The 71,512-nt window shown below is 36.1% G+C and overlaps 5 protein-coding genes across 9 annotated transcripts; 2 read left to right on the top strand and 3 right to left on the bottom strand.

Annotated features, from left to right (window-relative positions):
• Positions 1-6,900: 6,900 nt before the first annotated feature.
• On the bottom strand, positions 6,901-8,478 carry LOC6638498. Its single transcript, XM_002061454.3, has 2 exons — positions 8,020-8,478; positions 6,901-7,951 (listed from the first exon to the last, which is right to left on the bottom strand). The coding sequence occupies exons 1-2, from the start codon at positions 8,130-8,132 to the stop codon at positions 7,066-7,068; spliced, it is 999 nt and encodes a 332-aa protein (XP_002061490.1). The 5' UTR covers positions 8,133-8,478; the 3' UTR covers positions 6,901-7,065.
• A 1,147-nt stretch (positions 8,479-9,625) lies between these two features.
• LOC124459803 (E3 ubiquitin-protein ligase Topors) lies at positions 9,626-14,743 on the bottom strand. Of its 3 annotated transcripts, none has more exons than XM_047009472.1 (5): positions 13,798-14,743; positions 13,268-13,731; positions 11,691-13,201; positions 10,764-11,561; positions 9,626-10,410 (listed from the first exon to the last, which is right to left on the bottom strand). In XM_047009472.1, exons 1-5 carry the CDS (start codon positions 14,215-14,217, stop codon positions 10,397-10,399), a joined length of 3,207 nt encoding a protein of 1,068 aa, XP_046865428.1. In that variant the 5' UTR covers positions 14,218-14,743; the 3' UTR covers positions 9,626-10,396. The 3 variants fall into 3 exon arrangements, with proteins under 3 accessions (XP_046865428.1, XP_046865429.1, XP_046865427.1); XM_047009473.1 differs by having other exon boundaries at positions 9,626-10,605; XM_047009471.1 differs by having other exon boundaries at positions 9,626-11,561.
• A 236-nt stretch (positions 14,744-14,979) lies between these two features.
• LOC124459804 lies at positions 14,980-16,477 on the top strand. 2 transcript variants are annotated; one of them, XM_047009474.1, is made up of 5 exons: positions 14,980-15,028; positions 15,161-15,224; positions 15,302-15,500; positions 15,565-15,988; positions 16,057-16,477. In XM_047009474.1, exons 2-5 carry the CDS (start codon positions 15,181-15,183, stop codon positions 16,230-16,232), a joined length of 843 nt encoding a protein of 280 aa, XP_046865430.1. In that variant the 5' UTR covers positions 14,980-15,028; positions 15,161-15,180; the 3' UTR covers positions 16,233-16,477. The 2 variants fall into 2 exon arrangements, with proteins under 2 accessions (XP_046865430.1, XP_046865431.1); XM_047009475.1 differs by lacking the exon at positions 15,161-15,224 and having other exon boundaries at positions 14,982-15,028.
• Positions 16,478-16,820: 343 nt separating this feature from the next.
• Positions 16,821-18,760, top strand: LOC124459805. The gene is made up of 3 exons (XM_047009476.1): positions 16,821-17,152; positions 17,236-17,863; positions 17,936-18,760. The coding sequence occupies exons 1-3, from the start codon at positions 16,940-16,942 to the stop codon at positions 18,187-18,189; spliced, it is 1,095 nt and encodes a 364-aa protein (XP_046865432.1). The 5' UTR covers positions 16,821-16,939; the 3' UTR covers positions 18,190-18,760.
• A 16,506-nt stretch (positions 18,761-35,266) lies between these two features.
• LOC6638506 lies at positions 35,267-50,905 on the bottom strand. 2 transcript variants are annotated; one of them, XR_002724127.2, is made up of 5 exons: positions 50,739-50,905; positions 38,801-39,960; positions 37,402-38,700; positions 36,538-37,318; positions 35,267-36,288 (listed from the first exon to the last, which is right to left on the bottom strand). XR_002724127.2 is itself a non-coding variant. In XM_002061453.4 (4 exons), exons 2-4 carry the CDS (start codon positions 39,415-39,417, stop codon positions 36,811-36,813), a joined length of 2,424 nt encoding a protein of 807 aa, XP_002061489.1. In that variant the 5' UTR covers positions 39,418-39,960; positions 50,739-50,905; the 3' UTR covers positions 36,424-36,810. The 2 variants fall into 2 exon arrangements, 1 of the variants encoding a protein (XP_002061489.1); XM_002061453.4 differs by lacking the exon at positions 35,267-36,288 and having other exon boundaries at positions 36,424-37,318.
• Between the last annotated feature and the right edge of the window lie 20,607 nt (positions 50,906-71,512).

Genomic DNA, 71,512 nt, shown 5'->3' on the forward strand with positions numbered 1-71,512 from the left:
ATCTGGGTGTGTGTGTGTGTGTGTGTGGCATGTAGGCAACCGTAGGAGCTGCCATAATTGATTGCCCCTTGCACGTCACAGGCTGAAGCCAAAATGTTTATTTCGGTACAAGTATTTTTAAATGAATATTTCTTTAATTAGTTTGCTCTGCCGCTACCTACCCAGCAGCACCCTTTTCACTCCCTTTCAGTCCGCTTATTTTCACCAAATCAGTCTCAGAATCGTCGTCAAGGGGATTGGCTTGTGAAAACTAAAAGTCTAAAGCCTTGACCGCAAATAATATTTACCCCAAATGTTGCCCGACCGCAAGTGTTTCCGCCTCCCCTTCCTATACCACGCATGTTAGTATGTATGGTTTTTGGGCCTAGAAATATTTTCTTAAATTAACATTAGCAGCATTTGCAGTTGCCATTAAGGCCAAAGCCAGAGAGCCAAACCCGAAGCCGATGCCACAAAATCACCTTGGTTTGTGTTTTCTGCCATTTATGCGCCTTCGCTCAGCCATAATGGCCAACAACTGCCACAAATAATGTCCTGTGTCCTTTTGCTGGTTTTTTGTTTTTTTTTTTTTTGTTTCTGTTTATATTAGTCGGTTCTTCTTTTTAAATTATGAGCCAGAGCAACCTAAGCAAACTAACTATAACAGTTAGTTCTTGTTTCAGCCAGCCAGACCAGCCAGTCAAATTAGCAAGACCGTAAAAATTACGTATACGCACCATTTGGCCGACACCGGGCAACCACCTTGTTCTTGCACGTGTTCATAACCCGTTTACTGCGTTCTTTTTCGTCTTCTTTTTTGTTGGCCATGGCAAATGTTTTGAAATGTCGGACATTAACATTTAACCTTGAAGGTACAAATTACCAGATTTTGGTTGCTATTGCTGCCCCCAAAGTGACAAGCATGCACGCAACGCCAAGAGAGAGAGAGAGAGAGAGAGAAAAGCAAGGGTATGGAGTGAAAGTGACAGAATGGCAGCGTAAAGTTTGTTTGCCACAAACTTTACCTCCATAAAAAATCCTGTGGCGAAACATATGAGCCCATACCGCCAAAGGCGTTGCCAACTTGGAATGATGATAAGACCCACGCAGAAAACTGAGACGGGAGATGGAGCGTGGAGCATGGAGCACCGCATGACGTCTCCGTCGTCGTCGCCGACGCGTTTTTTTGATAAATAGCTTGATTCTTAACGGCAACAGCGGAAGCTAAGGCGCGAGAGCAGATTTATGACACATGCCAAACGAAAGCACAAAGTCACATGAAAAACGAGCCTAACAGGAAAATGCCAAAAACCATTCAGTTCAGACTTTAAAATACCCTTTTAGCAAGTAGTAATTATTTTCAATTAAACTTACAATACTTCATCTTCAAAAATTTTGTTTATTCGACTTTTAAGAAATTTATTTGATATATTAAACTTTAAGTACCAAATAAATTTTCAAGAAGATACAACTTTAACAGTTTTTTGGCCATAAACATAACTCATCATTAAATCCTTCCTCCCAACAAACAGTTTTAAGAGCTTTAAATACCATTCTACCCTCTGACTATAAAGAGTATTAAAAGCAAAAAATTAAAAGCAAGCCAGAAGCAAAAAAACCTAAAAAAAAATATAGCAACGACTTATGTAGATGTTCTAAAAAATCTTGATAGACTTATTGAAAATTTGTTAATTGCTTAGAGTTTAAAAACATTCTATTACCCATTATGTATAGAAAATATTTTGTTGCACTTTGGAAAAATTATCAAAGAATCACCACACTAACAATACTTAATTGAAAGTTATAAAAAACCAACGAAAAATTCTTGTCCTTGAAATTAATACCTTAATGACGTTAAAATTGCTTTAATTTTCAAAGATTTGTAAACATTTTTGAACATTTAGCACAATGAAACTTTAAGCAATATGGAGAGAATGAAAATCTTTAAATTCTTTATAACTAAAAGTGCTTCTCCCAAGCAAATAATGATACAAAATAACGACAGAATAAAGAAAATAATTAAAAGAGACAGTTTAACTAATTATGAGTAGATTTTTCGGAAATTCTTTTAATTGTAAGAAACGTTTATGCCATACTAAAAATGTCTAGCTTATTAATTTATAATTAATGCCAAAATATTGGCATTTTATTGCTCTACTGCTATGTTTACGAATCAGCAAAGTTTTGTTTATCAAACACAAATTGAAATATAAACATTTAGCGAGTAACAAATATATTTGTTTACTAAAGAAATATTTGGAGTAAGTATTCAAAACAGAGATGGAACCAAGGGGGTGATCTAGACTGTCCAAATCCTGCCATAAATTTCAAACTTCAGACTCTGAGCCGGACACGGTCTTTTAGACTAAATCGTAACTTGCCAAATTTTGATAGTTTCTTCTTCTCATGTATCGATGTATCGATATTTTACCATCCCTAAATGGCTTTTTTCAATATTGTTTCATTACAGATTTGATTTTTTAAAATTTTGATTGGACCCCCTCTTGAAATTTGAATTCTAATTCTGTCCCTGATTCAAAATATTAGAAAATCATGTCAATTCTGTAGAAGATATAGATATTATGCATCTTGGGTTTTTTTTCAATTTGTATATGTAAGCATATTCATTAAAGTTAAAGCACCTTTAATAAGACTGAGACTATTAGAAATTTGAATACTTTTTGACTTATGAGACATGTTCTAAGAATAATAAATATCGCGTTAAAAGTTTAATCAATGGGATATTTTCTATATTATTTGTATATATATTTATAACTCTATTTTTTTCTATATTTGAGTTGAAAAATATGCTATATTCTGTTATAATGTGAGATTTTAGATCTAGATAGATTTAAATAAGAAATGTCACAAAATGTTTGTTAAATTTTCAAATGTTTCCATAGTGAAAAGAAAAACTGGGCTAAATGCCCCGAAAGATGTGATTCAAATAAACTGCGCACCACTGTGTCTAAGCAGCTTGAGCTATCTTTAAGCCTCTTCACGTCAAATTGTGCTTACATTTTAGCCAATACTTTGTAGGGGTCTCAAAAAGAAGTTAAATGGCTTCCCGATCACAATTCGTTTAGAGTTACGACCCTAAAAAGATGCCAACGTCAGGGTTTATGTGAGTTTTTGCAGCGGTAATGTTTATTGATTTTATTCCACAACTTAATTTATTTTCCTGATTATCAATTGGCCAACACTTGAGTCATTCGAGTTTGTCTTTATCGTTTATCCCCACCAAAAAAAAAAAAAAAAACCAAGAGCAACTATTTTGAGTGCTTCAAGCCAATTCGAAGGCAAGTGCAATCGAATCCAAGCATTAAATCGCCAGGCACACGCAATTTACGACCCCCTGCAAATACTTTTTCCTACACACACACACGCACACCCACTCACTCACATATATATTCTGTATATACGAGTATAGAAAGTGAGTATATATAGAGTATTATTCTTTAAACTTTTTGCGTTTCTCCTCCGTCTTGAGTTTGTGCGTAAATTGAGTCATTGCTGGCTGATTTCTCTCTCCCGTCCTCTGCCCTCCCCCTTCCTAAATTAAGTTTGAACATTTATTGCGATGCTACGCAAAGGTTTCAGTTTTCTTACCACTGAATGCTGACTGGATACTTTATAGAATTTTTGGCAATTTTTTGAGAGGAATACATAAAGGTTTTTGAAGTTGGAGCATACATTCGATCTGTTTAGGATGGGTGACAGGTGGCCAAACATTTTCTGGCAACATAAATCAGTGGCTGCCTTCATTAGGGTTAAATGCTCACTCTCATTCATTCATAATTCCATCGGACCGCAATATCATTTGGGGCTGGCTTTGATTAATTGCTTGGCAGCGGCAAATGTGGCAATTATTTTAATTTCTTATTTGGTTTTTTTTTTTTTTTGCTCACCCCACACTCACTCTCTTAGTGTGTGTGTGTGTGTGTGTGTGTGTGTGTGTGTGAAGCATTGCGCATAATTCTGAGATAAGCCAGAAAGCTGAGAAATAAACATTTATGCGCAAACTGAGAGATCAAAATCAGCCTCATGGGTAGGTCTCATTTTCATAAAATTCTCATAAAATTCTCAGATTTTTGTGGTGAGAGGAGTGAGGGGATGGGGGTGCGTATACTTGATATCTGACTGCTTTAATTTGTTGGCTGGATAATTTACAACTCAAACTGAAAATCTGCAGCGGTCATGAGTCGCCAATTGTCAGATTGTCAAAAATGTTCTCCTACCACTTGATCCATCCACGCCTATCGTCCCTCTGCCTGCATTTTGGTTAAAATGCAAGGGAAAACTGCGAAAAGCAAGAAAATAAAGTTTAGAGCTCCTTCGTGCTTTTATTTCTTTGCCTTGCAACTTACGAATACCCTGGGCGTGTTTGAGTGGGCGTTGAGGAAGGAGCAAACTCAGCTCAACTCAAGTCAAGCCAAGTTAAATAAAAAGTTTTTCGTCAACATTACGCAAATTAGTTTGTCAGCCCAAGCGAATGCAACCCAACATAGCCCTAATGACATCTAGACTGTTGGCCAAGTTTCCAAAGAGTTTTAAGCCCTAAGCTTCACCCCCGTCTCCTTTCCCACCTTTCTCCCACTGGCATAGCCATCCCATTTGTAGGGCATTAGCTTGGAATATAGAATAATAATGCTCTAATCCGAATCAAAACCACTAATAAGATTTATGTACTTGTTTTTCAATTCTGTAAGCATTTAAGATAATAAACTTCAATTGTTTTCTTTAAAATATTGATAGCCTTTGTTCACAGAAGAACTAGTATTCATTTTTCTTAGAAAATCCGCAATAAATCTCTGTTAATTATCGACTCTTTAAATGAAAGTTCGTTTGAGAGACTTAATAAATTATAATGAAATTTGAATAAAATGTTAAATTAGCAATCATAAATAAATATTTGACTAAAAGTATTTGGAACTTGCAACTAAATGGAGCGAAAAGAGCTGCACTTTGGTATTGTAGTCTTCGCCAATCTTTTTTCGCTTCATTTAGTTGCAATTCCCAACTAGTTTTATCGTTGAAGACAATGCCTTCTTATGGCTTTTGCAATTCTGAAGTTCTTTCTGCTGATGATAGAAGTTGGTGGTTCTTGAATTAGCTATACAAACAACCTGCTCACTTTTTTGTGTTGCCTTTGAAATACTCTTCTTTTTTAAGATTGACCTCGATCTGGATTAAATACAAAATTTGACTTAAATTTCAAATTAGCTTAAGAAGTTTCACTTCGTCACTTCCAACCTCTCAGTTTCCAAAATATTTTAAAAACCATTTGTTTTCATTTTTTGTTAAATTGTATTCACGAGGTTTGAATATAATTTAGCTTAAAAGCCAAAAAAAATCACTAGTAATTAGTTAACAGAAAACTTTGCTTAATAATCTCCCTTCGCTTCTTGGAATTTTAAACACCAAAAAGTTATTTTTGGCTTAACATATTATATAATTTTAAACTATAAACAAAAATGAAAAACTAAGCTTATAAATGTACAAAGTTAGTAGAGTTCGAACCAGATAGTTTATTGAATTAAAATATTATGCTTGCCAACAAATCGATTTAAAATTTTTTAACCGCTTGCATCACAAAAACTGCAATAAATCCACTTAAAATTTTAACTCTTGCACTTTATGCCCGACGGCCGTAAAGTATTTTCATCATTTTGCTACAACTCAACTTGAAACTTTTGTGGATTATAACTCGATACAGTACTTAAAAACTAATGGCTGTTAAATTCGATGTAACTTCTATATGCAGAAACCAAAGTGTATCAAGTAGTTATATAATGAAATTGTTTTTGATATACTTAATGGAAGACCTAAGAACTGAAAGCCATTGGGAATTAAGCCCAAAATGGCAACTAACTATAAATAATTAAATTTTGGACTTTATAAATTTCCAATTTATTTATGTAGTCGAAGGTAACCCGAAATGGGACTGGAAGCCAAATGGAAAATGATCAATCGTTTGACCAAAATCTGAAATATGGCAAATCCAAGGAAAGCTAAATAAATCCTTTTTGAAGAACATTCACAGCAGATGCCATTTCATCTAACAAAGTCTTTTAGTATCATTCTATTTGCCTGCCAAATTCAATACATAAGAAGTTAGTTAGTGCAATAGAAAAAACCCAACTTAAGTCTGATTCAATTGATAACCACAATTTCAATTTACTTGATATTCAAACCCAAAACTGTTCTTTTACTTCATTTTGGCCATTCATTTGATATGCATTAATGCCTTCTTTTGTTTCGTTCGCAAAATCATAAAATCAAATATGCATTGAATTACCGTGTACAGCAGGACAATTATATTACATACCTTTTGGCAAAGAGAAAAAAAAAAAGAAAGAGAACTTAACTCAATTTGCTGGCCATAAATTTGCTACCACAAGCAGCTGCCCCCAGAAGCCCACCCGTCTACCCATTCATGAGGCACCTGCACTCCTCTGTTCTATACCCGAATCATCAAACCCTAAATCGGCCGCATTTTTCACTCGACATTTTTGCTGTTGTTGTTGTCGGTGTTTGTTGCTGTTCAATTTTATTTCGCTCTCGTTTATGCGCAAAAGTGCGTGTAATTCAATTTTTCATGCGCTGCCAGGCCGAGAGGCAGGCGTTAGGACAGGAAAGGCCACCGTCAGTGGCCCCATGTGACATGCGGAGGGTAAGATGCCTCCTCGTTGGCGCTCGGTTACCTTTTCTCGGCAAAATTAAGACACAAACCCAAAAACAAAAAAACCAAAAAAGGACTGCACACAGGACAACAAGCGAAATATGCGTCAAAGGCATATTTGGCACGCAATTTTAACGTCATGTCCTTATTGATGAGCGATCCCTTTTCAGTTATTTGCCAACCATTCCACCCACCCAATTTTGCGTTTACGTCAAAAGTACCAACTACCTTTATCAATATTTGATGCCTGCTCTTGGAACCTTTTATTATCTGCTGTCTTCTCTGGTTTCCTCCCTCAACTCGCATACATATTTTTTTTTTTTGTTTATTCTTTTGTTGAGCGCATTAAAAAGTTAGTTTAAATTCGTTGTAGAAATGTTTTATACATGTACATGAAATAATAATCACAAAGGCGGATGGCTAAATGAATGCTGGCCCATTGGCCAATTTAAATTACCAACTTCACGATCACGACGATTGATTCGTCTGCCCAATTGAGGGCGACGTACAGTAATGGGCCTTGGCGGTGGAATAGGCGGAGCTGACATGGCATCTGCTACAGGAGCAGGTCCAGCTCCAACTCCAGGTCCAGCAGCAACACCAGCTCCAGGTCCAGCAGCAACACCAGCTCCTCCAAGACTTAAATTTGGCACAAAAATACCATTCATGTCATCTTCAGTACGCGATATATGTTGCAGTCTCGCTTGTTCGATAAACATTTCATATTCAAGATTGTCCGTATATGGTGGTGATTGGTTTACATTCACTTGAGGTGTTATTGGAGGCACATGATGACTTGCCACTGCGGCTGCGGCTGCAGCTGCTGCCGCCGCTGCTATAATTCGCGTTTGTTGATGAAGCCATTCATCGTTTTCTTCATCCAGTTCCTCCAGATCGGCCTCAAAGCCGCTGCAATCATCATCATTGATTCGACGTGAAAATTCTACAAAACTATGCAGATCGCCCTCGGCCTGAGTGATTCCTGCGATATCCGCCATCGTTGGGCCAACCTTAATTGGAGTGCAATACTGAACATTACATTCGTAGGAGATGAGGTCATCATAGGGTGATCGAGCAAAGTTAATAAGCTCATGGACAAAATGATAAGTCTTATCCTCTAAATAAACGGCCAGACATTTGCTAAACTCTTCATTCTTCATGCTGCACAAAGGCAAAAGATCAAAAATGGTGTCATAGGCATGTTTCATTTTCCTTTTGGAGTTACGCAAAAGCACGGAGAGATCACGATATACCCAAACCATGATGCGATGCAATTCAAAAGAACCGCGCCTAAAATGAGTGAACACGTGGTAAAGGGGTCAAAACAAAACAAAAAAAAGGGAAAACTTTAAACTTACCGGTACACCAAAGGATTCCATTCGCGATAGCCGCCCTTGCTCCCAGATGGCAGGGAATACAAGGAATTGGCATAGATATAGATACGCCAGTAGATCTTATAACGTGAACTCATGATCGTTCCACAATTGCTTAAACCGGTCTCAATGAAACTGCAAACAAAACTGACGCCTTGCGTTTTGAGACAAATGACAAATTGTTTTGACAGCCGCAAAAAGTGTGGCAACCCTGCGATTAGTTTCACATTTATTTAAACATAAACAAATAACGCGACACCCACTCCAATTGATATAAACAATTATTGCTAATACTTTAAACACAATTCTTATCAAATTTCCAGACAAAATTTATACACAAAGTCGATCCAAAGCCAAAAGGGAGAGTATAAAGATTAAAGTTCACTTGGCACGTGGCAATAAAAAAAAGGGCCTCTCTACACGATGACTCATTGTCAGTCGAACTTATAGCATTTACCTGCGTTTTTTGTGTGTTACCAGACTTTCAGTTTGGTTGTAGTGATTTTTGTATACCCTTAATTAAAAGCTATTATATAACTCGCGATCTGCACTTATAGATAAAGTAGCAATGCAGTAAGATTTTATTTGTAAGAATATGATGTAAACGAAAGATTGACCTAAATTTAAATAAGTATGTTTCGTCAGCCCTGGACTTACACAAGTGTCAGGGAAGGGCAACAACTTTCCAATAATGGAAATTTCAAATTTTTAATTACACATTTAACTTTTTTACAGAGCAGTAAAACTTGGAATAATTTATACTACTTTGTTGGTAATAATCTAAATTTAATCACAATAGACACCAAATGTATTCAATAGATTAACATGGACTGATATCGTAAATATTTTTGGGGTGTTTTAATCCAAAATCAAACCTTGTCTACTTTGAATATTTGGAAATATTTTATGTTGGTTATTTTTTTGTTTGTCCACTACAAAAACTCACTTGTTGACCATAAAAAGAAACTAAAAATTTAAAAATATTTAATGGTCAGATATTTCAGGGCCCTGAATAACCCCCTGGATCCTTATTTGTCGGATAAATATATAGTTTGGATTATGATGGTAACCTTCCCTCTTTCTCTACGCCACTGTATATAATTATCCGACATTGATCATATTAAACAAAGTCCAACCATAGAAAAAATATGTTAAACTCACGACAATTTGCCTTAATCTTGATATCTTATTAATCTTAATGATATCTCATTAATGGAACTATTAAATTAACCAATTATTAAGTAAATTTTATGATAATCAATTACATAACACCTATAAGATATGTATGATATGTAGTCGGGTCGAGACAGACTTTTAAAGATATATAGAAATAGTAAATTCGAAAATATAGAAGCTAGGAAATATATCTCTGACAAGGTTATAAAGAATAAAGACAAGTGGATATGTATATTAAATTTACCATAAATCTTTACATTTATTTAGTTTTTGTATTTTTTTTTTTTATCATGTGTCGCTTTTCTTTAGCTGCTGAGTGTTAAGAACCAATCAGCTCAGCTCTATTGATCGGGCTCAACAATGTTTGCATGTGAAAAAAATGTTTTGCCTGAGCAACTTTTAAATCTATTTTTTGTTTTTTTTTCTTTGTTTAAACTATAAACTTTAATATATTCCATGTATATATTGTGATATATAATTTTATGTAGTTATATTAACTTAATTTTAAATACATTTACAATGATTATGATAATGGGAGGAATTGGGGGTCGTCTTGATCTTTGAAGGAATCACATGTATTTAGAATTTGGCTAATTCCATGCAAATATATGTATAATAAAGGGAGGGAAGGGGTCGGATGAGTTCATGCGGGGACATTTATTATTATCTATAGGTATGTATGTATTATTATCTATAGGTATGTATGTATTAAATATTTAGTTGGTATTGGTTTTGTTTTTCAGTGTTAGATATATATATATACAACTTAAAATGGCAATCCTAGATCTTAATTCAATCTAAATTGATTTCTTAATTTTTTTTCATTTTCATTTTTTGGCCAATCATTTTGTGATTTGTATCAAATAAAGTTTACATTGATCGATCGGGTGTAAAATTAAACTTATCAACAAAATATAATTATAAGAATTTAAAAAAATTTTTCATTTACTTACGATTTATAATCTTACATAACGGTTGCACAAAAAAAATAATAATAATAATAATAAACTTAACTTAAACTTTAAAAATATTTATAACGCTTTTGCCGACAATTTGAAAAATCTCACAAGAGATTTGGGATTTTCCACTATTAACTTATCGTCGATAAATAGTTAAGACTAAGGAAATATGAGATTTTTGGCCAGATGACGCCACATTGGATCAAAGTGAATTTATAGTTTTTCAATCAATCAACTGATTCTGAAAAAAAAAACCCGGAAGTTAACTTATGACGTTTCCATACTCTTACAATTCATTGACTTTTGGAGTCTCTGCAATCCTAAGACACTCAGTTAAGGAATCCGAAATAGAGCGACCGGAGGGAGGGCAAAATTATGTGCGTTATAAACATTAGATCATTATCCTTTTGAAGAAGGGTATTTTGATCTTATAAAGCTATTGTGACGAAATTAATTTGAATGGTCCATACAATTGATTGCAAAGTGGAAAATAAAATAATTAATTGTATAGATAGAAAATTAAAAACTTGAAAACTTAGGTAAGAGACGTCAAAGACATGATAGCCTCATCATCTGCCTCATTACTTTCATTACCAGCCAGTTCCAGTTCTTCTTCCTCCTCATCGTCTTCGTCATCTGTGTCAGCTTCCTCAGCCTCACCATCATCCTCAGCCTCAACCTCACCATCCGCTTCAGCCTCAACATCGGCATGGACATCACTCTCACCCACAACATCAATGGTCACATCAAGTGGAAATTGCTGGCTTGTTTCTGCATCTGAATAAATACCCAAATGTGCCTCCTCTTCTAAAGTGTTCGTATTGCTGCTTGGCAGTGTGTTGCCGAGAAAATTTATTGCATCGTCTACCTCACCGCCATCGGAACGATCATTGAAGAGACTCGGCTCACTTCTCTGATGCGTTAAAGTGGATAATTCAATTAGAGAGTTTGCAATATCCCGCACCTCAGTGGGGGTGGCAAGTCCACGCATCAGAGGATCACTAACTTCGCTAGCCACCAACCATTTAAATGGACTTGGAGCAGAACCAGTGGCTGTCGAGGATGTGGCTGTAGTTGTATTGCTGGCTAAACTAGCGCTATGATTGGACAGATTGCTGCTACTGCCACTACGACGTCGACGTTTGGACTGCAATGTCGCCAAATCGGGTTGCGTATTCTCATCTCCTTGTTCTACCACTGGTTGTTCACCCGCTGACTGAAGATACTTTGCAGGTAGCTCCAATTTCAGCGGCTTACGATCCTCCAAAGCGGCCTCCGCTTTAAGGGTTGCCCGGAGAGCACTAAGTTGTAGATTCTCACTGCTATTATCGTCAACATCGTCGTCGTCATCATCGCAGGTGCTGGTGTTGTTGATATTTGTGTTCTTCTTGCCTGCAGGATTATAAAGATATGGATTAATGAGAGTTTCCATTTTAAATCCCACTAAATACACTGTTTTGGCACAAAATACTCTTTAATTATATTGATTTTAGTTCATTCACAGTGAATTGAAGAACCTACCACTCCCTTCAGTGCTATCACTGTTATCACTACTCGAGCTACTGCTCGAACTGGTGTTCTCCTTCTGATCCATTAGAGGCTGCTCCTCTTCTTCCTGTTCCTGTTCTTCCGTTTGTGGCGGCCCTTGCCGTTTACTGCGTTTTCTTGGCGTATTGCTGATCTTCTCTTTGGCTGCTCGCTTGCGTGCATTACGTTTTCGCTCCATGCGTTGTTTTCTACGGGCAGCCTCTTTATCCGACTCACTATCGTCTTCACTGCTCGTCGAGCTGTAGTTGCTTGAGGAGCTACTGCTGACACTGTCACTGCTACTGCTGCTGCTGGTTACATTGGGGTTCCGTCGGGATGCACGCTTGCGGCGTGCTTTGCCACGCAACTCATCCTCCCGCCGCGCCATCTCTAGCACCTTCCTCCAATTCTTGCCTGTGCCGGAGCAAACACCCGAACTGGTGCTAGGGCCCATAAAGAGTTCACTGGCCGCATGGGCAGCCTCTTCCTCCAAGTCATCAACATTCACTGAGTTGGTGGTGGCAGAGGGATTGGTAGCATTTGCCGCTCCACTGCTATTGGCCGCCTTTTGCTCATCGACAAAAACCACATCCGAATCCGAATTGGAATCCAGACTAACCAATTCAGGGGTACGCAAATGCGGAGGTTTGCGCTCCAAGACAAAGACGCATTCATCATCATCCGATGTGGAAGAGGAGCTGTTGCTGCTATCGCTGCTCTGTAACTCAATGTGGGCACTCACTGGTAAACTGGCACCGGCATGACGACGACTACTGCTGCCATCATTAATGGCGGCCACCTCGGCATTGGCTGCCGCATCACCATCATCGATCTCTATGACTTCCTCGTCGTCATTGTCGTTGGATGTGGCAGTCGTTGCCGTTGGACGGCGCATGCTTAAATTGATTGCAACTGTTTGGGAGCCAACCGTTGACGTGGTTGTTCTTCTTATGGAAATGCCTGGTAATTCACTGCCATCACTGGCCATGGTAACGCTGAAGGAATGTGTAGCACTAGGATTGGTTACAATCACACTGGTCGAGGGCCGGGCAGGAGTTGTTCTATTATGTGAATTCCCTGTCCCATAATCACTGGTATCGGTTTCAGCAATATTTGGTAAGCCAGCCACTTCTCCATCGCCCACCAAATCCAGATGAACATCACTTTCATTCGATGATTCCGGTGAGCCCATATCCAGTAGATCAATTTCAACCTCTTCAGCCACACGAGCCGAATACTGGACGACACGATCATAGCCAATCATATCGAATGGCGATCGGGCAAAGTTGAAGAGCTCGTGAATGAAGTGAGCTGTACGCTCACCCAAATACGGAGTCAAACGTATACGGAATAAGGCTCCCAGGATGTTATTCATTGTCAGAAGCTGATGCAAGACATGCATCACGGCACTAACATGTGACGGCGTATGTGACACATTTCTTAGGAGGCAGACAAGGTCACGATGAATCCAGGGCATTAGTCGATGCATTTGAGCAGGATTGTTTCTGCAACAAAAACCAATAGGATTATTAGTTATCCATAAGATAATAGGAGAACATCAAATTACTCACCTGTAGAAACGGGCGGTCCACTCACGAAACTGCCCGGTGAGATTATCTCTAACAGGCAGGGCATATAGTTTTCGATCGTAGACATAACGACGCCAGAGCTGACTCAAGGAACTGCTCGTGGCGAGGGCATCCTGGTCGTTACGATAGAAATTCATTAGCTCCATGCGATAAGGCTCGAAGCGATTTAAGGATGGATTCACACGCATTCCATCAGCATCGTCCCCATCTCCGGCTCCAATTATACCAGCGCCACCATCCACATCGTTGGTCATTACAGACTGATTCTGGAGCAACGGCATGAATCTTGGCCGCCGTATATTGACAATGTGAAAGCGTAGTGATGAGTGCTCGGCAACGGGCGGTGTGGAACTCTGCACCGGATACCTGTCATAGTCATCCAGGGTACGGACGTTGTGAATGATAGTTTTGAAGGGCTGCTTGCATAGTGGACACTCGGGCTTAACCTGCGAAAGTCAAGATGAAATGTGATTAACTAAATTAGTCTAGTCGATCCTCGCCCTCTTACTCACCTTGCTCCACTCGCAGAGACACTTAAAACAGAACTGATGCATACATGAGTCCGTAAAGCATTTGCGTCGACATCGTGATAAACAGATGGCGCAATTTGGTGGTGGCGAGGAACGGGCCGCAGCCGATGTTCCTGGCTCTGCATCCGGCTCACCATCGCCACTTTCGCTGCCGCTTTCGGTGAGATCGGCGAATTTCATAGCTGCCGCTGGCAGGGTTAGAGTACCTCCTCCCCCGGCTCCACCTCCACCTGGTCCACCGCCAGATCCATCTGTTCCGTTAGCTTCGATTTCAGCAGCTGATGCAGCTCTTGCTGCCTCATCGACTGCCTCCATTATAGAGGGAGATACATGGCCAAATGATGTCGGTTCCGATACCGCAGCCGTTGGTGCTGGCTCCTCAATCAGATACGGCTCAGCCATTTCAACAACAAAATAATTTTTGTTTCTTCTGTTTTTTTGTTGTTTGTGTGATTTTCTATTTTTTAAAGTTCTCCTGGAACTGGAAATTCAATTCGGAACGGAGCTCGGGCAAATTGAGTTTCTGCTTCGTGTGTTTCTCTACTCTCCGTCACCGCCTCGCGTTGCTTCTTCACCCTTCCGTTCACCCTCACCTTCACACACGCACACACAGTCAAACTCTTGCACACCCTCTCTCTCCCTCTCCCACTCACACACGCGCTAGTCTATCATCTGGTCCAAAGAAATGTATGTGAATTTTTGATGGAAGTGGGGTGAAAAAATGGCTATTTTCACGTCTTTGAGCAACTTTTTGCAATCTATGGGCTTGCTCTAACGATACCCAAAGGTATCAACATCCTCTTATCACTTTTATCGGTTGTTGAATTTCACAATAAAGTAAAATTATAATCACTTGAAAAATTAGTTTAATTCGTTCTGGAAAACTATCAGAAACAATTGCTTGGCCCAGAGAGAGAGAGGGTCATACTAATTTGGTATTTTGTTACCAAGTTAGAGCAGGCACACACACCCCCACGCTATCTTGGTGTTGGTGATGGACGTTCTTCTCATAATAAGAAAATAAATTTAAAAAAGTTTTCTTATTCACATTTAAATTACTAATATTTATAAAATAACAAAAAACAACAGTTTAAATGCATATTTTGTTTAAATAAGTATTTTTTTATTAATGTTGTATTTGCAGTGAGTTTTAAATTGTTTTAACTTCAAAACAATATTCCATAGTCTACACTGTTATCACAAAATAAGCCTGGTATGTATGATTGTTTTTTTTTCAACTCAATTATATTGTCAGTGTTATTTCGGAATTGACCTGATTAAGTTGTTTTGCGCTTGTTTTTTGACAAACCTTATTAAATACTTCAAATAAATTATATAACTCTAGTGCAACAAAATTAAATTTGAATGCAGAAGACTTCATCGGATCACGCGCTCATCTCAAATTCACGGTTGTAACGCATCCCTGGTTGCCACCTGAATTTGGTGGCGTCTTTTTTAATTTCCATTGTTTTTATGGTTTAAATAGAGATGCCATTATGAATCGACGCAATAAACGCACTTCTTGGCTCCAATATGAGGTATACCTGGATGCGATGGAGAACAGTCCAGCATTATCATCAGGACGACTATCGCGTCATGAAGATCTGGTAAGATGGAAATCATTGGCTGGCGATTTAAATAAATGCAGATCGGGACCGCACCTATCAGCAGAGGAATGGCGAAAGGTAAACAGTTCAGTGCACGCGGCTATAGTTAATTGATGTTAATTACTTAATTCATCCCGTACAGCGTTTAAATGATTGGAAGAGCACCACACGGTGTAAATACAGAAAAAGCCTTCAGTCCAATGATATTACAATGACAGAGATTGAGACCAGGGCTCTTAAAGTCTTTGGTACAATGCCGAATGCAGAACGGGATTTTACTGCCTGGAAGGATGAAACCGAAGAAGTAGTCGAGGAAGAGCAGGAGGAGGAAGAAACAGAGGACGAATTTGTAGAGGAGGATTTGACCGATGCCGAGAACGAGATAATTTTAGAGGATAACATAGAGCGCCCCACGAAGATAGAAACTACGTATCGGACTATTTTACTCGATGATGATGATGCGCCTGCCGTGGAATACATAACTACAACCACAGACACAAATGGACATCCGCAGGCGGCCAAGAGAATGCGGTTACCGTCTGGAAGTGCATCAGTCATCTACGACGGTAAGTTCTCTTATCAGTTCCATGAGTAAACAATTTTACTAATTGTTTATCATATTTTCTCCCTTTAGTCGAACGCACGCCGTACATCACCACAGAATTAAGTGACACTACACCAAATTTCGCCCAACAGATTGAGCAACAGTTGAAAAGAATTTCTGATATCCAATATGAGTCCCTGCAATTCAAGATAGCCCGATTTAAGTTCAATAATCCCGGCTTTGAGTACGAACCGTCAGAGGAATAGATAGAGATAAAGAAGATATTGAACGATTGGTAATCGCAAGCGGAAGATATAAAATTAACAGACCTGACCAGATCAATCGAGCTGTATATTTTTCGAAATCAATTTTATGTTAAGTTTAACTAGACTCTAATTAAATAAATTATAGAAAAAAATGCAATGAATCCATCACTTGATGAGGCCTGATTAAAGACTGTTCCAAATGGAACAAGTAGTTAGTTTCGTCAAGTGAAGTTAATCAAAGATAATAGTAGCAATCTTAAAAATGATAACATTCTTATCAGTTCATTTAAATTTATTCGACTTTCTGTAGTTCCCCTTTTAAGCATTCGTGGCCGAATTTGGAGTAGTAGAAAACCACTTTGGGAGCTGAGGGCCGCTGCTACAAATCTCCAAACTTATTACATATTTACCAATAGCATGAGGGCACACTGTACTTAAAACTGCGTTGCCATATGGTAACAAAAAAGTGTTGAAGAGTTCGATAACTTTGAAAAATATTCGATATCTGGTCGAAAATCGATATATTACTCTAAAGCATTTATGCCAGCCCTCGATATATTTTATAGCGTTGCCACATATAACACTTTGTTCTTGTGGCAACTGCAACACTGTTTTGTGTTTGTGTTTTTTTTATGCAGGCGTCGGCGTCGATTTTACCCTAAATTCAAGTGCAAATTAAATACTATTATACGATTCAGCGGTACGAAATGGACTGCAAGATGGACAGGCGAAAGAAACGAACTTCGTCGGAGCAATATCAAATGTACATAGATATGATGGAATCAGATTCAATTTTTGCCACTGGCCGAGTGCCGCGCGATTATGATCTAAATTATTTGACGAAAAAATGGAAAGAGCTCTCCGATCGTCTAAACAAATGCAGTTCCGGCCCCACGCTGACGCCAGAGGAATGGCGCAAGGTAAGTTTCATTTGCTTATAAAGCAATTGCTTAAAAGATGGGACTAAGCGACTAAGTTCCCGCCACTTCTTGTTTGTATGCAGCGCCTTAACGATTGGAAGAACACAACTCGCTGCAAATACAGACGCAGTTTGATGTCGACGGAGAAGGACATCTCGATGACCACACTCGAGACACGGGCTCTGGATCTTTTTGGCAAAGTTCCCAGCGTCACGAATGACTCGATTCTGAATCTAAAGTCAGAAAAACAAGAATTGGAAGATGATCTGGATGAGCTGGGCCAACGCACATGCACATCGGCCTCGTTTCAAAAGGAGTTGCAAGCTGCCGTCGAAGAGGCCATCAACGATGAAGTCGACGATGATGAAATGGTCGAGGAGCATGTCGAGCAAGAGGATTTGCTTGAGGAAAATTTGGGCGACAATGGCGATGGATTGGATACCACAGATGAAGCAACCACAGCTGTCAACACAGGCGGAGGCACATATCGCACAATTGTCGTGGACAATACAGCCTACGAGCAGGTGGAGGATGATCACCAACAGCAAACCGTGCTACAATCTCATCCTGTGGAATATGTTACCACCACACAGCGGCCAGTTAGGCAGGTCATCAACACTTCCACTGGCGGCACCACGCAAAAACTTATCAATGGAGAACTGCCAGTTAAGCGTATGCGCACCCAGCCCAGAGATCAAATCATCTACGAGGGTGAGTCTCATGCGATTACATTACCACAAATCGAATTATCAACCATAAATGTACCTAACTCTTGGCTTGCAGTTAAAAATGCAACACGATGTATTACCAATATACAAGCGGCCCCGCTGCACAATTCCAAACTGGAAAGGGATACCACCACGACCAGCACCACGATTACACCGTCTCTGGGCTCAGTGCTGAGTAGTCACGATGCTCAGCAAATAGCTCAGCAGCTCAAGCGTTTGGCCGATATCAACTATGAGACACTGCAGTTCGAGATTGCGCGCTTCAAGTTTAACAATCCAGGATTTCAGTATAATCCACCGTCCTTATAGTGTACCAGGCAGCAACAGCAGGAGCAGGAGCAGGATCAACTGCAGCAGCAGCAGCAGCAACAACAACAGCAGTAGCATTAGCGGCATTACTCGCATCACCATCCGCCATTATAGCCGGAATAGTAGCAATATGTCTTAGTTTCTCGGGGCATTTGGCCAACTTTGTATTGTACATTTGCAACTCGCCCCCGCCCCCCATACCAACAACAACAACCACAACAACAAATAAAAAAAACCCATCATAAATTATAGTAGCCAGTTTAGTGTAAAATTTAAATAGATTTTTATTAAATCAACACAAAAAACAAAAACTCAAAAAAAAGATCAGAACAAAACAAAAAAGTTATACAAAAAAAAAAAAAAAAAACAAATATTTCAATTACAAATTAACCCTATTTGTATATTTATTGAACAATTTGTCATGATTATACATACCTAGTTTAAATTAAGCAAAACAAAAGCCAGACAAAATAATAATAATTAAAACAAAAAAAGAATTGTAAAAGTAATTTTAAAAAGATCAAGTTGTATGTAAAATGTAAAGAATAAAAATTTACCAAATGATAAATAAGCTAAAGTCGTGCTCAACCTTTCGCCTGATATATATATAGATATATCGCATCGCATATGGTGTTGGAGTCTCTCTAGATTCAGATTTTATGCAATGCTATCGAATGCCAACACGAAAAATCCATTAATCATTTTCAACCAAAATCCTGCCACAAATATAGGGTATATGCATTTTATTTACAATTTTGACACACCAAAGACAAGAAAACCAGTTCAAACTAAATTTAATCTCAACTTGTGCTTAAAGAATGAAAGAAGCAGCTTAGAAAGAGTATGTAAAAGTTAAAAAGAGTTGATGGTTCCACTTTTTCTTAGTCTAAACAGCATATGTAACTACTTACTTATCTACTTATCTATACATATTGTATATAGAATCGAAATCTATAGAAGGTAATTGTACCTATATATCTTTACATCTGAATTTTTAGATTGCTTTAGCTTCTTCTAATCATGAGTGAAATATTTAGGGCTTTTTGCTTGGTTCGGCTCAAATTACAAAGTTTTAAAAAATAAGATGGCCTATTTTATTTGGGTTTTATCTATATAAAATAGATCATCAAAATAAATTTGAGTATGTACTTAGATATTACATGTTTATTACATAGATTCTATGGAAACGATTGATTATTGGGATGAAAAATTTTAAAAATGTGTATAATTTACATTTTATTATTAAATTGTTTTTGTCTTACAAATGTCCAATATTTTCTGATATCCCTAAATGCTTATAATTGAAAAAGTCCTTTTTTTCATTTCAGGTCAGCGTTTGTTAGAAAATTCGAAACTGAATGTGGATAATATATAGGCACGTATTATTAATACCTTTTGAGCTTTTCAAGGTTCTGGTAATATGTAACATTTTAAAAAATAAATATCTAAAAACGTTTTTTTGGCTTTTCAATCGAAAAACAAAATCTAATTTGGCCATTTATAGCCTGATGAAGCTTTTTCATTAGGGATAATGGATCCACTGGATCTGTCCCTGTAGATCTCTTATAGTTTCTTGTTCAATGGAAACTCATAGATTGAAGCATTTATGATGATATTTTGATATTTTTAAGAACATAGTGCAAGAATATAGAGAGACCTAAAAAGATTCGATCGAATGTTAAGGATTAAGGAAGTTAAAAAGGGTTTAGTTAGTTATCTTTCTAGATTGCAACCTTAAAACTTAACTTAAATCAAGGTAAAATTAGTTTTAAAACAAAAATTAAATTGTTTTTCCTTGGTTTTTAAGTAGTTTAACTTAGAATTCAAATTGATAGCTCTGATCTTTGAATAAATACTTTTGAATACTTTTTGAGGTGCTTGATTTTTTAAACTTACTTGATCGATGTGAGCAATTGAAGAATTTTCACAAATTAAATCAACACAAAAACTTTTTATAGAATTGTTTTAGAATTGTTTCTCACACATTAGGGATTAGGAAAGGGTATAACATAAAGTGGCATATTCTCTTGTTCTCCCTCATAGACAGGCACTTAAAGTTTTTTTTTTTTTGCGTGTGGTAAGATGCATTGGCTGGTTGCATATTCATTGTGTGTTTGGGTCATTCCCTGGACTTGTGGGCGCACTTTATAACTGTCAGGACAGGGATCGGACTGAGGCGGTGATGATGTGACCCTCTGGGCAAGAGATGCATAGGAAAAATAAAAAGCAAAACGAGAGCTCAGACTGGGATAAGGAACAACGACCAAAAAAAAAATCACTTTTAACTGTTAGCTGTTCTGGGTGATGCAACAAGTGCTGTCTGGCCTAAGAATATAACTGCAATGGGCAATAGATCATTTGTTCGCCGTGCGCTACGAATCATAAATTACTTGAGATGCCAAGTCTCATGGCTGGGATATGAGAGAGCTGAGACTGAGTCTCAGACTGAGACGCATGCCGTTCCGTTAGGAATCATTGCCATCATTTCGGGTCGATGTCGATGATAACTGCACAACACGTCGTATGCTTAATCTGTTTCGTTTACACTCCCCCTTTTATTTTTTTCTTTGCGCCCGCCTGCTTCATGTTTCAGTCTGGTTTTTATGTGTGTGTGTGTGTGTGTGTGTCAGTGTGTGGGTGCCGCTTGGCCTTTGATGAAAAGCCTGCTGGCAAAGCTGATTAACGTACACACACTCACACACACACACACACACAAACACACTTGAATTGGATGGGATGGCCAGATGTCTTCTTCTCACATGGCCCACAGAGAAGTGCATGCCAAGTCCATTAAATAGTTCGTGTTGCACTCGTTTCGCGACTCTCAGACATTGGAGCTAGAGCTGGGTTTGGTCTAGGTCTGGGTCTGGGTCTGGGTCTCGGACAGGCAACCACACATGACAGTGTATAGTATTGACCCTTAGGCGGGTGCCATAAAAGAAACAAAAAACTAAACTACAGAAATGAAATAAAAAAGCGATTTTTTTTCTTTTGTGTTGTCTGAAGCAGTTATAAAAGCAATCGATATGCTGTTAACCGATGTAATGTGCACACATACATAGATATACATATATGTAAGTACATATGTTGTAATTTTTTCCATCTAGGTTTCCCACAATTCATTTAATTTTTTGTTAGTAGATAAATCGCCAATTTGCCCTAAATTAAGCTTGAAAGTTTTGAGTTTTTTTTTTATGTTTTCTGTTATTTAATAAAGATTTTTCTTTGAGCAAAATGTTTCTATATCATTTAAGTTTGAAATTGCGCAAATAAGAAATTGGAATTCTTTTATAAATATCGGAAAAAAACAAGACCTTATTTATTTTTGATGTTTTGGCTTTTTATTTTCAATTTTCATTTGATTTTACCCATTGAATACATACAATTTTATGATAACAAACTGAGCAAAAAGTTATATTTCTAAAATTATTCGAACCAAATGTCATAAAACTAACTTACTTTCCCAAAGCTAATAAAAGAAACTTCATTTTTGCATATTTACTTTTCTGTAATAACTGAAAATAATGGACGAAAAGGGTTAACCCTATAAATATTATTAAAAGATGTTTTAAACGTTCGCGTGTTGTAGATCTTATCTTTCTATATTTCTTTTATCAAACCTTGCCTTTAGGACGGTTCTTGATCAATCCTTATAAGAAGATTACTTCAAGGGCAGAACAATAAGGTGAGCACCAAGTTTTATCATCTGGAGACTTTTGCTAAAGATCTCAAGAATTAAACCGCCAAAACTTGTTGGGAATTGCAAATCCATGAAGCAATAAAAGGTTGGCAGACAATAATATAAGACTATGATTCTTATAGCAACAGTTTCAAGACTTTTTGCTGTTTTCCATTGAATAATTTATGAATAATTTATCTTTTAATAATTATTAAACATTTTTTACCTAAGGGAATAACAGAGCAATATATTTGAGAGAGTTTTCTTAAATGAGAAAATTAGTATAATTTCTGCATAGCTACGGCAACTTTATTTTAAATTCAAATCCGATAAAGTGAACAAAGATTTTCCTTCCGAAATGAATCATTTCACCCTCTATTACTATTACTTTACTTGCTTTCATTAGTTTCATTCATTTGCTTTCTACTTCATTTTGTGTAGAAATCAAATTTTTAACTTGGAGAAATTGATCAATATTTTAAAGAAAGTTTAATTTTGTTCAAGTTTCCAATGTTTAGAGTTAAAGTAAAAGTTTGTTGTCCCGGACATAAGGACATATCCTTTGTCATACCACTAAATATGCGAATGGAGAAGCTAAGAAATGCCTATGCCGAATTCATGCGATTTGGCCGAACAGATTTCACACTCTCCCTGGCCAATGGTCAATTGATTGATGACGCAGACATAGCTGAGGAATTATCGCTGAAGAAAAACGACATCATTAAAGCAAAACTTAAGTACAAAGTAAAATAAAGAACTTGAATAGAAATATTAAAATGTTGCTGTTGCCTGCCCTCTAAGAATATGCTACCTTCATCTCTATCATGTGGAATAGTTCACTATACACTGGAACACTGTGGGGGCCAGCCAGCTAGAAAAAAGTGCAAAGCGTTTTTATGTTGGCGATTATTACGCTTGATCCTAAAGCACTAAAGGGTCAATTGATGTTTGTGATGACGCTGAATGTTGAGGCTGAAGCGACCCGTAGCAACGGCAACAGCAACAACAATATTGCAATGCCCGCAATTTGCTTTGGCTTTTGGAATTTTAAGCAGCGTTGCCATCACCAACATCGCCATCGTCATCACCATCATAGCCATCGTCGTCGTCGTCATAGACGAATGTTGCCTTTTGCCGAAAATTGCATTTCTTTTGCTTGCAGCCATAAAGCATCAACATCAGCATCAACGTTTTGTGGTCGTCTCTAACCCCCACCCCCCCTTGATATATCACTGTTGATATTCTTTTTGAAAACCCACTTGCATTCAACCCTAGCTCCACGCTCTAGCTCTAGCTTCAATTGGCTTTAGGGCATTTCTTTTTTTGTTTTCTGTTTTTTAGTGGCCACAAAAATTGCTGTCAAATTGTTCACCCACAAAATCAAAACCAAAAAAAAAAAAAGTTGTTCTCATGCCTCGTTTAATATAGAAATTATTCAAAGTAATTTTTTTCTTGTGCTTTTTAGGCTGGGAAAACACTAAATTGTCGGCAATGTTTAACCCACATTTTGAAAGAGCAAGAGAGAGGGAGAGAGAAGAGATAGAGAGAGAGAGCGTGAAACACAAAAGGATATTTATATGGAATTTAGAATCCAGTATAAACAATAAGGAAATTTTTTGGTTTTTTTTTTGTTCTCTCTTTAAAGCCATAACTATAAAATGCTTTTTTACTTAAAAGCTTCATTTTGAGCAATTATTATCTCTTCCTTATTTCATATTTGATGGCTTAAGCCTGAAATAACCGGGCATATATAATTATATTAGCATGATCTATGCCATTATGCACATACACATCGATATAGTGCAATTAGTGCAGCAGCAACAGCAGCAGCAACATCAACACAGGCAGCAACATAGATAGATATAGGAGGCAGCAGCAGCACCAACAACAAGAAGAACAAGAACTATCGACAATATGACCGGCGGGCGTTTATGGTCAACGACAGGCCATTATTGACGCCACTGCCACTCAGCTGGAGCAAATGGATGGACTACTGACTGGTCTGGCTAGCTGGCTAGCTGGCTGCCGGGCTGCCTGGACATTGGCCATCATCAGAGTTTTGCATGCAAATTGTCGGTGTGCTAAACATGCTGAAATTGCCTAACAGATCGACTAAACTAAAATACAAAATATTGAGCGTTGAAATGGCGCCCCCTTTGCAGTCATAAACACGCACTAATTGCATCCATGATTTGTTGTTGTACATAGCATTAATGGTACTCCCAGGACTACCCCAGCAACATCATCCTCACAAAATCGTAGACTAATTGCCAATAAATGGCAGCCTACTACAAAATGTGGCGACATCAAACGCAAAAGTTCTCTGCTGCCCATCATAAACAAAAAAAAAAAAAAACATAAAACCCTTGAAAAGGAAAATCACAACTGCATTGGCAACATGTTGGTCTGGCGACACCGCAGCAACATGCAATCGCAACATACAATACATAGAGAAGGGGTAAGAGACATTGACCGACAATGTTGGGTGAATTACCAGGCATTAGGCCTTTTGATTTATAAACAAAATTTAAACACAGCAAAAAAATAAGAGAGAACCAAACCAAAATGCCATTAAGAGTCCGACTGTTGCTGCCGGCCATGTAATTAGGCTCGATGGATGGATGATTGGATGTCTGCTTGGGGTTGTTTTCTAGGTGGGGTGGTCCAGTGTGTCGCCGATCAATCGATTGAAACGATCGATCGATCGATCTAGCGAACGATCCTTCCGATCAATATACAAATCGTTTGCTTGATCTCTCACTTGCAGCAGCAGCAGCAGCAACAGCCACGTTGTTCGCGTGGTCAGCGCCAATTACTTAGAGCATATCAATTATATACCTACCAATATATATGTTGCCGAGGCGAGAGAGTGAGTAAAGGCAAAGAACAAGAAGTGAAGTTCATTCTCCATTCGAGTAGTTCGTCTGCGATTCAAAGTTGTAATTGAACTGCGCGTATTGCGAAATTATTATTTTGTGCATTTGCAATTGCCATTGCCTACTGGAAATGGTCTCTTGCTCCCCACTCTCCCCCCCTGCTGCTGTTGGCCGACTCTGTCTGGCCCTGCGTGCCTGTTCATATGTTTTCATTACATTTGCCCATTATGCGTGTACGTGACGCACAATTTGAAATTGCCAGCTCCAGCAGCTTATAAGCCGGATACCAGGCGCACAATTGCAACATTGCAACAGCGATGTTGCCGTTGCTGTTGCTGCTACCTTTTGCTGTGGCCTGCGGCAATGGGCAATCGAACAAACCGAAAGAGTCCCATAGTTGGGTCCATCCCATACGTCTGCCCATCCCCATTCCATTACAAGCTAAAAGTAAGCGTAGAGCAGTCTGTTTGTGGCTTTTGTTTGTTGTTCAAGTTTACAATTTTAATGCACTGCCACTTGACTGTTGACAGTGCAACACGCCAAGTCCCCTCCTGCCCTCTGAGTGTGTATGCCGCATTATTGATTTTATGCTCTCTGTGTGTGTGTGTCTCTGTGTGAGTGTGTGTGTGTGTGTGGGTACACAACCTTGCTGTAGTCATCATCACACTAAATGAAACAAAATGAAATTTTTCGCGTTCAAAATTAAATTGATATCAACAGTTACGAGTAAATCATCAGCAATTGAACCAGACAGCTGAATACTGATTCAAGCTGAATCATTGTGTCAAAATATTTCACTTTATTTAAAGAGAATAAGCCATTGAATGAATACTTAAAGTGTTTCACTCAAAAAAATCAAGGATAAGCCGACTACTGAAAGACAACAGCAATAAAATCATCTACAATAAGATACAAACTCAACCGGATCAGCCCATCCATCAATGGTAGTCCACCTTTTGTAAAGGCAACAATGAATCTACATAATGTATGGTCTAGTTGCTCAATCCTTCATAGAGGAAATTATGGGTATATCTAACTGGGTATAAATAAAAAATATATCTTTTTTGGGGAAGCACATTTATTTAGTTTCGTAATGACAAATTAATTTACATTTTATTAAAGCATACAAGTCATGATTACCTTAATAATAAATCAGCAACAAACTATTATATTTTATTTTGACTGAGAGTCATGATAAATCTTAAGTCTTTAGCTCTCAGTTTCAGTACAAAACTATAATGCATTCTCTAAATTCTGCCCTGATCTACATTAAGAAGTTTTAAAGTTGTGTTGTACAAATATATTAGCCCAATTTATAATATCAATTATTGCATATTTTTATATTATATGCATATTTGTACATTAAAATAACATGCAATTGGAAAATCGCTCAACGAGAAAAGTTTTTAAAAAATTGTACAAACTTTTATTGAGATTATTTTCCATTTTATTGAAGTGAAGCATACAGAAAAATATACCTAATAGTTCGACTTTTGTATCTTAAAATGTCTTCATTGAAATTCCAGAACATGAAATACCCTAAGCTTTCTAAATAAGTTAAAATCATTTTAAAAATTATTTTTGTTTTAAATTTGCAAATGTTTTTATTTGTTTATTTTAGTAGATAAATTTAGCTTATTTAGTGCCAGTTTTGTAGTAATGTTTAGATTGAAGGGTTGGACTTATCCTAGTTTGATAAAAATAAGTCAAGAATAATGCATAGAAAGATATACACAATATAAAGGATATATGACCAGACAAATTATATTTTTCGTCAGCATTACGAATCGAGTTCATATAGGCAAATCCATCCGTCCGTGAATTCATTATAGAACGCTTAAGCTACAGCGCTGAGTTTCGACTGCGACTTTTTATATATTGAGGGGGCTGTAAGTATATCTTGTATTCAGCTGGATCAGATTACTATATTATATAGCTTCCATTAAACGACAACTAGTGACTTTGCTCAATAACTTTGTTATTTTCTTTTGTCATGAAAAAAATTCAGTTTTATATTAATAAATGATCTATGGTAAGTTTTATTAACACTAGAAAAATAGCTTTCACAAAAAAATTATTTGAAGAATTATGTGCAAAACCTCTTCAACATGACCCCTTTAAATTATTTCCTTTTCTTATTAAAATAAACTCATTTTAAAAAGAAGCAGGGATTCTTATGGTTAGACTCAAGGTGGATACAAATATTTAACAGTTTCTGTTTCAGTTTATTCACATACATATGAGTTTAATTCCATACATATGAGTTTTATATCTTTCTGCTATAAAAAACAATTGAAATGTGCTCTTAGTATTTTATTGTCAGAATTAATCAATTTGCATACTAGAAGCAATTTTTCATGAAAAGGATGACATTGTTCTTACTCACAGTTTTGCTCCTCTCACCCATTTGTTGGCCCATTTTTCAGGCCAACTTAATGGGATCCAGTATTGAAATTCCTTTTCCCATTGCGGCAATCGGTAATGAGGGAAACCCAAATTCGCATCTGGTAACGCATCTGTTCTGCTTTGTCTCTCTCTCTCAGGCCCTGTCGCTGAATATGATTGAAGTACTCGTAACGAGCAAACATCTATCATGGCCTCCATATCAAACTGGGCATCAAACAATTTCAAATGGATCGAATGAAAAATCAACTGGCGTTGAAAATGGCTCAGGCCAATTGTGGCTGGCTTCCTTAGTTTCCTTTCGACTAGATGACGATGACGATGACGATGCCGATGACTGGGTGCCTAAGTGCCTGCTAGCCTGCTTTGTATGCAATGCCATGAACGTGATCGAGCTGCAATCGTTCTAATACAAAGTGGCCACTAGCCACCAGACGCACAGAAGCCATCGTCGATGATTGAAATTCCAAGTCCGAGACCAAGTCCAAAGTCAGAGATGTACATAGTCAGAATCAGAATCAGAGTTAGAAGCTAGTGGTTCGTTGTTGACCTTTTCGCATGAGAATCGTATGCCGGATGATGGATACACTGCCAGTTCAACTGAAAAGCAATCTTAGGCAAAGGAACAGACGAAAGGGGCGAGGCAAAGGCATGTCAGCTTCATCTACAGCTGTCAGTAAGTTCAGCTCGTCATGGGCAATTTAAGTGGAAGGTAAGTTTTTTGGCACATATGTATGTACAGTGATCTATGGCTAAAAGGTATTCATTTAAAATCAGTTAATATTTCTGGTTTAGGCAAAGTTCTCTATTATTACATTTTATGGATATTTTAGTGGAATTGAAATTGGTCTTTAGTTTATGGGTTTTTACTGTACCCACTTGCCAATTGGTTAATAATGATGCACAGCAGTGATGCCAACTGCCTAAAACAAACACAGGACAGCGGAAAGTAAGGAATTTATATTGTGATATTGAATTTCTAAATGAACATTCAGATTGTTCGTATAAAGGTTTAAGACTCAATGAAAAGTAGTGATCATTTTCTGAGTGTATTGTTAGTAATTGTAATTTATTACACTAAAACTTTGGGTTTAGAATTAATTAACATAGGTGAAATTGTTATAAAAACATGAAACTCTCAGGATCTTTGGTTAAATATGTAAATTGAGTTCAGTTAGTAGAGTCAGTTGAGTTAGTAGAACATTAACCTTTTGGGGGTAAAATTGGTTAATTTATATTTAGGCCTTCAATTCAATTTTAATATTTTGTCACATTAGCTCAAAAGTTTACAATATTTTCAAAATGTTTCCGAATTATACTCCAAGTATGTCTACGACATGATACGATATGACAAATTATTCAAAATTATTTCAATTTGTTTTCAAACCTAAGGGATTATGATGATCTTGCCAAACTAACAATAAGATGAACTGTATTTCTATTTATCTTTCTAGAGGTAAAACACAATTTTTTAGAGATTCCTGTAAATATATATGTATATATATATATTTTGAAAATCGCTGATATAATCTTCATCATTTGTTTTCGGTTAAATAGAGAAAATATCCCGTCAACACATAACAAATCCTTTTGTGAAAAGCTCCAGGCAAAAAACTTTCATTTTTCCCCTTTTTGCCATTATACGAGACTAAATCATATTGGCAATCTTTTTTAAATGTGCTAAAAATAAAAAAATATACTTTCTTACCATTCGAAACAGATCATTTTTGAACTTTACAATTTTTTTGATAAGAGAATAGATTTTCGAAAGAGAAAAGTTATATACATAAATTTTTACATGCTTAGAAAGGAAAGGATCTGTCTGTAAAATGGCTAAAATAACAAACCTGATGCGAAGACTTGAAAAATATACTACATAGAACAAGCAAACACACAATCACTTGGCAACTTGGCAGCCTGGAAGATCCCAGGTTCTTCCCAAGTTGTCGTCGTCGTCGTCGTCGTCGTCGTCATCACATTGCGGAATTTCACAGCCGCATGGAAATTTGTTCGATGCCTTGTCGCTAACTTCCTCTCGCTCTCCTCTCTAGCTCTTTCTACCCTTTCTCAATGTTTTGTTTGTTTGTTTGATTTGGATTTGATTTGATTTCGCCAAGCAAACAGCAACAGCAATGGCCACGGCAACAGCAGCAACATTAGTTCTTTTGCTGGGCTTACATCAGTTTCTTGACCTCTCTCTCTCTCTCTTTCTCTCTCCCTCTTTCTTTTGGCTTTAACCGAAAAAAAGAAGTAAACCTTGTGACGCAGTAACTGCACATGCGCGCCCGCCTTCTGGCTAACCCTGCCTCTTGGCCAGGTCTCTTCTCATGGGCCAAGCGTTTGGCAATTTTGCAGCTTTTGCTGCAAACGTCTCCCGTCTCCGTTTGCGAGAAATGCGATTGACGGTAATTGGTTGACGTTTGTCTTATTTAAATTTGTTTTCTTTGGGATTTTTCTATGCCGCTGCTGTGTCTTTTTCCTCTTTTTTTTCTTTTTTTCTTTTCTCTCAGTATTTTGTTACTACTCCCGCCTGATTCTTGCACGCTCTCATGCCTGAGTTACCTTGTATTTTTGAATATTTTAGAGGTTCTATTGGCACTTCGTAGTGATAGGTTGGCATGAGTAAACTCTATAGATTTTCTATTTCTATCTGATCGAATATAAATATCCAATTCTTAATGGGATATTAAATTGATTGATACTAATAAGAATCAGTGGGAATCTAGCTTTTAATTTTGGTCGAGTCCTTTGGGTGTTAAAATCTGACATTTTAGAGATAATTTGTCTTTGGACATATCCAGTTTTATGGGTAAAATCTCGCTTTTGTGGGCGTAATTTTAATCCTTTCCTACTACGAACCGCCACTGATTTAATAAACTTTAAAGATTTTTCCAAAATATTTTTTTATTATGGTACCATCAGCCTGAAGCTTTGAGCTATGGGGTAGATCAATATATATGTAGTAATCAAATAAACCATCGTAATTTAAGTAAACAAATTTTAATATTTTTTTAATTACATTGAGCAAAAATTTGATATAAAATTTTGTAGTTTAAAAAAAAAGTATATTTTAACGAATACAACATTTTTGATTTCATAGTTTCATTATTAAGAATTATTGTTATTGTTTTATTTATATAATTATTTTCAAATACTCATACATTCAAGTATTTTAGTATTTAATTGAACTAAATTGAATTGAAAATTCATCAAAAGTCTTTTATATCGGCAATATACAAAAGTTTTTGGAAGAGAATCAGCCAATGGTTCAAACCAAATGTAACTATTACGAAAAATTCCAAGTACAAATAGCTAACCAAATAATTAATCAATATTGTAAGAGTTCTTTTTCTTTGATAAAAATGAATCTGTTATAAGCATACAGCTATTATGATATCGACCCACAAAGACTCAATCTTTTGAGAAAGTTTATTTTCTAGGAAAATGTCATCTTGAAATGTATGTATCTTTAAGCCATCGATGTCTCTTGCAAATAAACTCAAACTCAGATGCCATATTCATATTCTGCTAAATAAACTTAACTAAGACACTTACTAATTAAAGTATATTTAATAAACTATTTTATTACCTAAATTTCATGTATAATCTATGACATTTCTAGATGTTTTACTTATTCAGTTTATTTAGTGATTTTATAAACTTATTTCAATGGGTATGATTAAAGTCGCTGCTTATTTTCATTTGTATTTTCCTCTATTGAATTAACATTGGTTTTCTCAAGCTCAAGTTGAAGTTGATGTTGATGTTGAGACTGAAGCTCTTCTTCTTCCCTATCGTAAGCCATCCTGTTGTTAAGGCATATTCAAGCCGGCGTGCAACTTTAATTGAAATGAAATGAGTTTCGTCGATTTGTGTTCTAGGAATTTGTTTTTGATTGTTTTCTTGTAAATTTGAATGATTATCGAGGCAGCAGCAGCAGCAGCAGTTGTTGTTGCAACAGTTCCATCAGTTGCAACAGTTGCGCAATTGCCATAGAACAACAAAATAAACAAGTCGTCGACCCGTGTAATTGCAGATCAAAGACCCTATACAGATACACTCCTTCTTTATAGTGAGCTACGGATCAGATAGATCAACTTGTTTAAAGGGGGGTAATTGAGCTGCGAGCACTTTTAATTGTATTTGCTATGTATTTTGCGGAAGCGTCTAAAGAACTGGGCCAGAATTCAAAACCAAAGAGAAGTACACGAGAGAGAGGGCGAGAGAGAGCCAATGAAGGCAATTTGTTACCGCTATATCAACATATCTCGCGTATATCGCGATAAACTTGCACGCTAAACGAACACCACTTCCTCAAAATAAAAAATAAACATTCAGGAGGATGCGAAAAATGATGCTGGCTGGCTGGTTGGCTGGCTGACTGTCTGCCTGGATGGAGTCCAGCTAAAGTGAAGGGGCAAGCCATAGTTGCAGCAAGTTCAAGATTGAAACCGAAACTGATGCGTAGTTTAGGGCGATTTACACAGTTTAAACAGACAGGGCGATACAAATCGCTGGCACATGAGAGAGCCCCTGTCTCTCAGTCTCAGTCTCTCAGTCTTTCAGTCTTCGTCTCCATCAAGTCAGTCTTCCTGGTGCCATAACTGTAGCAAATGGCTAAGGAACATGAACGCAAAAGATCTACGTTAAAAAAATTGGCGTAGGCGGCAGAGTTTGGTTTTACTTTGGTTCTGCCAGGGTAAAATGTTATAAATTGCACATTTGATGAGCAGAGAAACGTTTATGATTCTAACCAAAAGAAATAGACAGAGAAAGAGAAAATAGAGAAGAACACAATTTGGTTGTGCAGCTGCAGTGCGTTAGCCTGGCCTGAGCTGGATTCGGTCTTCGGACTGGCCAAAGAAGAGTGCCTTTTAGCGCTTGCATGTCGGCTGATTAATTGTGCCAGCGTCATAAACGTGATGATATCGCAATGGAAGCGCATTTTTCATGTTATTCAATTCGTTGCCGCCAGCTTCAGGTCCAACAGCAGCAACAACAACAACAGTTTGTGTGTGTGTGTGTATATATTTGCATAGCTTCAACCGATACAAAAGAGTTAAGCAACAAACTTGCCCGCTTTTGGGCCGTAGCGCAAATTAAATCTTTCGATATATATTGGCCATACACTAATTACAAACATTAACGCAATTTAGCCTTGTTTTTCCGCATTTCGCTGCCAAATGCGAAATGCAACTAATGCAATTTTGAGATTTAATTCTTCTTGCCCAAATGGGTTTTCACCTATCATCTAACCATTGTGGCAGGTGTTTAATGCCAGGAAGTATTTGCCATGCGTTCGTTCGTTGGTTCGTTCGATCGTTCATTATTAACTATTAAATATCAAATGTTCGTAGAGCAATGGAGAAATCGCACGTTTTGTTCACCGAAGGTGATATAATGCGCAGTATTTTACAATTTTGGTCATAGCCAGTTGTAAAAGCTGTTAGTGCCTGTCACAAGATATATGGGAGGAGTTCCTAGATCATGTCTAGAATCTATAATTTCAAATATGCCTACTACACTCAACGAGTGCTTCAACATTCTTTAAATATTTGCAATACTTTTTTCGGCCACCAGATAGAAATCAATGTCGGCCTGATTTGAATTTGAATATTTGGTCATCCATTCCATTGTTTGGTTTTTCATTCACTCTGTAAACAGGAAATATAATCAATTGTTCCATTTAGATCATCTCAAGGTTAGCTTTGCTATTGTTTGTTTTCCCATAGTTTTGGCAATTTTTGAGATTTGCCTCTAATCTAATTTAATAATCTGCCTTATTTAGATTAAAAGAAGCAGTGTTAAGATGAGATCATTATGCAGTTTACAATGGATTGTGTTCCTTTAGAAAAACAAAAATGAAATAAAAGAAGTCAATTTGGGTAAATGTTTAAATCAATTTAAATTTAAAAGTAAAATATTTATTTGTCATATTCTTTAAGTCACAGAAACCTTACATATTATTTAATATATTTTTTTAATTTTAATTGTCATAAAAAATAAATACCCAGCTTTTGAAGTTAAGTTTCTTTGAATAATTGTGAACTTTCTTTTTCTGATAATAAAGTAAGTAACAAACTTTTAGAGGTAAAACTAACAAATTATTAGAATTAAAACTAAGAGTTTGTTAGTTACTTAGAATTAAAACTAAGAGTTTGTTAGTTACTTTACAATTAAAACTAAGAGTTTGTTAGTTACTTTATTACCGCCGTTGTGGCAGGTGTACTGTTTATGTTTTAAAAAGGCCTCAAAAACTTAGCATATATTGTAGGAAAAATATCTTTTTTGGAAATCGTTCTAGAAGTTAAACTTCTATTTGTGAAATTCATCTAGAAGTTAAACTTCTGTTTGGGAAATTCTTGTCAAGCTTTTTGATAAAATATCAGTAAGTTTGATAATGTTTTGCTTGATATTACGAAATCAATCTGATCAGCAATGTTAAAAAAGCTGAAAGAACTTAAAGTTTTAATATATTTTGTCAAAGTTGTGCAATTTGATTTTCATGACGTTTCGCTTTACTAATTCATATTAACGACTTAACTTATTGTTACAACAGAAGAAGATAGCGTGCCCTTTCTGTCAAAACTAAATAAGTCAGCACAAAAACTTAAAAGTCTACTAAAATAAGAGTTTGGCCTCTAAAAGTATATTCTTAGACAACAAGTTTCTCATGCACAGTTTCGTTATCTCAACTAATTGAAACAAGACAAAGATAGTTGTTAATTCTAGAACTAAGCCGCTAAATTGAAGTTAGCTTCCTTTAAAGTTTTAAAGTTTTTCTTTTCTTTTTCCTTTATAATAACAAGTCAATTATTGTACAAGCCTTTGAATGTCACAGATGAAAAGCCTATGCCAAAAAACACTGTTATCCTTACTTAAACATTAGCTTTAATGAAACATTTATATTACTGGAAATAAAGCATCCAATGAACAAAAAATGAAAAAAGATAAAGATAATCATCATATATTGACTGGAAATAGCCAATTCTCTGATGTTTTTCCATGAGTCATGAATGAATAAACAAGATGATGAATTTCCTAAATGTACAAAATGCTGATCATAATCCAAATTCTTCTTTTTACTGCTTTACTTTTTGAAATCACGTACAGTCTATACCGTTTAGTTGAGATTAATACTGATACTGAAATCACTTATCTTATTCTATGTGCGCAGTTTTCACAAATTTGCTCTCATTCCATTTATGGTTTGATCAAGTAATTGTTATTGTTATTCCAACAGGTGTCCAGAGGTGACGTAAATTTGTAGATACTTACTTACAAGTACATAGATCCATATATGAATATTATTCCCCCTGTAGATTACAATTTAGATATGTATTTTGTATAGTTAGTTGCAAGTTTTAACGCCCCCACAGATTAAAATAAATAATAATAATAAGAGCAGGTCAACTGGTTAGTTTTATATTTTGCATATGCATTTATATATTTTTCTGAGACATTTATTTAGACACAAATACAGTAATATATATGTATTATAATTATATATATATATATATATTTATATGTATATAATAGTTGAATACTCTCTAAATTGTATGCCATAGGTTAAGCAATAAAATATTAACTAAAATGTACAGACTAAACGACTAAGACCAATGCAAACACTGCAAATGGAGTAGAACGAGGAGGAGAGTAGGGGCGGAGAGGGGGGGTGATAAACTTAACTCCTGGCTCTGAGCAAATTAAATACTAACAAGATTTAATAATATTACAATAGTTTAATTGCATTTTGATAATTTTACACAGTTTTAGACACAATTGACAAACAACATTTAAAAATATGAGGAGAATAATTAATAAATTCATTTTAGCTATTTAATATGCATAGTTGTTGTTGTTTTTCTATTTGTTGTTGCTGTTTTTTGTTTTTTTGTTTTTTGTAGGTTGCTGTAATTGCATAACATTCTCTATATATATTATATATATCTGCATATATATATATATATATATATATGTATAAATGTGATTTGCGTAATATATTGCTTACTCTTTAGATAGGCTTAGGTTTTTAATATATGTAGGTATGCATATATTATATATAGCTAATGTTTATATATATATGTATATACGTAAATTTGATATAAATTTTCTGTTGATTTTGGATTTTCGTTTTCATTTGAAATGTTTTTTTTTTTTGACTGCAACAAAAATGGCTTTCGTCTATTTAGTTATTTAGTTCTAAATGATTTTCGATAGAATTAAATTAAAAACATAAAATTAAAATCACAATTTTATAGACTTGATGTGTAATATATGTGTATGCATGTGTTGGTATATATGTCTTTGTGTGTGTATATGTATATGTGTGTGTGTGTGAGCAGGCCCGGCATTAAAAAGAATTCCCCCAAAGTGTGTCAAAAGGGAATTAATCCCCAATGACAATAGTGAATCATCGTCAATATTTTTATAGGTTTTTTGTTATTCTTTCTTTTCACACGAAGTCAGATGGAAATAATTTCAATGGAATTATCATTAAAATAATATAGATTTTAATATATTAAATCATGCTCTTGCTAGTTACTTTATAAAAAGTTGTAAAAGTTCAATTCTTCTAGATGGAAACTCATGAGCTTGATGGCAATTAGAAAAGTCACATCATAAGTCTAAGATTCACAGGTAAATAATTTTTTTAAATTTATGTATCTTTGCCAATTCTATATTGAAAACATGTGGAAAATTTTTTGTGTAATATTTTCCAACTGTATAAAACGACTTTATCTACACTACAAATTGAATTTCCTGTTGCAACACTTTTAATTTCATTTATGTATTTAAAGAAAGAAATAAATTAATAAACCTTTTGGAAATGTTGAAGTAAATCATTATGGGTTTTATATACATTTTATCTGCCGGGCCTGATTGCATGTAATTACTGCTGCTGCTGTTGTTGTTGTTGTTGATGTTGCTGCTGTTGCTGTGTGTTTATCATTCCTTGTCATCGTTAACATCATTCCGTATCATAATCATTTTTAATCCAGGCAAAATATTCATGAAAAATATTTCATTGGAATTTATTAAAGCATATTTTTGGGGGATTTGACGATTGGCAGGAAAGCGCAGGGAAAGGCACAATTCAATATTAATTAAAAATTGTTGCTGCAAGCTAAACGGTGAAAGCTGCAACAGAAAGGGCGAAAGAGAGAGAGAGAGAGAGAGAGACAGGAAGAAATGAATAAAATTAGCTAAATCATGATTATTTCGTTTATTTTTTGTTGTTGATTTTTTTGTTTATTTATTTTTAATATTTTTTGTGTTGACTGCACGAATTTAATAAGGAAAACAATCAAAACGCAGCACGATTTGCATGAGCCACGCCTCCCCACTGACTGCCTCCCCCAAAACTGCCATCATTCCAACAAAACTCACCTGCAGGAACACACACAGCGTGCAAAATGTTGTTGTAGTTGTTGTTGTTGTTTTTGTAGATGTTTGTGTTGTTGTTTGTTGCTTGGATTATGTTGTTGTTGTTGCTGCTGCTGCTGTTGTAGATGCGGGGTCGATGGCAACTGGAAACAAGTTGGAGTTGAATTTGGCTTTGGCCTCTTCTTTACTCTACGTCATCATCATCTTCATCATAATCATCATCACCATCATCATCATCATCATCATCATCATTATCATCATTCTGTCTATGCTATTCTACAGATACAGCGTCGCCTGTTGCCGCTGATCAAAATGATGTATATAGAGCTTCTTCTTCGACTTCTCTTTGGATGGCCGCAAATCCCAGACCAGATTGGATAGGCTACGCGGTCGGGACAAGCGCCGTGTTTTCTTTTCGGGCAGCTTATTGGAATCGCCTGAAGTGCGTCCACCGCTGCGCGATGAGTCCAATGTACCCTCACGTGGATTGTGGCTGCTGTTGGTGTTGTTGTTGTTGCTATTGTTGTTACTGCTGGAGCTACGACTGTGACTATGACTGTGAGGATGCGAATGCGAATGTGGAGCAGCAGCAGCAGCAGCAGCCAAATAGCCATGCGAATTAAGGATGCTACCACATTTGAGCACCACATCCGGCGGTGTGCCCGGAGAGGCAGCCACTCCCGACGCCGCCTTGTTAGTATGGCCTGAGATCGCAGGCGGCGTATTGGCTACTCCAGGATTATTGTTATCCGGTGTTAATTGTAAACTGCTGAGACTTTTGTATCTGCAAAGAAAGGGAGAATAAACACAGATATGCATTAGCTTTTGATCTTCAATCGCCAGGGAATTCCTTTGATTGGATCTTACCTAATGTGAAAGAGCGGTGATTGCGGCTCCAGCAGTGATTCCTTAGATGGCAAATGGTTATTGGGTGTCAGCACCTTGCCATGATGGGGATGAGGATTCGGATGTGGATGTGAATGTGGATGAGAATGCGTGTGGGAGGAATTACTATGGCCATGGCTATGGGAATGGGCATGGTGTGAGGCGGCAATAGCAGCAGCTGCCGCATTGGCCACAGCAACAGCTGTGTTGCCGTTGGGAGTTGTTGCTGCTGCTGCTGCTGCTGCTGTTGGCTGACCGTGTCCATGACTGTGACTGTTGTGGCTGTGGCTGTGACTGTGAATGTGACTGTGACTATGGCTGTGACTGGTGCCGGTGGAATTGCCATTGCTGCTACTGCCAGCACTATGGGCATTGGCATTCTTGATATAAAGCTTTGGTAGTGTGGGACGTTGACGTTTCTCCGCCGGTTTCTTGCCCGGTATGGTCTCAATTGGCGGCGGCACTGGCTTAATATCCTCCTGTATATGGCTATGATGATAATGATTGACCAGGTGATGCGAATGATGTGGCTGTGTATGTCCACCATTGCTGCTGCTGTGCTTATTCGATTCCAAACTGCTGTAATTGTTCATCTGTTGCTGTTGTTGCTGCTGGTGTTGATGTTGTTGCTGCTGCTGCTGTTGCTGATGATGTATCGGAGCCCTAATCAAACTACAATAATTACCACTGCCGCTATCCGTGTGATGTGACTTCAGTGTGGGTGACTCACAGATCGGTTCGAAACGTGCCAAACCCTTTGAGAGGGGCGTCAGGCCGCGTACATAATCATAAATATGATCAATTTCATTATACTCCTCGGCAATTTCAGTACTATTCATAACCTGTTGCTGTTGTTTGGACCACGAATCACAACTGGCACTCTTACGCAATACATAGCCACTTTCCGCCAGGCCACTGGCCATTCCGGCAGCCGAGGGTAACATCACAATGGGAAACCGCTGGCCATTGCGACTACTGAACTTGGAGTCCTTTTTCTCCTTTTCGCTCAGCTTGAGATCAACAATCTGCAGGCGATCCCTGGCATCGGACAACAGACGTTGCGCCTTGTCCAGGAAACGTGTATATTCAATAAAATGCTCCAATTGCTCCATATTCTTGGCCCGCTGTAGCTTGATCTTGGCATTTAGGGGAACTGGCACCAGATCTGTATCCTTCTGCAAAGGCAGAGCAAATATACGATCGATTTCCACACAGCCCAAAAGACGAAGTTCGGGTACAAAGGGTTGTTTCAGGCCCTTAGGTGCACTGCCATGGACCAATCTAAATACAGGGATGACAAGAGAAAGAGAATATCCAAAAATATAGAGCATAACTTATGTATTTATCAAAAAGGATGTAAACTGCTTGTCCCAAGACTCACCTCACAATCACTGGCATTCGTTTGAGTAGCAAATTCTTAACGGTATGCACACCGCTAATGCTATCCTCTCGTGCTATGGGCGAGAATTTTGCTTTGGTATCGAGGGGCAGATTGATAATCTCATCCTTAATGTTGCGGCACTGCAGGTACTTGCCATTGTCGTTCATGGTTGTGAGCAGTTCACCAGCATGTATGGTGCGATTCATTTGTTGGCAGCGAAACGTCTCCCGTACCAGGACGCGGGCATTGCGTCGCCGTGCCAGCTCGAGCACTGAATCGATGCAACGTGTCGAACGACCATCCTCGCTGAGTAACTCAAAATAACCGCCATAGGTCTCGGGTATGAGCACCTTGGCACCCACATTGGTGGGCTTGCGACCCTCTTTGATCTTGATGGGTTGCGCTAGGATTTGATATTTTTTACCAGCGCTTAGAAATAATGCCGTACTTTGGAGCGATGGGGCCGACAGGGTGGGCACACCCAGTGCCTGATGTTGGCCCTTAAGGATTTTGGCCACCGCCGGCAACGGTTGTTTGGAAAAGTCGCGCAAATAGACGGGCGAGGCATCGCCAAAGCGAGAGGCGGCCAATATGATTTGACCATCGGTGGCGGCCATATCGCGATTGAAGAAAGAGAGCAGTTTGCTGCGCGCCAATTGCACATTAAATGATAGTAAATTTCATTGGACTGGCTGTGGTGTGGGCAAATGCTCCCCGCCAACGGCTCCCTCCTCGCTCTCACTCTCCTCACTATAGTCGCTGTTCTCTTGTGCCTTCTCTGCTGCGTATTCCTCCTTGTTGGCGTTGAGCTGATCTTCGAGAGCTCGACGCTTGGCCAACTCCTGTTGGCGCTGTCTCAATAGCTGGGCACCGCGTCTACAGCAGGCGTGTGCTAATTCCTCCTCCTCACTGGGCGTGGCTCCGGCCGCCGACGCCGCTGCTGCCTCCTGGCAGTAACCGCTGCTCGTCAAATTAGTGTGCTGGGTCAGCAGTCGCGTGGATGTCTGCAGTGCGTAGTTAAGATACTGCATTCGGTTTGCTTTACTCTTCTCCTCCTGGCCACAGTGTGCGAATTGTATATTCTAAATCTCTGGCTCTGATCTCTCCCTTTATCTCTTTCTCTCTCTGTCACTCTCTTACTCAGTCGCTAAATCCTCACTCTGCAAATAAAGAGAAACGACAAAATTTTATTAATTATAAGCAATGAGAATCGTAATTTAAGATAATAAAGTAAGTACCTATTAATTGTCATTATTTAGAAATTCTTTCAGCGACTTACAGTTATAAAATTAAAGCATACTTTAAGGGGAATTGCGGTTTCTAAATTTTCGAATTTGTTAAGCGAATAAGAATAGTAAAATTAAAGGCATTGTGGTTTCAAAAGTTGCATTAGAATAATTAATTAATTGTTAAAAATAAAATTATGTCGATTTTAGGACTAACAGTCAATCAGAAAACTAAAGCATAGTTCTGGGAGTTTTTAATGCGCTTTTTCAAACCATACTGATTTAAGATCTTCATTGTCAATAAATTTATGGATTTTTGTTTAAGCCAAAGACCAAACTGCTCAATGCACATTTAGCTTTACTTAATTTTGTAAAACGTTTTTAGCATTAGAACGATTCCAAGTAACTAAGTACCTATAGTAATACGACTGAATCATAAGTTAAATTCTATTTATTATTGCCACAAAGTCTTAGAGCGACTTCTCTTTGAGTGCCAAGAATTTGACATTCTCTAAAACCTATTACAGTCATAACTTTTGGATTCCCAAGAAGTTTGTAAGTGTGTGACCCATTCTAAAACATATGCCAAGTCAATGCCATATTTCATGATTTTGTAGCACTGTGTAAATTGTATGAGAGGGCCAAATAATAAGACCATTCCTCTTGCTATTTATTCTTCACACACACACACACACACACACATACATAAGTGTATATACAAGGTGTTATTTATGAGCTCCATAAACTGCATAGGAACGACGAAGAAAATATCAAAAAGAGAAGATGGTAAAAATGGCAAAGTGCAGAAAACGAAAATGCAGACCACAAACATGCATATAAATAGACAAGAGATGACTCCAGCGGCGTCCAGAAAAATATTCTTGGAGACGTTGTTGGCCATGGCGACAATGCCAAAAGATGCCATTAAGAGGACTATGGAGGAGTATGGGTCGACATTGGGATTCGGACTTTGGGGGCCAACAAATGGCAAGACATTAAAAGTACTTAAAGGATATTTGCATATTTTATGGGCAAACATAAATGCGGCTGATTACAAGAATAAGGAAAAGGCAAATGGTTGGGAGATTTTTGCCATGGCCATCACCTTTGCCTTTGCCTTTGCATTGGCATTGATTTTCTACACACACACACACACACACACACATACACATAAAGTGAGCAAGATGGATATAGAAAGAGCCCCCGAAGCTCCTACTATCCCTTGGGCTTCTATCTTGGCATTTGCATATGGTTCCCGTAGTTGAGAGATTCCATAAACTAGGAAGGAGGTTTGCTCGGCTTAGTAAATTAGTTGGCAATTAGTAAAGTGGCCACAGCTGCTGACCAATTGACTTACACCACTACAAACCACTCTCAGTTCTCCCTAACTGCATACATGCGTGCAGAAATGGAAATTTTGTAATTGCTTTTCTATTTAAACTGGTGCAAGAACAACTGTTTGTATGTTGTTGTTGTTGTTGTTGTTTGTTGGCTGCTGCTGTTGCTATTGCATTTAAGCCTCGTTAAAAGATGACCATAAAACATTTTACGACCATTGCATTGCTCTTTGGCTTACTAAATCTTGTTGTTTTTGGCTTAAAGGCTTTAAAATTTAATAAATTTTCCAATGTTTTCATTACTTAGAATATAAATTAGTTAAAAATGGAGTGGGCACTGCTTCCCTGCTGGTTGTTAGGAAGCAAAAACCTGAACAGCGGCTAACCGGCAATCATTAGGAAAGCTCAAAAATGTGGCAACTTGTTGGTGAGTTTAGATGAACACAAGTAGGAAGTTGGCAAACATCTGTTTCACACATTGTTAAGTTCCGGTTAGAAAGACTTTCTTGTTTCTCCAAAGTCATCTCCTTGCACCTGTCAGAGAGGGACTTTCTTATCATGTCGAAAACAGTTTCCGGCAAAAAACAGATGGTTTTCAAATTCAATTCCAATATATGTATTCTTTAAAAATTAAACAAAAAATCTTATGACCGAAAAGGACAATTGGTAAACATTGTGTAAAATAATTCAATAACTTTAAAAAGCTATGCAAATTTTCTAAAAATTAATTTTGCATTGCCTTTGAAAAAGTTCGTTTGTGGCTTCTTTTGCTACTTTTAAGTCTTAAATTTGGTAAATGGAATGTAAGTCATACTAAACAAATTACTACATATTTGCTTCAACTGTTGAAACGAGAATAAATAAATAGAAATGAAAGTAAAGAAATTGGTACTCCAAATTAGAAAAATTTTAAATATTGTATTAAGTTTGTTACACAAGCAATCTTAAGTCAAATTTTTGGCTTAAAGAAGCTAAATAAATATTTAAACTATTTAATTACAGGTTAAACTAATATTAAATTAATAGTTGTGGGGTCCTTGGTTGCGCATTCTTATCTCTGATTCAGCAGTTAACAAAACTCATGTAAAGCTTTAAAATAAGTTGTTTACCTTGTCAGTAGTTACTTTTAGTATATAGCAATATTCGATTAGCATGAAATTGGCAGAAAATTAGCGAGTAACCTCTTTTTTTTGAGTTTGTAATAATCAGAGTGAAAATTTGAAAAGCAAATGAAAATAAAGTTTGCTTGTCGAAATCTTATATATCAATCAATTGCAATTTAAATAAAAGAAAAATTGCAAACAATAAAGTTAAGACAATATATGTATGTATATGTGCAAGAGTGAAATTACTTTGGCCAATTAACTCTCTCAGTCTTATTGGCAATTAATTTTCACCAATGGAAAGTACCTTTTCTTTTGCAAAACCAGAGGCAGACAGAGGGTAAATACTAAATACTAAAAAAACCAAATACTGGGAGAAGGAGCTGTAGATGGGGAATTGTCGGGGAATTCTCACGCTCAACGTGGCTCGACGGTTGTTGTTGTTGTTTGTAACTTATGTGGAAACGTGACATTTTCTTGGCTACTGGACAAAAATTGATGCCACCAGAGACTCTTTTTCCTCTCTCTCTCGCTCTGTGTCTCTGGTTGGAGCAGCACCAGCAGCAGCAGCAGGAGGAGACAGAAGAGGATTGGTCCAGTCAACGACAGCGACATCGACTTGTTTCCTGGCTTGTACGTGTCTGGGGGTTTTTTAGTTGTTGTTGCTTTTGATGTCACACAATGACACAGTTTCAAGTGCTGAGCCATCGTAATTTGTATTTAGCCTCGTCTCGCCTTATTTTTTTGTTTTTGTTTTTAGAAAAGATCTCATCGAAAATGTCTTAATTAATTTGCACTGGCGCTCCACCCCTAACCCCAAGTAACATGACAACCCCGTGCTCTCATTTCTCATTTTGACTGAAAAGTGGCCCTAACTAGTCTAGTCCAGTCCACCACTTCACTTCAAGCAACCCAGTCAAGCACTCCCTTTAGGCATCGAAACTCATTTAATTTATGACTGACATGAAATGAGATGACTTGGCTTGAAGCCACACAAAAGGCTTGCATTACTTTTTTTTCTTCTTTTTTTAATAAGCAAGCAAGCACCAGAAAGAGGAAAAAAAATGAGAAGAGATATAAACATATATGTATGAATCCTTTTCAACATCCTGTTGCCTGTTGCTAGTTCCCCTCTTTGGGCCATGTTAGGAAACAAAGACATCAGGCCCAGGGGCTAAAACACTTGAACAAATGAAGCCCCCAAAGAGTCAATATGCGAAGCACTGAGAATGAGGTGAATGATGCACCAACTACTCATACAGGAAAAGGCGACAAGGAGTTATGCTCCTATGGCAAAAAAAAAAAAAAATGTAACCCAAGACGCAGGCCAAGCACATAATGAGAATATGCCATAAAAAAAGCAAAAAAAAATGTTTAAAAACAGAAAAAATCAAGCTTAAAAGGAAGGGGAACCAAGTAAGAAACGTACGAAAAAAGAACGAAACGGAAAGCTACATATGCGGGATGAAATGTAAATATGCGACCATAATATACCCTTTAAAGAATCACAAAACAAATTTCATAATAACTTTGTTTAAAGTGCATAATTTCTGCCTATAAAACTTGCTTAAAATATTTATCCTCCTTACTAAATGAAATATTTCATTGACTCTAAGATATTACAGACAAATAATACAAAAATTAATGTAATAGTCAGACTAGAATTGGAATAGGGAAACGATTTTCAGAAGCTAATTATACAACCTTTTTTTAATATGTATATTACTCTTCAATGAATTGATAGATTGATTTTTCTATTGTCTTGCTAAAATTGCATAAAGTGAGTAAGAAAAGGAAATTGTTTTTAATTTAAATAATTGTAAAAGTCTTGTATACCTTTCTTAAAGAGTATTAAGTAAAGGCAAAGTGCGATAAATGCAATGCCAAAAGGATTAGGGCAGCTATGTACAACACGGCCCAAAACATACATATATATACATATGTATTTCACAAAGAAGTGAGTATGTGTGTGTGTGCTAGCTGAATGTCTGTGCATAGGTGGGTGGCCTTTGTTTGAGCCAACAAAAGCGGCAGCAACGGAGCTCTAGCAAAAAAAAAAAAGGAAAAGTGTAAGGAGCATATCCCGGTCGCAGACCAGAAACAGCTCATAAAGGGAAACACACCCACAGAAACTTGGGGTGTTTGTGTGTGTGTGTGTGTGTGTGTGTGTTGGACTGGCACATTAATCACACTAAAGAGTTTTACAAAATGCAACTCAACTCCAGGCTGACAACATTGGGCTAAAGCCAAAGCCATATCCAGTTGCCGAGTTTCTGTAGTTGCAGTTGTTGTCACCACTTTAAGCTGCGGCTTAAAAAAATTGCGGCACGACGGGATCGGGTGGGGAATCAGCTTAGAATCCGCGTCCGCCCACGCAGCCAGCACTTGACTCTCTCAGTCTCTGCATATCTCACTCCAGCTCCAACATCTCGCTTACTGTCTCTGCATCTTGGCTATATGGTTATAAACGCAATATTCCTATTTTTTGCCATGGATACGACAAGAGAACGATAGAGAGAGAGAGAGAGAGAGAGAGAGAGAGTGAGAGGGAGAGAGAGAGAAAGAGACTCCTTTTTATACACTTTTTCATTATTTGATTTCATTTCCTTTGCTTTTTGTCAAGCACGCCAGAAGGAACACCTTCAACTTCAGCTGTGCTGTAGCTTTGGTTCCCCCCACAGTTCCCCTCTTCACCGTGTTGAGTCCTTCTTCCACTGGCTCGCTCACAAGTTGCCTTATTATGTCGTTCTTAGCGCTTTTGATTACTTTTTATCCGCTTTTGGCCGCGGGTTTTCATAGCATACAGCTTTTGTTGTTGGTTGGTTGTTGGTGCTGGTGCTGGTTGTTGGTTTCAGATCTCTTTCCCTCCCTTCCACTACAAACAGTCACCCTGTCAACCCCCTTCCACTTGTGGTGTGACTAATGACGTGCCGGCCAATGGACAGCATTGCGTTTGTTTAGTCTCTATCCAAATTCCCCTTTCCCTCTCATCCCATTCCCCAACCATGATGATGTAAATAAATGAAATAATATGGTTTTTCTGTTGTCTGGCTTGAAAAATTAACGCTGACCATTCTTGACTTCTTTTTATTTTCCTCCCCCCACCAAACCAACAATGGGAGGGTAAATGGGTATACCAAGCTAGACGAAATGTTTGTACAATAATTGAGCACATAAACTAAATAAATTTCTAATCACGACAAATAACTAAAATTATATAGTCCACGACATACTCATACATATGTAATTAGAAATACATTAATATATATTTATAGATATATTTATCTATCTATCAGACAACGTATGTATATTTTAAAGACATATCAACGTGACATATAATTTTCTGTTTTTAAGTCAGTATTTGCTTAAGACGATTGAGATATTAAAAATTTATAACTAAATTATATGGTTCTCTGAGTTATAGAATTTTGAGGAAAAATCTTAAATTGGATAAAAGTTATACTAATAAATATTAATGACCAGAGACTTGTTTATAAATTTTTGTAAGACTTCTGAATTAGATATAATTATTTTTGGCATATCATACATATTCATATCAATCTAAGCCTTTAGACTCTTTTTTCAGAAAACCAAACCTCTGGTTTTTTCAAGAATCTCAAACTGAAATATGTTGACATTTTGAAAAACATAGGTTTGGCTTCTTAAAGATGAAAATATATTTTTAATAATTTTACTAACTATTTTGGTATTACTTGAATATGTTTTCTCATGTCATGTTTCCTTCCCCGATGAAGGAATTCTTAAAAGGTAAACTAAAATAAAAAAACAAAAAAAAACTAAAATTTCAATAGCGTTAATGTCTTTAATATTTTTTACAGTCTAGATTTCAAATGTCTAAATAGGCCTATGATTCGGATTGATTATCTCTTTATGAAACAGGGTATTTTTACGTCTATATTTTAACTAATTTTCTATTATTAGGTTGGGGTCTTTTTCCTTTTTCTTTTTTTGGTTTTTGCACGCTTTTGGTTTTTTATTGTGGACAGTTCGGGTTTTTGCTTTCATTTGTCAAGTTGCTGAATGTTTTGTGAACCGAAGGGAGAATCTCTGTTGAATTTGTTATTGTTGTGTTATTCCTCCCCTCAGACACCATCGTTATATGAGGAAAAGTTTGTTTTTTGGTTGTTGAAAATTAATCATTAAAAAAAGGGAAGTGAGAAAAAGACCAAACCAAAAAATAACACCATCATTGGCTAAAACAATTACATTTTAGTTACTTTATAATTATAATTACCTCAGAAAAGAGAATTTAACAAGTTTTTTAATATTAGAACTTAATCTATGTACTAGATATTTACTTTGGATGGTCCTTACAATTACTAAAGTAGTATAATTTAAATTACTTTAATTAGTTTTTGATTAGAAAATGCTTTTGTTGAATGGACTTTAAATTTCTTTGTATATTGTTGTATCAGAAATTAAAATGAGATAACAATTATATGAGTTAATGAATGTACGATTAAAATGTAACTACTAACTAAAACCTAACAGTCAATTAGGTACTTAGATCAGTGTTTAATTCTAGTCGGATGCCATTTTTAAACCAATTATTTAAGCTTGAATTCTAGCTTATAAATAGATCAATCTTTTATACTGTTCGATAAAAACTTTTCATACAATCTGTTTCATACAAGTTAGTTGTAGTTCTCCATTAAAATGAATTTTGTCAGGGGCATAACTAATAGTAGCTGGAATTATGGATTTCAATCTTGTTTTCTCATTCAATTTAATATATATTTCTAGTACACCCTTCAATGGAAATCATATGCCAGGGTCAATTCATTCAAACGTAGCCTTAAATGGCTAATATAAAACCTCAAAAATAAGTCAACCTGCTTTATATATGTATGTACATTCGTTGTTGTTGTTGTAATTTATTTCATGCTAAATTTAACAATTGGAACGCGCCCCATAACCGCCAATTTTTGAATCATAAATGGCGGGGGCAGGCAGCAAACAAAATCAAAAGCAATTAAAATGCAAAGCCACAAAAACGACAAAGGGTAAAGTTATTTGTATATTTCTTTTGATTGTTTCTGTGTGTTACTTGGTTTTTTTTTTATTGAAATGTTGATGTGCTTACTAATCAGCCAAGTCCGAGTCCGAGTTGTCTGTCTGACTGTCCGGTTTAGGTCAGAGAGTGGGAAATAACGTAGAATTTTTCATTTTGGTTCTTTTTATTAATCATGCGCTGAATGCACAAACAGGCTAATGAATGAAATCAATAGAAGACGAAGGAAGAGTGGAAATGGAAGTGGAATGGTTTGGATTGGACTGAAGTTGAATGATGGAGAACCACCAAACCAAATGGGGATATGTCACAGGAAATCGAAACCGAAATGCAGTGACATTTGCTCGAGCATAATATGACTCTTTTGCTTCTTTTTTTTTTTGGGTTGCGCCACCTTTAGATGGCTGCTTCTCCTTCACCTTCACCGTCTCCGCCTCCTGCTGTCAATAAGAACCGTTGCCTTTTGAAGTTGGCCAGTGGAGCGTTGTGTCTCAAAAAGTTCATTGAGCATTCAATGTTTGACTTTAATTTATGCTTTACGAGTGTTTATTGTTTAGGTCTTCCATTTCCATTTTACCTTTGCTCTGGCACCTTTTTTTACTCTTTCGAACTGTTCTTCATTCTGTTTGCCTTTTTGAACGAAAGTTGTTACTTTTTTTTTTCTTATGTTTTTCTTTTTTCTAGTTTTTATGTCACTTTGATTGAGTTCTTTTCTTTGACTCTGGGTTTGAGAAAGGGAAATCCCTTTTTTTTTTTTTTGGTTAAACCATTCTCTCTCATCTCATCCCACCTATTTGTAGGTAAATGTTGCAGCTTTTGGAGAGACAAATAGAGAATTAACCATAGGCTGGGCCCTGTTTTGCCACATTGGGCTTGGCCTATCTATCCTCATTGAGGATGGGCCATATACTTTTGACCCAGAAAACAAGAAAAATACAATAAGAAAATGAAAATGTCTTGCCGATGTCCGCCTTATTTTTTCTTTTATATTTTTTGTAAGTGAAATTTTCAAACGCTATCAAAGGGGGCAAAATGTCTTTTAAAGTCAATATTATATGTATGTTGTATGCATTTGACATAGAAGATGAAGGTTTTTTTTTTTTAATGTTGTTTGTTGCGTTGGTGTTGCGGCACACTAAAAGATAGAGACAGTAAGAAAGACAGTCAGAAAGAGAAAGAGAGAGAGAGAGAGAGAGAGAGAGAGAGAGAGGGAGGGAAGTGAGAGGTCCATTAAGTTGTCAATCTAAACTGAGTGGGTTGGTTAATGATCACTGATAATGAATAGCTTGAAATATTTCCATACTTTCCTTTAACACAATGGGCATTAGATAAATTCCCATAAAAATTATTACAAATAACAAGTTTATTCAATTAAAGATCGCTTACAATATTTAAAAAGGGGCGCATCGATATAAAAATCATGAAACTATATATTTAACCCATTATGAATAGGAAAGGGCTTAATTTAACATATTGATTGACACTCCAAAAGAAAAAAAACCTCTGCAATTAGTTCGAATTCTATGTAAAAACGATTCTCTATTATCATATTATTCAGATCTAGGTAAACGCAATTAAAGTTAAATTCAAAAGAATACCGAAAATCTATATATAGGAAAATAAGATTTAATGAATGTAGAGAAAAGTTTTAGCCAATAGAAGATTAAAAGCCCCATGATTGAGGGCTAAAGAATATATGTTTAAGTTCATCAACTAATCCATTTGAAGTGCAATAGTTCTCTCTAATCAACGAACACATTTGCCACTTGCATAATCTATAATTAAATAACAATAATTACACTATGGGAATAGTATTCCAATGTGCATAAATAAATGAGCTAAAAAAAATATGCAAAAATTTGCTTTGCTATGCAGTTTCAGTTTCAAACTTATTGAATGAAAAAAAATATGCGGAATTTTTTATGGAAATTAATGTGAGAATTATACAGAAATTTATGATTAATAAATTGCTTAATAGGTATAAACCTTTTTCAAGTTAAAAATAAAAGGTTTTTTTTATGAGCTAAAAAAAAGGCATTTGGGATCGAACGCAGCTTGAAGTGCATTTTGTAGTTCTGATTCAGATAATTAATGAGATGGGATCATTAATTTATCGTTAACGTTTTTGATTAATACATTTCTTCAGATTTTTATTTCTCTTTCTTTTGAGATATGTAAATTGAGTTAACTTGCTTTTAGTGTGTGATGTTCCCGTACTAAGAAAACTTAATTATTATTGTACAATAATTATTCTTAAGAAAAAGAACTTTAATTTCTAACATTTTTTTTCTTTATCTTTAGCCGACAATTTTGAGTTTTCTTTTTAAGTATTTAACAAAAGCGGTTTCAGATTTCCTAAAAATGGGCCGATCTTAAATACTCTGCAAGTTTTAATCAACTTCTTGGTAAAGTAATTAATAAAATGTGCATTAGGGAAGATGACCTTATAGTTTTCTTTTGTTAATTTCTGTACTTGAGTTTTCTAACTCTAACTCAGTTTTGGTTTTTATCCAATTTCACTTAATAATCGATTAGTTCATCGATTTTCAAAATTATGTAAAATATATAAATATATTGCTTGAAATTTGTAAGCTTTGAAAGTTTATTTTTTTACATTTTCAGTGTCATTGTCAATAGCAAATTTCACAAGTATCTAAAACATTTATTTATGTATTATTTCATAAAAATCTAAAATTTATAATGTTTTAAATTCGTTGTAATAATTTTCCCTAGGCACTTATTTTTAAAACAATTCAATTAAAATAAAAAAAATTATTTTAAATAGACCAAAGAAAAAAGAATTTGGGAGACAGTTCTTTACTTTTTTTGGCAACTAGTTTTACAATAATTAAATTTGTTTTTAACGTTACAAAACTTTCTTAAATATATAAAAGGTGGAGCATAAAAAAATCATATGAAATATTATCAAGATGGCAATCTAAATGATATTTAATTTTTATATATTTTCTGGTATATCCAGTTAGCAATAGTTAAACACAATACAAGTTAAACTTTAAGCTGATTTGTCGAATACATTAAATAGACAGATGCCAAAAAAAAGTGACTATATAGTATATAGACTTTCTGTGTGGTTTGACAGAAAAACTTTCTTTTCACACAATATCGCACACATTAATAATATTCATATTTAACCCAATTTTCAGAGCATGACGCTAATTACAAAGGGAATTGAAAAGATATATATATGTGTACCTATATTCCAATATTCATATATCTCACCTATGAATATCCAAATAAAAAAAAAGTGTGTGACGACTGCTTTTCATGCAAAATGATTGTTTAGGTAGCTGCTCCTGCTCTACATAAATTGCCGTTAAATTTTGTTAACACTTTTTGTTGTTGGCAATCAATTAACACCACAAATCACATACACATGGGCACAACAAAAACACACACACAAACACACAAATACAGATTACTCATTGAACTTTGTTGTTGTTGTTGTTGTCGTTGGTGGTTTCTATTTGACTTTTTCTTTTACTTCTTTTGTGCTTAACAACTTATTTCGTAATATTTCATTTATTTTGCCAAAGATTGATGAATTTCTTTTGTGTGGTTAACTGTAATTTTTTTTTCCTTTAACAAAGAATTATATATTTTTGTTGTTGGTTTTTTCTTCTTTGTTTTACTTTCACACTATGACGAAATTTTTAGCTGTTTTTTGTTGTTGTTAACAATAATTTGCATTTGAAAAAATCTCGCGTGGGTTGTCGCGCGCACGCGCAAATGTTTTTGGTCGAAACGTTCGAGATCGAGAGAGAACTGAGAACCGATGAACCGGTCGGAGCGACGAGCTCCAAGCTAATGAATTGTATTTTTTTTTTTTGAGGGTTCTGAGCCTCCAGTCAGGTTGAGTGGTCAGAACGCTGTGAACTGTTAGTTAACAGCGGCTTAACAGATCAGGCCAGGTAAAAACCAGTCTCAATCAATTCTCTCTCTCTCTTTCTGTGTGTGTGTGTCTCTTATTTTGTATTGGCCACTATCACTTAATCCCTTTGGCTCTCTCTCTCCATTTTTTGTGTTTTTCTCTACCTGATTCTCTCTGTTTCTCAGGTTTTTTTTGCGGCATTTGTTTTGGGCTCTAATTTCTAAGCAAATGTTCCCTATTTTTTTTTTGTTTGTGAGAGATTTTTTTGTTGTTGTTGTTGCTGTCGGAGATTTTTGGGGAGATTCTTTTGAGATACTTCTTTGTGAGGATAAACGTGGCCCAGCATTTGTGTTTAATAGTTTTCCATTGAATTTTGACCACTTTTTATGTGTATGTGAGTGTGTGTGTGTGTGTGTGTGTTTGATGAGAAAAACAGATGCTGATATAACTCCAGCTACTTTTTTAAGCTGTTGATTTTGTTTGTTAGCGCGTATTTAAATTTCATTAAAGAAAGGTCTCCCTCAAATGGGAATGAGAATTGGTAAGAGGTCTGTCTGTGTCACCTGTATTTGGTAGAAGTCGTAATATTTTCTTTCTCTCTGCTTGTGGCCTTTCTCGTGCGTGTGAATTTTTATGGTTCATTAAAATTAAGAGCAACGTTGCCTTGATTCTTCTCCTCATTTTGTTTATTTATAGCCTGGTCTTGAATTGGCATTTAGAATGTGTGTATAGAGGTGATTTTGGGAGTTGACTGAACTGAAATGAACTAAAACTAAACCAAAACTAAATTCTTAAAGAATTGTGGGACTCTTGCCGGCCTGATGCGATGAATAAAGAGAATCTGGCGAAACGTAGTTGATGTAATAATACCCATGGAGTGCATAAACTGTCACCAAAATGATTTACGATACCGCCAACAGCAAGTGGACGACGTCGCGTCGTTGTCTTTCTCTCTCCCCCTCTTCCTCTCTCTCTCTCTCTAGGCATATTCAATACCGAAAAATGCAACAACAACAACATCAAGAGAACCTTTCAAAAATGCCGCAAGGCCAAAGCCATCAAAAATCATAAAAGAAAAAACAAAAACATGCAAACAAGAAATAAAGGGCCAGCACATGAAATATGAGCGCAAATTATGAGCAGACATCACGTCAAAGGATTAACAAGTCTAAAAGAATCAAACCAAGTTTGATTTCAAGGAAGTCCAAGTCAAAAATCGTTTCGGGCTTTGACTCAACCTCAACCTCAACTGGCTATTGGCCACTTGCCAAGTTTCTTTTCATATGAAATGACGATAAAAATCTAACAACATTTTTGTGTTTTTCTTTTATTTTTGCTTAGAGTTTTTTTTGTTGTTGTTGCTGCTGTTGTTCCCAGCGCGTTAAATGGTCAACACCCATCCGCAGTGATTCCAACCCTTTTTTTTTTAACTTACACCATGCAGAGGGGCAACTGAGGAGCTGGCGGGGAAAGTCAATTTTAAAATGCAGATTATGTGCGTAGATTAAATATTGTTTTTTAATTTCTTTTGCTTTGCGTCTTTTCTAAATTAAAAATGCATAGCAAATGCATGGCAAATGCAAGCCAGATTTATATACATACATAGGTACATACATGGCTTATGCCAAGCACGTCTCGCTTAATAATAAAAAACATTTATAAAATTGAAAAGTATTAACACGAAATAGAATACGAAGTGGAAATATCCTGTAATTTTCTATAGAAAAGGTGAATGTTTTTTTTGAATCCCTGAAATTCAAATTCCTACATCTAAGTTTATAAACTTTTCATAAATTTGCTAAAATTATTTTAATAATGTGTAGATGAATATATGTTGTAAATTTTACATTCCGATCTCTTGGAAATTAAATTCAAACCTTGACTTAAGAGTTGGTCAAGGTCTTTTCTGAAGAAGATTATTTCAAAAAGGCATCACTTAATGTAACAAATATTGTAAGAGCTTTTTAATTGAAAATGTACTGAGTTTTTGATTCAACAAACAATCATATCGTCTTTTACATATATTTGTTAAGATATTTCAAAATTTAGCAATAGATTGATGAAACTTATAACATAATCATATACCATGGGACAAAATAAATCCACGAATTTTTCAGCAAGTTGAAATTTTAATTATAATTACAATAAAAACCATAATCAGAAAACAAAAGTCTCAACTTTTTTAGATTTTTTTAAATCCTTTGAATAAAGTAAAGTTTAAGGTATTAGTATTAAAGTGTACTTTGCTAATTTACGGAGTCGAAATAAAATTTTATGTAAAAAATTGTTCAAAATTTAAGTTGTATTTGGGGAATCTTAGATTCTGGAGACTCCATTCAAATGCATGACAGACAAAGGTGGTCACAATGTTGAGTCACCATAGAAGTGTTTTAATATTGCGAGAGTCCTTACAATTTGTCTCTTTCGACACAGAAACAAACAAAAGAAGAAGATTCCAAGAGAATATATAAAGAAAAATCAACCAAAGAATCAATACGTGCCAATTCTTTAAGAAGTTTTAGGGGCGAAACCCTTACTAAGGCAACGAAAAGAAACGTAAGCGACCCTTCTAGTGTTAGGATCATTTTAAAGTAGAAGATTTTCATATGTATATTCTAATCGAATGAATGATAGCTTATTTTCTCTCTATGTTCTTAGTTTGCAAATATTATATGCCATTGACGATCTGCCATTAATACCTTTTTGGTTTTGTTGTTTGCAGGGTATCAAAATGATGGGAAAGCAACATGGAACGCAACATACTCAGGCAACATTTTAGCTGCGGGTCAAAGGCGTATCCAAAGCAGAGACGCCTATCATTCGCTTTATTGCTCTTGTTCTTGCTCTCTGTCTTCTGCCATCTGCCCATCCCTCTAAGCCAATGTATCCCCACTTTAACGCTTTCCTTCTGCCTACCTTTCTCCCTCAGTCTCTCAGTTGTTATCACAAACGCAGCCAGGTTTGTGGCTTAAGTCTTTTGTTTTTTTTCAGTTTTTTTTTTTTTGTTATTTTGTTTTCATGTGTGTACTCTTATCAAATTTGTGGAAATCGCTAACGTAACGGGAGTGTCTCTGGCAGCCAAAAGGGATTTATCAAGAAGACTGAGTGCGTTTGTCGGCAGATTTGCATTTGTAACACTAAACCAAAAGCGAAATGCATATAGTCAGTCGGTCGGCCTTTTTGTGCGTGTGCCAATTGCCAACCCACACTAAATCTTCAGAATCTTCATTCCATAAGTCTCCTGCTTTCCATCCATATACTATATGTGTGTATATATATGCAAATGACGCAAAAGATTTCGGCCTAAAATTAGCTGCAACATTTTGTGTGTGTGTGTTTGCTTTTTTTTCTGTCGTTAGACTTGACTGACATGGCTTGCACTTTTTGTTGTTGTTGCTGTTGTTTGTTATTTTTGTTGCCTTTCTTTGGAAAGCGCGTTCCTCCGTTGATTGATTGCCTTTTATGGCTATATGTAGATGCGGGCTGGTGAAGGGTTGGGGAATTTTGCCCAACTGAAGACTTCCAGTGCGGGTTAAAACCTTTATGTCTTTTACTGTGGAACGCTTCGTTTCCTGTTTCTTTATTTTTACGCTTAATTTGGCTTTGATTGATGTTTTAGACTGGTTTAGTATGAAGTATAAACAGGAGTGGAGGGGGCGGTGGGCGGTGAGTGAGTAAGTTCACTGAACTTGCAATTGAATTTATTTATAATTTTCATATCAAACGCATACCAAATTTGACAAGTTTATTTGCATTCTATCAAACCTGACCCACTTAACAGTTGGACACACGGGTTGAATGGATATAGATGGTTGGTTGGTTAGCCAGTTAGCTGGCTTGTTGGTTGGGTTGCTTGGATTGCTTGGGTTGGCTGCAAAGCAATTAATTACATTATACCATTTTCTTGACTTGTTTGTACATTGTGTGTACGTGGCCAACAATAAGATTGTTAACAGCTCAAAGTGAGCGTCAATCAATCAGCCGACAGTTTTGCCAGTCAATGGCCTCTCTTGTGACCGGACTCTGGCCTATTCTATTCTATCTATTCTTGCTACGATTCCTATATATATGTTTGTGTGTGTGTGACTTTGGTGAGTTCACGCTCCAGGTGCCATTATCATTATTTATTTGGCGCGACAAACGCGACTCCGACTGTTCTATGCCACCAATTAGGGCACAAAACGCGAACATTTTTCATTCGCTACAGTCGACAGAAAAACGGTTTGCCAATTTGGCTTTCGTTTTCGACTTACACTTATGGGCCCATCGGTGGAAAAGTGGAAAAGTTCTCATGTAACTTTCAGTTGGCGTATTCTGCCAGTTTGTCGTTAGATATTTTCCCTTAATAGGGCTTCAAGTTCAAAATCGACAACAGGAACTGATGCTGCCAGAACAACAGCAGCAGCAGCAGCAACAACAGCAACAACAACAGCAACAATGGATGTTATGGGTTTCCTTTTCGTTTTTTTTTTTGTGCTGCTCTTTTTGGCCAGTAACAAGGCAACTGATAGCTGAAAGGTGGATTTTTAGTGGGGATTCGCATTCGCGTATTCAAATGCGAGCAACATGCTACATGCAAGCAATAGCATCCTCATTCTCAATCTCATTCTCATCCGCATCCTCTCATCCGCATCCTCAATACCCCGAAAAAGCAAGGGCAGCTGAAATCGAGAAACGAGTAACAAACAAACAAACGACTTTTGGCATCACGTTTCACGAATTCGCAGCACAACACGTTGCATCTGACTTATTTCTTCTCTACTTCTACTAACAATTCTACTCGATTTTGCCTCATCTTCTTGGCCTCATACCAATTTTGGTTTTCTTCTTGTGGCACATTAAAAGAAATCAAAAGCTGAAAACACCCAAAATCGAAGCAAGCAATAAGTAAAAGTTCCAAGAGTTGCCAGGAGCTGTTGCTGTTGCTGCTGTTCCTGCTGCTGCTGCTGCTGCTGTTGCTGATGTTGCTGTTGTCGCTATTGCTGTGGGAGTTTAATCTTGCATACATATATCTTGGTTTGTGTGTGTGTGTGTGTTATAGGGTCCATTGTTCGTCTGCATCCTCATTTTGCACGCGCTCACGTTCCATTGCCAGTAAGCAAAAAATATTGAGAGAAAATTGCTTCAAGTAAACGCGCACACATATTGCACTTGGATTTTCTTGGGATCTTGGAATGGGCGAGAGTTTGGGTGAGAGCTTTGGGGCTGAGAAGGAATAGAGTGGAGAAGCTTCTTGAGTTCATACAAATGCCCTTCTAATTGATGAATATTATTGGGATTGCTCGAATGGTTTACGATGCATTTTTCGCAAAGCAATAAAATTTTTGGGGGAGAAAAACGAATTTCACTTTGGCAATTTCATTCAAGAAAAAAAGTAAAACGTTTTTGTTCTTTTTATTGTTAGTAGAAATCCAGAATTTTAAGCAATTAAATATTATGTGTTTGGATTTTCGTTTTACACTTAATTTGTCTTGAAGTTTTATTATAAATTTTCTACTGAACATTAATTTTAATGTACATATTTATTATTTTAGACGCTTTTACAGCTCAATTTTTGTGTAAATAAATATATTATTTTCTTTTATTTTAAACTGTGAAATATTTATGTAAAGAAATTAATGTTCTGTTTTATTTTCCTTTTTGGAGTGAGGTAGAAAAAAAGGTAAACTAGTTAAAGAAAGCTATTTCTATATCGATTTCTCCAATTGTCATTAATATTTTTTTTATGATAAGTGCGAGGATTCTGTAAGAGGATTGTAAATAATTTAGGGGCAATAAAAACTGCGATAAATAAAAAAAATATATATAGAAATTTATATTTTTAAGTTGCAGTTAAGAAATTGTTAGTGTGCAATGGCAATTTGAAGAGGCTCTTGTTCTGAATCCTCTGCAATCGATTGCTTTTAGTGAAATTGCAGCGATTTGATTTGTTCTTTGTCGTTGTCTCTTTTTAATGCTTTCTCTCTCTGTCTCCCTTTTCCCTTCATCTTTCTATCTTTCACTTTTCGTCGCCTTTCAATTGACATTTTGGCATGACTTCCATTTCCTAGCGCTAATTTATCACTTGCCACTTGGCTGTACTTCATGTGGTTGCTGCTGTTGCTGTTGTTGCCGTTGCATGTGGGTTGTGTGTGAGTTGAGGAGCGATTCACTGCTCCCACTGCTACAGCAGCCGCATACTTATCTAAACCGCACAATCAGCACGAGAGTGCAGTAAAAAAAAAAAAAAAAAAAGGAAAAGCCAATCACGGACACAAAAGGCAGGCACATCGACATCGGCATCGGCATCGATGAGTGCAAAAGTTACAATTTCAAAACAAATAAATTCATGCTGCAGGCTAAAAAGGGCAACCCAGTGGAAATCGGAATGGGAATGGCAATGGGAATGGCCATGGCAATGGCAAAACGGGATGGACTGAAGACACACTGAAAGCAAACAAATCAAGAAGCAACCATTGGAATAGGATTCTGTTTTTCTTTTTTTTTGTTTTTGTTCCTGCTGAAGTTGTTGGTTTTTTTTTTCCTTTTTTATTATTTTTTTTTTTGTGTACTACTTAGTTTGCCTGCCGGGGAAATTCATTGGGGCTTGACTTCAATTGTTCCTTAGCAGTTGGCTGCTGTTGCTGCTGCTCCTGTTGCCGCAGCAATTATTGCCACGGGGCAAAGAGGGGTGTGTATGTGTGTGTGAGTGTGTGTGTGTGTGTGTGAAGAGAGTATTTGTGCTCATTTCAACGGCAGCTACAATAATAATCCTCAACGCCCACCTTTTGTGCCAATGTGCCTCTATCTGTTTCGATTTCTGTTTGTCTTGGCTGCTTCTCCTCATTTGCATTTCGTGTTCTCCATGCCATTTCGCTGGGGTTGTCCATGGTCCTATGTGTGGTTGGCTTCCACTCCAGCTCTTAATTTCATTACAAAAACAAGAAAAAAAACAACAAAAACCCAAACAAAATGAACGAAAAAAGGTTGCAACTAGCAACTGGCAACAGACAACAGCTTCGATTCCCATTCAAAGCCTCAATTGCATATGCATGTTTTGATTTCATTTTCAATTTCCATTTCATTTCTAGGATTTCGATGAAGCTTTCATAAAAGTTTTTGCAACATCATCACCATCAAGAAGCAACTGAAGCAGTAGCAATGGGCGTAGTTAGAATTTGTTTTCAGGGGATAATTGTGTGATACCAAGATTATTGTTGATACTTTGTCAAAGTTCTTTTAATTGGGTGCTATATTCTGTGGTGGGTAATGCATTTGAATTGTCTTTTCATGTTAGCCAATCTTATAAGTTTTTACAAACACTTAAGAACAATAATTATAATATGTTAATAATGAGAATGAATGAAAAAGGCAGAAAATGGTAGGCCATACACATTCTTTAAACTTTTTCTAAAAAATATAATTAAATGCAAATCGATTTCTAGAAATTTATTTAATCAATAATGTAAAAAGATAGTAACAAAGATTAGAGCTGGAGAAGAATTTTGTATTAGATTAAAGACAACTATCTCAAAAAGTGTTTACCTCGAATTTTTTCCATATAAATAGGTACACAACAACCTGTACCTCTTTACCTATTAGGGACATATTTATATAAATAGGTTCAACCTGTAGATCCCTATACATATTAGGGACATAATTATACACTTTTATTATATTAGACTATGAAGCATCGTTTACTTCAATTTAGAGTCAAATCGGAGGGACTGTTTTGAGTTCCTTTTGGGTTTGTATGTCTGCCTAATTCAACCTTAATAAATAATTTAATAGAAAATTATTTTTTAAATAATTTAATAGAAAATTATTTTTTAATCCATAATTTATTAAGTGATACCAAATGGGACTACCTTTCAGTATTTCTTACGTGTGATTGGAACTCAAGTTCAAGAAAATTATATGTTTAGCATGTCCCCACCGACTAGCTAAATGATAAAATAGATATTGTATAGATTCTTTCTTATATCAAATTATTTAATTTTACAACCATTTTCGAACTTTAGAACTAAACCAATTTAAAATTTTTATTATTTTAGAAATTCAAATAATTCTTTGCTTTAAGTTGTCTGTATCATCGATAAAATTTTGAATGTGACACCAGAATTTGATAATTAGATAAATTTTATTTTCTTCAAATTGATAATTTTGTTTAAAATAGATCAAATTAGTAAAACACTATTGAAAGAAGTTAAAGTGTGGCATCTTGACATATTTATTTAGGTTTTCCATCTTTTGCTTCTTCAATTTTAGAAATATTCAAATATTGAAGTCGATTTTTAGCTTAAAGATTCAAAATTTAAGGTCTTGGTAAATGTTTTTAGTTTACTTTGAATATCTTACAAGAGATAGAGTCATCCCTCTTTGGTTACACCTTGTGATATTTTGTGGTGGTGAAAAATGAGCTAAATGTTGTTGGCTACCATTCTCGCTGTTTTTGGCTTAGTTTGCCTGGGGAGTTGTTTCACTTGTTCGCCTTTGTTTGCATTGTTGTTTTATTGTTGTTTTTTTGTCTTGGACCAACAACAGCCATTGTCAACATTTGTGTAGATGCCTAGTTCTGAGCTAGGGTACGCCTCCCTGTTGCAGACGCCTCTTACCTTTTGTTTAACTTGAACAAACTTTAGTCCCTTCAACTTGTCAACCTGTTTAACTTGGGGGCCCCAAGAATAGTGATGGGTGACTTTTTAACCCCCCACAGCATTTGGGTATTCTCTTTAAGAGTTCATCCTTTGCGATTTAATGGTATTTTCGTCGATATTCGCTCTTTAATTTAATCTAATAATTTCACCTTGAACTTGGCTAAAATGGGCAAGGCCAAACAAACAAATTTTTGAGCAAGTAAACTAAACCAGTTTTTAGCCTTCCTTACTGATGCTTCTCAGCTTAAGCCGGCAGCTGCTGGCCTGGAACAAAGCTTCGACTAACGTAATTTAATAAAACGTTTAGACGATTAGATACGTTTGTCTATGCACTAAAATGTATCCATTAGATACGCTATCTCTCTAGCAAACACTCAAATACACACACACACACACACAGTCACACAGACAAAGACACAGAATCGAGACAGAAAGCAAGTGCAACGAACGGCGCACCGTCCCAGCAGCCAGCAGCCAATGCGGCTCCATCCTCCCAAACACTCCACCACTCCAACTCCTCCACCAAAGCCAAATGGAGCAGCAGCAGCTGCACTTGTCGGAGCCAAAGTCAGAGCCCAAAAACGCTAACGAGGCTTCGGCCACGAGGCTTTGAGTATGACTTTGGACCCGGCCAAGCCCTGCCCCCGACTTGGCTTGAGCCCTCTCTTTGGACGCTCCCTTTTACTTGTTCCGCTTTGCTTAGTTTTTACTTTTTTTAGTTTTGTTTTTTTTTTTTGCTTTTTTATATTTTTTGCGATTTTTGCCCATGGTAAATCGGCGCTGCCAATCGCTAAAATTATTACGCTCAATCTTTGTTATTAGATTAACTTCTATTTTGTTTTCCTATTTGACTTGGCCATAAAAACGAATCGAGCTTGGCCAAGCATTGGCTTAAATATATACATACATAGGTCATTTGGGGTCTCTAATTTTGATTCGATGTGTTTTTTCACATTTTTTATATTTTCCATTATATTATATTAATTTAGTTTTCTTCACAATGGGCTATTAAAAAAAAAATTCATGGCTGCTATTCAAAATGTTTTCACTTACAGTTTTTATGGTAAATTCGAAATATTTAAAGCATTTTCATTTGCTTTCTAGGACCTTATTGAATGTGAGGTTTTTGTAAGGACCTTTTGTAATACTTTTTGAATGGAAGCAGGCGAAAATTATAAAATATAAATGCATTTTGTCTTCAAATTTAATGGGCTAAGCATATATTTCATCCTTTTTTAATTGGTTATTATTCTTTACTATTATGATCAATAAAAAGCAAAATCCCTTAATGTTATTACGAAACAGTTCAAAAATTCATAGAGCAAAAGCAAATGAATCGAAATTGCAATATAGGCAAAATCTTTATAAAGATGGATATACAAATAATTCCAAGTTTTTTAGTTTAATTTTTTATTAGCAGTACTTTGTTTTCTGCCATCTGACATAGAACAAAATGACACTTAATAATTCTGATTAAAATAATTTAGTTGGTACTTAGCCTGGAAAAACTGCTAAAATTGTTAGAGGAATTCTAGTGTCTATTCTATTTTATAAAAGGATCATAATCCATGTTTAGTGTCATGTTTTAGCATATAGCAAATAACCTGTACACATAAATAAATATAGATGCATACTTGTTCATCTTTACAAAACTTAGGACTATAAGAAAGTAAAACAACAAAAAATAGATAAGGCATTAGAAACCTTCGGCAAGTTAAATTTGTTACTAAAACTTTTGAAGTGTAAAGACAGATTCACTCCCTTTTTGTTTTTTTGTTTCCCTGAGCTTAAATTTAGAGCCAACTAGTGTGAGACTAGTAACTAATTGAGTAGTTCCTGGAAAATGTATCCACACACACACTCACACACACACACAATCACCATAACTCCCTCATTTGTGACATGGATGGCAGTCTCACCTTTTGCTATTCTTTGGGTCATTAGCATCCCGTTGATTAGACTCAACTGCAAACACCCGCGATGTTTGGTATAGGTATCAACCGCAGTCCCACTTGGCATTTGGCAATTTTTGGTATACGAAGAGAAATTAGGAACACACGTACGCCATTCTCATCAGCTATTAATCAAAAGACTGACACCCAGGGGATATACCGATAAAACACTTTCATGAATTTTGCATTTCAGAATAGTTTAAAGGTTCAGGTCAGCTATGTGGGAGAGACACTCCGGGAGGAGTAACTGAGTAGTGGTAGTGATGGTAGTATGCAATTACACAGGGTAATCCCAAATCGTCTCAATGGAGTTTAATGACCGAGGGTAACTCCAAATTGTTGCAACGACTTAACGAACTTTTTCGTTTTAATTACATGGCTAAAGCTATTCAAATGATGATGGGATGCTTAGTTTGAAGCAATTCTTTAAAATGAACCCAAAGTCGGTTTGTCTGTGTGACAAGTGCGGTGTAATTGAAAGAAATTAAAAATATAAAAAAAAAGCACTGTAAAAGCAACAGAGCAACTGAAAACAACAACTGCAATGATGATAATGATAATGTGCCACGGAAGTGGGTTAAGCTGCTTAAATGTTCTTTTTTGTTTTTGTTTTTTTTTTTTTTCATCTCGACTCAACTTAAGTTGGCACCGGCAGCGGCACAAGCACGGCTCTTTACAAAATCATTTTCGTACGTGAGTCTGATGATGGTCTGCAACTGGCAACTGCCTCACAGTCTGTGACTCAATACTTTGCCGCTGCTCTGGTTCTTTTTTTTTTTTTGCCAAGACAAGGAGTAAGTTGGAGAAGAGACAATCATTTTCTTTCTTGCATTTAAAATGCTCACGCATCAAAATTAAGCTGGCCGCAATTAAAACAGAGAAAGTGAATACTCCTGCTCAACCTCTTCTCCATTACTCTTACTGTCCATCTGTGTGTGTGTGTGTGTATTTTTGTGGCCAAAATGATTTATCTTTCCCTTCAACATACATACATACATACAACAAACTAAGTGACAGCCATTTGGAGCTTTTACTCACGTGCCATCCATGCCATGGATTCTCTATGGTTATTGAGGTTTATGGGGTCAGTTTAGAGTCTTACCTGCAAAAAAAATACAACAAAACAGAAGATCGAGAGAGTTAGATGGTAAATAAAGATAAGTATTTAAACATTTATGTGCAATTTGTTTTAACAGGCCAAACAAAAAGTCCAAATAAAATAAATATTACAACTATAATGCTAGGGGGTTAAAAAAAAAAAAGATTTGTTTTTATGATTTTATTAAGTGAAAATTTTACAACTTGTTTTGTGTGGCATAGTAAATTTATGGCACACTAACTGAAATTCATCTTAGCCAACTAACACTATTTCAGTGAAGAAAAAAAACTCATATGAAGGTATTTATGTCGATTCCCTTCTGTTCAGCAATCACTTAGAGAACTAGGCTAAATGAGAGTTAATATACGGGTTCTGAGGAAACTTGATTTGAAGGGCTCTCTAGAGTGAAAGAGACGCGGGTCTTCAGTAAATGGGAATGCCCTTAAGTGAAATTTTTAAAGTGTCTAGATTCAGTAGGCCTTAAACTTGTTGGAAAGACTTTCTTTTTTGTTTCATTTGCAAATTTGAAAAGCTAATGCTAAGTTAAGAAGTTTTTAGTTTCTACTAATGTAAAATTAGTGTTCTTAGGTGAGCCTTGAAATTTCCTTTATTGATATCTTATAAATGAGAAAAATTGCTAAACTAAATAATATGATTTGATAGCAAAATTTATTCTTTTTAAACTTAAATTTTAAATTGTAAACTTAATTTAAAATGTATTATTATTATTGGGAACTTCTTTAAATACTTTATAAATTATTATCCAGAAAGTATGTACACTTTTTGAATATATAATTATTTTTTGAACATGAGCAAAAATTAATAATGATTTTGTTCAAAGGAGTGTAGGAGTTTTCTTTAATTACGGTAAATTGCTTCTAAATTGAAAATTCTAGCCAAGAATCGGCTAAGAAACAGCTAGAACTAAATAAACTAATAAGAGATTTGAAATTAAATCGAATTAAACTCTATGTAGGTATGTATTTAGCTAAAGAAATTTAATACAACTCCTTAAACTTACTTAAACGCCAAGTCTGTTGGAAATCAAATATTAACTTGATTAGTATCTATACACACAAACAAGAATATAATCCAAAGTTCAGATATACGTTTTAAAATTTTAAAAGCATTAAAAAACTCATTATAAATGCAATAGAATTTGCATATTGGCAAATTAAGTCGCCCAACAATGGATGCCAGAGTAAGCTCACTTCGTAGTTTGAAGTTTCATTCTTTTGTTTTAAATTTTTAGTATTAATTTTCCAATATATAAAAATAAACATATCCTAGGCGTAGACGTCTGGGTAAAAGGAAGCTTAATGAAAATGTGGCGCCTGCTGTTGCAGCTTCATCTAAGCCTCTTTTGCTCCTTTACCATCCTCCCCTTTTGCCAGCATCTCCGATTATTTCTTCTTTTTCTGTGTGTTGTCGGAAGGCGTCAAGTGTTTTTAAATTGAAAATTTAATTAAAGAACTTGCCCGACCCCTCTGCCTGCCACCTCTCCCACCGTTCTCTACCCATACTATTGCTAACCATTTTCCATGGCTGTTGCATAAATTAGCCAAGCCAAAAGCTTATGGCTAAAGAAACCAATTTTGCTCTTAACTTCATGGTCAAAATCACTGCAAATCGCTGTCAATATGTACATAACAACATACCTACATATTTAATAACCGAACCGGACCGTCACAAAGGCTTAACTAATTTGTAGTTTCCTCTCCATACCTACCCCTTGACTGTCTAAGCAATTTGATTTGATTCACACGCTTTTGATTTTCAACAATAACCATCGCACCCTTCATCAAAGTCACGCTTATGGTCAGACCAACTACAATAATAACAAAAACAACGGACAATCCACTAGTCAAATAGTGTAAATTTGTCATAAAAACAAAAATAAAGTAACAGAAATGGCAAATGGCCATAAGGCTAGATAATGCTGTTTTTACCCTGTACTTACAATGGAAATATATCTATTTAGACAGTAGAATATGTATGAAAAAAGGATTTGTATATCAAATCTGTATCATAATAAAAGTACTACTTTTTTTTATTGAAATTAGCCAAAGGGTAAGAAATAAAGTAATACACTTTAAATTTAAAATTTTTAGAAATTTTAAGAACCGAAATAATTAACTTCTTAAAAGCTTTAATTCTTAATCATCACTGGAAACTGCTCAATTAATGTTTTTCAAAACTCTATTAGTTTTTAGTGTTACCAAATCTTATTCGAAGAAGTTTTTATTGCTTTGAGCTGACAAGAATTTTATAATGTACCCACTGTAGGGTATCACAAAGTCGCAGCTTTTAAGGATTCTACTGTTGTTCTTTTGGCAGAGAGGTAGCTACAGTTCAAGTACTTGAATTATGAAGCGGGTGGCTTAGGTCGTCGCCCCTGTGATGAGAAAAACCAAAAAACTAAATATGAGAAAACTTTAAATGAACATTGAGAGGTAAGGTTAATGAATGCCAACTTGAATTCTGAATCATCTTCAATGCGTACATTTGCAGGTACATGTTTTCAAGTCATAGCCAAAACTAAAATCAAATTGATTTATTTTATCTTCATTAAACTAAATGACATAAGCATAAAGATTTACGTAGCAGCAAAAGGCAAAAGTGTCAAATTTGTAATGAGCCAAAATGGCAGAAATGAAAAAAATTTCATACAATACACAAGATAAACGAGTATAAGTTTATACGAGTAGTTGGTGCCATATATGGCAAAGCAGGAGGAGATGGAGATCGAGGTTTTTGTATTGTTTTTTTTGTTTGCCACGCCCAGACATTTGATTAAAGAAGTTGTCACAGCGCACGAATGCCCGATAATTGAGTGTGGGCGTCCCTTTTTTATACGTTTATATATGTATATGTATGTGTTGCTTTTGTAGTCGATCGCATTTATTGGTTTTAAAGGTTTGCCAGCAATTTGCATAGAAGAGCTGGAAAGCCTTGAAGTGGTCGCTTCGTGGTGTTGTGTGTTTATATTACTATTATTATTATTGTAAAGACTTATAAAATATCATAGAGACGTAGTACAGCATACATATTTAATATCAGGTTAACAATAAAGAAGCGTAGCGACCTTGCCTTCAACTTTAATAGTTAACAATGAAAAACGTTACAAATTATAATTAATAATTTTCTCTTTGAATTCGTCAGAAGACATACAAAAGACAAAATGCACATAAAGAGACCCAAAGAGCGTAGAAGGAAGAGAAGGAGAAGGTGTAGAAGGATGATGTTGCTGAGGAGCAACCCACGTACAGAAATCATCGTTCCATGCTTGTTATGAACCGGGAAGCAATTACCGTTATGTCGTCAAAAGCCATCAAGATATCAAGCATATGATATATACAAATATATATATACATACATATGTAGTGGTACACACCTATACATATGTACATATCTATTGTATATGCATGCACTTCCACTTAATGAGAGAGACACACACACATACATACAGATATAGATAGAGACACAGGAGGAGAGATATAGCTACAAAAGGAGACGATAAAACTTTCATTTGTTTCGTTCACTCACAATAATGAAAAAATACTGCAAAAAAAAATATTTAAATGATAGATACGTGGGAAGTGAGACAGTTAAACATTATAAAATTGATCGACTAGCTAATACCCTAGTCGTTAGCCTTTTAAGTTAATCGTGTCATCCTTCAGCTTGAAAATTTATTTATTATCATTAAAAATTGTTTAAAAACTAACTAAGCATTCCCAAAGAAATAGTTCATAGTCTCAAAGAAGTCCTAGCTCTGACTCTCTCTAACCTTAGCTGAGTCCCAATAGAATACTTTGCTTGAAATTTAGTTAGTTTTGAGCATTATCATTTAAATAGATTAGTAATAGCAGTTTATCGATAACAAAAGTAATAATATCGTTTTTAAAGTAGTTTGGAATTCTATAATATATTCCAATAAATTTAGATTGCAATAACACCTGCAGCAATATGTTTGTGATTACAGATCACATCCAATTTTATAACTATATGATATTAAGAGCGATTAATTTTAAATCAATTAATCAGAAAATTAAAAAATTTGAGATTATTTTTTATCTTAAGCGGTCAAATTGTAAAATAAAATTTTATATTGTTCTTGTTTCATCATTTACAGTGTATTTATCAAAAAGAGTTCATGAAAATGAATTTAACCAAAAGATCGTAGTATTTATCGATATCTTAAAGTAACAACAACAACACACAACACATACAACAGCACATACATACTACTAAAATTACAGCTTGAAAATGCAAAAATATTAAATTCGCTCAAGCGTTGTGTGTGCTTAAATTTTTAAAAGCGATGTACACAAATATAAACCTCTGAAAAAGGATGCAATCGATAATCTCTCGACAGATTAATATAATTTGTTTGATTTTAGTATGCCAATCAATAACTATTTAATTAAGAATTTCCAGAAGCAATGCCAATTTTTCTCTCAACTGTTTTAAAGATTAAATTTAATATAGAACAACAAATTTTTAGAGAAATCGACTACCCATTTGCAGTTATTAATCCAGAGTATACCTATATCAAAATGCTTAATATGCATATCAGTTGCGCTGATTTGCACGATTGTTGTCATAGTCGTCGTCGTCGTTGTCGCCGTTGTAGTTAAAGCGTGGGCTAAACGTCGGCAACGTTTGATGCAGCAGCCCTCGTTGGAGCCCTATTGAAAGGAGTGGGCGTTTAAGACAAAAGAAAAACTAAAGGGGACAAAACAAAAGTCCCTGACTGACTGCATTTATGATTACCCACTTTCGATAGACAACGGCATTAGTTGTATCGAAGGTCTGTCTGTTGATGTTGCTGCCGTGCCCAGGCTTAATTGTGGGTCTTGGATTTCCGCTCTTTCTTTTCCGTCACTTTTCGATTAAGTGCTGAAAATCTGATTTGCCAAATGATGAAAACAAATGTTAAGTGCGAGACATTTTCGTCGGGCAATTAGCCAATATGTGGTTGTTGCTGTTGCTGTTGCTGCTGCTGCTGCTGCTGTTGCTGACAGTTAAATAACACAAACGTGCCGAGGATGCAACTGCTAGCTGTGCCGCCGAGCACGTAACTCAATAATGTGCACATTCTAACAGCAGCAGCAACAAGAACAACTGCAACAACAATTAAGCTAACAATGTACCACACGCTACCAGCAGCAGCAATAGAAGCAACAGTAACAGCAGCAACATACAAGTAAAAGTTGTTGTTAGTGTCGACTCGACATAATGAAAATCTGCTGTCTCACCTCATCCCTCCTATTACTCACTCTCTTTCTATCTATCTCTCTCTATCTCTCTCTGTTGCTCTAGTGCCATCAACATTGTGCCAAAGACCCCTCTATATCTTTCCATTTCCCTCTCTCGGGGGAAATTGTCTAATGAAAAGCTGCTGTCGACACAAACGAAGCGTAGAAAAGAAGTGTAAAAAAGAGCATTGAGAATTGCAGGGATTGATGGGTGTGCAACTTGAGCGTGAAGAGCTGTAGAGCAAGGGGAGTATACAACAAAGTGCTATCGATTAAGCCTTAATTTTGCCCCTCCATGTTGTCAACGTTTAGTGACCATCAACCAAAGGGATTTGCTGCACGAAAAAAGTAAAAAAAAAGAATCGTAAACGAAAACGAAATTAAAAACTCTTCTGGGTATTCTTTTTTCCCTGTGATCGTCAATATGGGGAGTTTTCCCTTCATCACTAATCACTTTATTATGCCAGCTGAAAATTGATGGCATGTGTTGCATGTTGTTATAAAGTGGACTACAGTTTAAATGGCAAATCCATTGAAACGTATTTTATTTAATATTTTTATTAGGAATGCAATTAGAGCAGACTTTGATGACATATTTAAATGATTTATTGTTTACATTCAATATGCCTACCACAAGATTCTCATTTCAAGTAGTTTATTGAATAATGTTACAAGGCTTTTGTTGGCCAATATCAAAACAACACTGTTTGGTAGAAGGCCAAGAGCTGCAAATTGTTTTACTGTCAGTAGTGGCAGCAGCAGCTGCCAAGTGTTAATTACATGACTTGGTCATGCTGCTGCTGCTGCTGTTGCACTCCAATTGCATCCCAATTGCAATTGCCATTAGACACTCCCCAAAAACTTGAAAATTTGCATGAACCCACGCCCCATTAAATTGGGGCCCTGCCATGCCATGCCTTGGCAATCATGACAAATTCTAATATCACAAATTCCGAGCGTGAAATTTGTTTTTCTTTTTTTTTTCGATTTTGTCTCATGGCCAAAAATGAAATTATTTTCATAACTATTTAAAATGAAAAAAGAAATAAATGGGGCCGAGGCAAGCGATTTCACTGCATATAAATGTATGTATGTATGTCTGGACAAATGAATTATAGAACATTACAGGGCAAGTTCCAGTTAACTGCAGAGCCAGCACAAATTACGAGCAAGGTTTAAGTTCTGTTTCTTCTTCTAGTTGTTGCTGCTGCTGCCACTGCTGGTTGTTTGGTAATGTTGCTGGTGGGTTTTGTTATTTGTGTGCCCCAATGCAAAAGCAAAGTTGCAATTTTCTAAGGAACTCAGACAACTCTGCGACTTTGCGACGCTGCGACGTCTTTGCCAGTATGCAAACAAGCCACGAAATGACTCCAACACTGTGGATAACAGAAGGGAGAGATGAAAGATGGAACGCAACTTGAGGAGGTGGAGTAGGAGTAAGAGTTGCAGTCGGAGTCGGAACTGCAACTTAATGCAAGAACTAGCTCAGATTGCGAAGGTGAGTTCGTTGCACCCGCTGGCAGATTGCAACTGCCATTTGCTCTTCCCCTCTCCCTCTCTCTCTCTCCCTCTCGCTTGCTCACTCTCACTGTATTTTTCTGTTCTTTTCATTCCCTACTCTGTTGTAGCTTTTGTGTTTATGCAGTTGAAGAAGAAGTGCTTTGGTGCTGCTGCTGCTCTTCCATCGAAGAGCAGACGAACAAATAAATTGATTGATTTATGCCATGGAAGCCCTGCAGACAGGCGAGATCTTGAGTTGGTCATGGTTTTCTGTTTCGTTTTTTCTTATTCCCCCCTTTCAGTTGTTGTTTTTTTTTTTTGTGGGTTCTTGTTGCTGTTGTTGTTGTTGTTGTGTGGTGTGTTCTTCTTGTTGCTTTTAATTATGGGCGTGCAAGAGTTCTGCCCAGCCATTAGCAATTTTAATTTATTTATGTATGCGACCAACTAACTCCGACTCCAACTCCAACTCCATCTCAGAGCTTAACTCCATCTCTCCAGAGTTCTCTGTGTGTGTGTGTGTCTGTGTCCCGAAGTTAGTTGCTCGTCATGTCTTGGAACGAATGTTTGCATAAATTAATTTCAAATGCACAACATGGTCTAGAACACAAGTTGGCATGATAACACTGCAAAATCCATAGACATTCATACATACTTGTATATCAAAGAGTGAGAGAGTGTATGTGGGTAAAAGAGATGGCGAATTTACTTGTTTCCTTCATGTTTTTTTTGGCTGACCATGACTTGATCAAAAATTACATGCACTTGACCCTCAATATACAACAAAATTTTTAGCAACGCAATCAAAAGTAATTTGTGAAAATCATCGAACATAAACACTTATACAAAATGAATAAATATATATATATGTACATATACATATGTATATGAAATGAACGAAGATCGATTCACCGACAAAGTGATGAAAAAATTACGCATACGCAAAGTTGCTTAATTATATTGTTAAAACATCAACCAAAAATTGCCTTAACGATTTAGACTTGACGACTTTGGATTACCCTTTATAATATTTTGTTCATTCTTTTTTAAAAGCAGTCTAATAGAAGAATAAGGATTTAAATGTATGTTTATAATTAGAAGTTTTTATTTATGAATGTTGTATGTTTATAATTAGAAGTTTTTATTTATGAACAACATTTTTTAATTGTTTTGGTTGATTTACATTTAGCTAAACTCTTTCTGTTTATTCTTGTTCTTTAAGGGCATTGGATTTTTAGTTCTTCATAAATTATAATAGTTTTATTTAGGTTTTGAACAATTAGAACTATGAGGACTAGTTCCTTATTAATTTACTACCCATGATATTTAGTTTAATATTCTTCAGCTGCTATGACTTGACCTCTAAAGGCTTATAGAGAGTCCAATCTACCTATTCAAGGTGCACACAATTAGAACTTCTTTTACCTGTTACCTACACATAGAGAACTTTAATATACCCTCTCAACTTTTCAGATGGCAAAGCGTATAGAAAATGAGTTAAAACAAAATATGGAGAGTGAAACTTTGACTAATTTTTTTGCTTATAGCTTCTTCACTTTTAACACATTTTCTCTCTTACAAGATTGAAAGTCAGACAATGCCTGGCTATTGTCTGCCAAAAATTCAAAGACCTTGAAAAGAGATTATATAAACGCTTTATAGAAATGGTGAGTATGTGGT

This window comes from Drosophila willistoni (genome assembly GCF_018902025.1).
Source record: "Drosophila willistoni isolate 14030-0811.24 chromosome 2L unlocalized genomic scaffold, UCI_dwil_1.1 Seg139, whole genome shotgun sequence".
Classification (NCBI taxonomy): Eukaryota; Metazoa; Arthropoda; class Insecta; order Diptera; family Drosophilidae; genus Drosophila; species Drosophila willistoni.

Bases quoted from the DNA above. Each gene is read 5' to 3' on its own strand.
- LOC6638498 (XM_002061454.3), bottom strand. From the start codon at position 8,132: ATGAGTTCACGTTATAAGATCTACTGGCGTATCTATATCTATGCCAAT. The intron at 7,952-8,019 runs GTAAGTTTAAAG...CACTCATTTTAG, and splicing joins TGGAATCCTTTGGTGTACCG to GCGCGGTTCTTTTGAATTGC.
- LOC124459803 (XM_047009471.1), bottom strand. From the start codon at position 14,217: ATGGCTGAGCCGTATCTGATTGAGGAGCCAGCACCAACGGCTGCGGTA. The intron at 13,732-13,797 runs GTGAGTAAGAGG...TGACTTTCGCAG, and splicing joins GTCTCTGCGAGTGGAGCAAG to GTTAAGCCCGAGTGTCCACT. The intron at 13,202-13,267 runs GTGAGTAATTTG...TTTTTGTTGCAG, and splicing joins TGGACCGCCCGTTTCTACAG to AAACAATCCTGCTCAAATGC.
- LOC124459804 (XM_047009474.1), top strand. From the start codon at position 15,181: ATGCAGAAGACTTCATCGGATCACGCGCTCATCTCAAATTCACG. The intron at 15,225-15,301 runs GTTGTAACGCAT...TGGTTTAAATAG, and splicing joins GCGCTCATCTCAAATTCACG to AGATGCCATTATGAATCGAC. The intron at 15,989-16,056 runs GTAAGTTCTCTT...TTCTCCCTTTAG, and splicing joins TGCATCAGTCATCTACGACG to TCGAACGCACGCCGTACATC.
- LOC124459805 (XM_047009476.1), top strand. From the start codon at position 16,940: ATGGACTGCAAGATGGACAGGCGAAAGAAACGAACTTCGTCGGAGCAA. The intron at 17,153-17,235 runs GTAAGTTTCATT...GTTTGTATGCAG, and splicing joins CGCCAGAGGAATGGCGCAAG to CGCCTTAACGATTGGAAGAA. The intron at 17,864-17,935 runs GTGAGTCTCATG...CTTGGCTTGCAG, and splicing joins AGATCAAATCATCTACGAGG to TTAAAAATGCAACACGATGT.
- LOC6638506 (XM_002061453.4), bottom strand. From the start codon at position 39,417: ATGGCCGCCACCGATGGTCAAATCATATTGGCCGCCTCTCGCTTTGGC. The intron at 38,701-38,800 runs GTGAGTCTTGGG...CCCTGTATTTAG, and splicing joins CGAATGCCAGTGATTGTGAG to ATTGGTCCATGGCAGTGCAC. The intron at 37,319-37,401 runs GTAAGATCCAAT...CTTTCTTTGCAG, and splicing joins TCACCGCTCTTTCACATTAG to ATACAAAAGTCTCAGCAGTT.